The sequence below is a fragment of the Tachysurus fulvidraco genome, chromosome 10, assembly GCF_022655615.1.
Source record: "Tachysurus fulvidraco isolate hzauxx_2018 chromosome 10, HZAU_PFXX_2.0, whole genome shotgun sequence".
Taxonomy (NCBI): domain Eukaryota; kingdom Metazoa; phylum Chordata; class Actinopteri; order Siluriformes; family Bagridae; genus Tachysurus; species Tachysurus fulvidraco.
The window spans coordinates 16861752-16933840 of record NC_062527.1 but is presented as its reverse complement, the minus strand read 5'-3'; the positions used below and the strand labels follow the sequence as shown (position 1 = coordinate 16933840).

The 72089-nt window shown below is 37.4% G+C and overlaps 1 protein-coding gene and 1 long non-coding RNA gene across 2 annotated transcripts in view; both read left to right on the top strand.

Moving 5' to 3' along the window:
• LOC113654939 overlaps positions 1–11350 on the top strand; it is a 13033-nt gene extending 1683 nt beyond the window's left edge. Inside the window, exons 2-5 of the long non-coding RNA XR_003443583.2 lie at positions 602–676; positions 3963–4034; positions 7234–7290; positions 11202–11350. This is a non-coding gene — a long non-coding RNA (uncharacterized LOC113654939). The remainder of the gene's footprint in view (positions 1–601; positions 677–3962; positions 4035–7233; positions 7291–11201) is intronic.
• A 4718-nt stretch (positions 11351–16068) lies between these two features.
• On the top strand, positions 16069–37643 carry slc34a1a (solute carrier family 34 member 1a). The gene is made up of 13 exons (XM_027165117.2): positions 16069–16194; positions 18633–18699; positions 21429–21593; positions 21671–21814; positions 23411–23554; positions 26848–26959; positions 27772–27967; positions 28108–28194; positions 30693–30792; positions 31218–31385; positions 33195–33311; positions 34640–34764; positions 36927–37643. Exons 1-13 carry the CDS (start codon positions 16084–16086, stop codon positions 37521–37523), a joined length of 2133 nt encoding a protein of 710 aa, XP_027020918.2. The 5' UTR covers positions 16069–16083; the 3' UTR covers positions 37524–37643.
• The last annotated feature ends 34446 nt before the right edge of the window (positions 37644–72089 follow it).

The window sequence follows — 72089 nt, the reverse complement described above, 5'->3', positions numbered from 1 at the left end:
TGTGAATGTGTAAGGATGTGAGGTTTCCACATAATAACTTGCCCTCTAGTGAAAACTAGGAATTGTGAATTTCTAATTACCATTTTGGTGAGTGTGTGTGTGCGTGCGTGCGTGTGTGTGTGTGTGTGTGTGTGTGTGTGTGTGTGTGTGTGTGTGTGTGTGTGTGTGTGTGTGAGACAGAGAGAGAGAGAGGGAATTTAATATTTGGAGTCACACTCTTGTGTTTCCATGGTGACCTGGTCTCTCTTAATACCATTTGTCCCCTTTGGCTTTGGCAGATCAATGCTCCTACTCCTAATCACGTATATACACTGACACCTACTGTATGCCGCTTTCATATATACGATGTGAAGTCTTTATCTTTTACCGTTAGTGTGTTACTAAAGTAGCAGGATTTTATTCATTCTTACAGTCTGTACATATATTCTATGTTAATCTACATCCATCCTACGTTAGTTTAGCATCTAACCGCGAGGATAAGAACGAGTCACGAGCAGGTGACCACTAGTGGTGATGGATGGCATGTCCTTAAATGTGACATTGGTGTATTATTATTGCATTACATGCTTGTTAAAGCGCTGCTGTTTTCTCATACTGACAGGCCCTGAGCGAGTAATCAAGATAAACAGCGTCTCTCTTGTCTCTCCTGCTGCACTTATCCAACATGGACCAGAAGGTAAGCAAAGAGATTTGGATTAAAACATTGGATTTATATGAATATTAAAACAACAACAACAAAAAAAACAACAACAGCAAAACAGCTGATGTTTTGAAAAATAAATAAATAAATAAACTCAGTGAGCCAATAGTATTAAAGCTGCATCAGTTTTTTATTCACCATACTAATGACTTTGTTACTTTGAATACCACAGACTGGGTTTTAATTTTACATTCATTAATCAGAAACATGGACAAAGACAATTGTTGCTTTACAATCTTTTATTACATATAAATTATCTCTAATGTGCAAGACAGAGGTGACTGTGGGAAGGAAAAACATGATGAGACGATATGAGAAGAAACCTTGAGAGGAAACATACTCAAAATTTAACCCATTCTCACCTGGAGACACCAGAGAGAAGGATTTTAAATCATTTCTGAGTTTCTGAGTTTCTGAGTGGTGCCGTGTGTGTGTGTGTGTGTGTGTGTGTGTGTGTGTGTGTGTGTGTGTGTGTGTGTGTGTGTGTGTGAATATATATCATGTACAAATAGTGGAGTAAATTATGGCAAAAGTTACACAACAAGAAATTAAATAGCATGAATCCAATTTTCCCCCCTTTTGCACATTTGGGTGGTGTGAGATGTGAATTATAGTAAATTATATAATAATAATATAATAAAAAATCAAATAATAATAAATAAAACAAGAAAAAAACACCAACAGCTAACCAATAGGCTAAGCTGTGTTTTGCATTAATTAAACCATGGTTCTAAATATTAACCTAATATTATCCAAGTTAGTCATGAATCTAATGATATTTGTATAATGCGGGTCCTGTTGGGAAATTTATGTGAATAATTTATGTGAAAGAATGTGACAGAATAATTTTCTGTTTCTGTTCTAGTCTAGTTTATTCAGATCTGAGCTCATCAGCGTGTCTGTACTGTACATGTTGAACCCTGGGGCTGAAACTATTACTCAAGGCTTCTTTCTGAAAATTGTGAAAAATACCTTTAATATTTTGTCGCAGGACTATGGAGCATTGATGAATGTTTTATTCTCAACAATAAAACTGTCCCCACTCTGTGTGTTCATCATTACCACGGTATGACACTGATGTGGTTAGAAACGACCTGCTGTAAAACTGTCACTGTAGCTCAAGTTTGGGACTTTGTCATCGTTTTAAAAGGCCAAGGCTACAGATGCGTGTTTTCTCTGATCCGATAGCTATCTGATTTGTAAAAACTGTTCCATTTACATTAGGTCACATAAATGCGTCTTGGCGAATCTGCATTTTCGCTGGCAACAGCAGTGCATTTTAAGTCCCAATGAGACACCTGGGTGAAAGATCGGAGCCAGCGTTGGTGGGAAAACATGTTTGTTTCTGACGCGATGCACGACTCGCGAGTCACCTGCGAATGACGTACTTCCTTTTGGGAGGAGTATAGTGCTGACGTATGTGGCTTGAACAACCACATTCATTTACACCTGTCCAGTTTAATCTGAAATGCGTCCCAGACCACCTGCTGAAGTGGCTTGAGAGATCGGATTTATATCCGTCTCGAAAACGTTTCGGAGGGCATTTAGACCTGGTCTGTTTACCATCGGATAGCTATCTGATCACAGAAAACGCATGAAGTGACCATGTTTTAAAAGCCCCTAAAAGAAGCGTTTGAATGGTTTGACCCACGGTTCACACTGAGAAATACAAACAAATGCACTACAATAAATACATAAACCCTAGGAGTTGGAATATATTAAATCTGCAATGAAACATGGAGACTTTTTATCATTTAACATGACCCGTTGTGACCCACGGAGCAAAACAAAGCACAGTTAAGTTTGTAGCAGAAAACAGACAAAGGCAGTATGACTAGTAATAAGGTCAGAAGAGAGCTCCTGCTTCTCACTGAGATTCATCCTGGGTTACAGTCGTTCTAAACACGGTGTGTGACCGCAGGTAAAGGAACGTTTTACACTTTATACAAAAGCAGGGGTTATGGAACTTTGCTCTGAAGCAGAAATAGCATGGCATTTTGCGGTGTTAACTTTGCATTGTGGTGACACGTGTACAGTGCGTAACAACGAGAGGTTAGAATGTTACGGCTCTGTGCTTTTTTGTTAAAGTTTTGTCAATGTCATGAACGCTGGATAAAAGGGACCCAAACACAGGATGGCAAAAATAACAGGGTTTAATAACGGAAAACATAAAGCATAACACAGACTAGACCGGACAAAGACAACAGTTGATTTCGCGCTGCACAAGGCAACGCGGCACAGTTAAATACAAAAGACAATGAGACACGATTAGGAACAGGTGTGGAGACAGGGAAGGTCAGACGAAGGCGGGGCAGACACGTGACAAGGAATGTAAACAAAGGCACATGGCCAAAAGTCCGAGCTGAGTCCTGACAGTCAAAGCTAGATAAAAAAAAAAGTTTAGTTTTTGTTTTCTTTTTTCCCTTCTTTTTTAATTTTAATTTTATAAAATGACATTCAAATGATCGATATTCGTCACATGCATGGACGACATGCAATTTAATTAAAACAAATGGTATATGAAAGTAAAATGAAATAAAAAAACGAAATGGTCAGCTGAACAAGAAAAATAGACAAAATATAGAAGACGATATAGTGACTTCATGTTATTCATGTATTCATATCATCATATTCATATTTTTATCATCAAAGTTTTCCTGCCTTTGTGAAGCTCAGGAGGTTTAAAACAGCCAGAGGATTTAAACACCAACATTTTTTTTCATTGATGCAAAAGAAATAAGAATAAATCAGGGTCGAGGAAATGTACAGTGTGAAACATCAGATGATGAAGAGCCAGGATAAGTTATCAACCCCTTATGACCTTCTTTCTTTCTTTCTTTCTTTCTTTCTTTCTTTCTTTCTTTCTTTCTTTTCTTTTCTTTTCTTTTTCCTTCCCTTCCCATCCCTTCCTGTCCCGTCCCGTCCCATGCTTAGTAAGGCAAGATGTAAATTAGACTCACATTATGGCCAGCAGGGGGCACTAATAAGACCTGCTTCCTTCTGAACCTTGGTCTGAACACAGGCTTCTCTTCTCTTCTCTTCTCTTCTCTTCTCTTCTCTTCTCTTCTCTTCTCTTCTCTTCTCTTCTCTTCTCTTCTCTTCTCTTCTCCACATATTTGTACATATTAGGTCATAGTCTAGAATACAATAAAGATGAGGTTGTTTCCAAGAAAACTCACAGCAGAAACAACCTGTTTGATGACTGAAATTAGAAAAAAAAAACACCACCACTTTTTATTAAACACTTGTTCCATTTTCTCAGACCACATCACCACAGAGGCATATGGTGAAGAGCAGGTCCAAGTCTACTGAAGAAATCCAGCAAGCCAAGAAGGTGAGGGATTGTTACAGCCTCAGCCTGCTTTTTGCTGTTCTTTTTTTGGTTGTTGTTAGCAGAAGCACAACTAATTTAATTTACCACACACTGCTGACTGAAATGTACAAGCAGTTAACATTCATTTAAAGATAGATTGATGGATAATCTAATTGGTCATGAAAAAAAAAACAGGTTTGTGTATGCCGCCGTTCTTGTCACTCTGCTTGACATGCCATTTTATCCCACAGCCAGATCTGTAACTTTATTTGGTTTATGTATTCATACCATGTGCAAGTTCAGCCAAATGTGTGAAGAGAAAAAAATTAACACGCTTTGTTAGTGACATTTGAGAGTTTGGCCAAGACTGTCAGTGTTGTGAAAGCATGAAGGTAAAAAACACAAAAAAAATCAGAAGTGCATATTAATGTACTTATACTATGTGGTATGGTTTCTATGGTAACCGATAAGGCGATGATGGCCATTTTACATTTATGGAAGGAGCTTTTGGGAGATACGGTGCCTTAGTGCTTAGCATGTTTGCCTCAAACCTCCGTGGTTGGGGGTTTTATTTCCACCTCTGTCCTGTCTTCATGGAGTTTAGATATTCTCCCAGTGCATCAGGGGTTTCCACTGGATACTCCAGTTTCCTCCCCCAGACCAAAGACATGTGTTTCAGGTTTATTTGGCATCTCGTAACTGTCTGTAGTGTGTGAGTGTGTGCGATTGTGCCCTGAAACTTACAGGGTGTCCTCCACCTTGTGCTTCACGTCCTTTTGGATAAGCTCCAGTTTCCACACAATCATGTGTAGGATAAACAGGACAGAAAATGGATAAAGGTAAAGGAGTCTCCAGTGTCTTTGCTCACTAACATGACAAGCAACATTTTTTAAGGATTAAAATGAATGACTGTCTGGTGAGAGGACTGTTTATAGCTGTTATAAAACAAAGTGATAATGATAACTCATTAAAACGAAGCCTTTTATTTTAACACCAGTACGCGGTGACATTTTAACACCAGTACACTGATGTTCCAGACCGTCAATGGAATGGAAATCAACTCATGGGATATTTTCAATCAGTATAAAAAAAATGAATGATTTTCTGGCAGTGAGTCTGATCTGAAATGAGTCAGGACTCTGTTGGCTTTCAGTGTGAGACGTGTGTTTTTCTCTCTGTTGATAACCTTAAACAGAATTTTAGTGGTTGAAGATAAACACCTTCACATTTAAGAGGATTATGAACATGAAATTGAGCAGGAATTTACATTAAAGATAGAAACTTTTGTATGAAAAAAAAGACAAACTTTTTTCCCCCACATTTTTAATGACAATTTTATCATTAACATCTTTACACACATCACATTGTGAAGTTTGACATGACAAACACATTCAATACTGAACATGAGCACAGCAAACCAGATGGAAATTTCATTGATTGGCCCCTGGAAAAAATCTTTTGTGTTAGGAACTACTGGGACAATTCCTTGTCAGACCACTAGAGGTGGTTTGCTAGATTAAGGTCACAGGAATCAAGCGCGTCTCAGTTCTTCGTCGAGCCTGACACTTATCAGCCAATCAAAAAAGAGGCTACACAATAGCCAATCAGAAAATAGCACTATCTGGGGAAAGATTTAACGCAACATCCAATGAAAAAAAGCGAGGGGTTGGAGATGTCACGCTTGCCTGTCTTCAAAACTTGAGAGCCCTGGTCATGAATACGAAGGACTCAATTATATATTAAACATTTTATTTGAAAGTAAACTTCAACCCAGCGTCTTTTTTCAGGTTAGTTCAAACTGTTCAAAATATTTTTGTTTGCCTGCAGAAATAAAATTGCGTTTAATTTGTAGCAGTTAATTGATTTCATAAATGCAACACTACAGTTTTTTCTATACTTCCAATAAAGGTAAAAAAACGATATATGCAGTGTTCTCTTCATTTTAGATGTCAAAAGGGTTTTGTGGCTCCCTGTGGTATTTTTTCTGTGGGAAACGGGTCCAAATGGCTCTTTGAGTGTTTAAGGTTGCCGACCCCTGGCAAGGGTATTGATGTGCTGCATATTTTGTATTATGTTAACTGGGCTCTCAAATTTTGAACGGAGTGTGTGTGTGTTTGTGTGTGTGGTGTGTGTGTGTGTGTGTGTGTGTGTGTGTGTGTGTGTGTGTGTGAGAGAGAGAGAGAGAGAGAGAGAGAGAGAGAGAGAGAGAGAGAGAGAGAGAGAGAGAGAGACTGGTGTTGTTTATTGTAAGTGTTTGTTGACTTTTTGGACTCTTTTATCATTTGTAATTTTGATCCCATTTAAAACAGTTCGGCTCAAGCCCAGACATGTTTAGTGTCATGATTATGGACAATGTCCCATCCAGAGACAAGCTGTTTCGTGTTGAGCTTTTGTTCAAACCGACCATCGAAAATACCCTTTCTAATGATTTTTTTTTTCATTGGTTGTTGCGTTAAATCTTAATAGTGATATTTTCTGATTGGCTATTGTGTAGCCTCTTTTTTTGATTGGCTGATAAGTGTCAGGCTCGACTAAGAACTGAGACGCGCTTGATTCCTGCCCGGTTTTATAGAGACAGCGGTGCGGACTGATACATTTTGGGCGCTGCGGCTTATTAAATATATGATAAATAGTCAAAAAGTTTTTTCTGCGTGAGAAATACGATGTGTGGCGGGAGAGCGTGACAAAAGACCAAAATGCGTGACTGTCACTCTCAATGCGTGACACTTGACAGCTCTGTTTTAAAGTTATGTCATTTTAAGTGTTTATGTTACATTAAAGCGAGCAATGTTGTCCAGCATTTGTCTCTGATTGGCAGTGTTTCCATGAAAACGTAACAACGTGCCACAATAACATTAACTATAATGAATAAAAATGAATGTGTCAATGATGTGTCATTTGTTCTAGTTGTTGGTGCATAAGCTTTACTGGATAATTATCAGCGTTGGCATGGTAACAGTAACTCTGTTTCATCACACTAGCCCTCTGGATTTTTTTTTTTCTACATGCTCTTTCATGTTTTATTCATTTATTGGTATAGCATCAAGTTGAACCTGTAGACAATCATAGTTTTAGGTAGAACAAATGTTTATAGTGGGTTGAAAGCTACATTTCTCGCTGTCATTTTAAATCCAGATCATAAGCACACTTTAGTTTTCAATACAGTATGCAAATTAAAACCCAATATTTATTGATGCTATATTTCTCTGAAAAATTTCAGGCATTCCATATACCTCAGAAGTCTCTACCTGGTGGATCAGATTTGGACAAAGTGAAGGTGAGGTGAATCAGTGCAACTAAGGACACGTCAGCTCGAGTCAACACTGACGAGCACAAGCAAAAAAAAAAAACAAATCACTCTTCCGCATTTTAGTTATTATTCTTTACAGACAAGCCAATATGTCAGTCATTAATGCTTACTGCTCTACAGTGAGGTCATTGTCTATTAATAAAAGTTAACGATGGTGTTTGAAGTCGAGAGAAAAAGTTGAACTTAGACTGTGAAGGAAAAAAAAATATGCAGAAAGCCTTTTTAGATACTATGTCTTTTTTTTTTGCATTATATTTTTATTAAAGTTTCTCTAAAGCAAGTTTAGTCAGCTTGTTGTACCAGTGAGAAGCAAGAGCTGTGATATAAATCAAAAACTCCAGACAGCAGATTTGTCAGCAGTTTCATGTGAATGTAGAGCAAAATATATAAAAAAACAAGGTACCTGAAAGAGAACAGCATCATGATCAATAACGCTGTAAGAAACTTCTGCGGTCCAAAGAAAAACAAAAGAAAACTACACCACCTCCCTTTCTCTCTACCTGAATAAACTATTAGAACTAAAATATGCTCCAGAAAGTAAACACAAGTTGATCTAAAGTTTACATTTACAGTATTTACAGAGTGCAAAGGTGTAGTAAAAGTTGTCTTATAGATCATCTAGAGTAAAAAGACTAATACTAGTAGAATCTTAAATTAACAATGTAATAAATGTAATGTAAATGTAAACATCTGAGTTTGAGATGTTATCTCTAATATGATTGGTCACGTCAATAATCCCTACACAATCTAATATGTATCATCTTATTAACTCACTGTCATTATTAAATATTGTGTACAATACATTTCTTCTCCTTCGTCACCTTTTGAAAATTTTCTCCTCTGATAAAGAAGCTCTTAAACCTTTTATTATAAAAAGCTCTTATTATTTTTGTTATAAGTTTGTCTTCTTTTGTGCTTTAATGAAGGTGTGAACTTGAGCTGCATGAACTCATGTTTGTGCAAAATCTTATGATCCATTTTAGATCAAATCCATCAGATTAGACGTGAGGGAAATCTGGCACGTGTTAATGAAAATTCTTAGAAATTTGTGAGTTTCCCGTTAAAATAAAAGAGAAGATCCTAGTAAAGATACAAGTTATTCATAAAGCATCAGCTCAAAAGTGTTAGAAGAAGTGAGGAGGATTTTTAAAAGGTTTAAGAGCTTCTTTATCAGAGGAGAAAATGTTCAAAAGGTGTCGAAGGAGAAGAAATGTATTGTATACAATATTTAATAATGACAGTGAGTTAATAAGATGATACATATTAGATTGTGTAGGGATTATTGATCTGACCAATCATATTAGAGATAACATCTGAAACTCCAACCAACCAATCACAGTCTTCCAAAGAATGTGTTACCTAGTAGCAGGTTAAGCCCCGCCTTCTCTACAAGATAAAAGTGTTTGTATTTACTCAGCGATCGGTCCTTAATCACTCCGAAGATAAGATTCATAGTTAGACAATTTTAAGCTAAATTAGGAGCTCTCTGAGATCATTCTTATAATCTTTATGAATATAGGCCCTGGTCTTTTATATAACACTTTATAACACTTTATACACTTTATACACAAAATACTGCACATGGACTCTTTAAGGACAATAATTAAAAACTAAGCATTTCTGTATATTTATGTATATGTATATACATTATTTTTCACATATATTTACATTTTTTCATGTTTGTATAGTTTCTTTTTATATAGTTTAAACTTTTTTATTTATCTACCTCCTTTTGGTTATTTTTTTTTATCCCAAATTGCATTCCTTATGTTTGAATACCGGACAGATGCAAAAAGCATTTCACTGCATGTCGTACTCTGTATGTATGTGTATGTGACAAATAAAATTTTATTTGTTCTGATTTTGATTTGATTTGATAAAGTAGTTCGAAAGGTCGAAATCACACATTTGCTTACATTTAAATAGGTACCTGGAAAGCTTGACTATTAAATATCCATCATATTAAGGATTTGCTTGTTTTAAATACAAACAAATTGTAAACAGTAATAGTACTGTACATATTACTGGTTATTACCTGTTTGAAAGCATTCCAGATTTTCAGTGTAGTGTATCAGACCTTTGGACCCAACTGTAACTAAAGTGTTTGTGAGAAGTAACTTATTAAACAGAGAATAACCCTATAGTGTAAATAAACATTTTAAATAAAGTAAATTAAAATGTACAAAAGCTAGCATAATGCTGTATTGGGCAAGTGGTAGCTCGGTGACATCAGACTGCTGATCAGGGGGTTGTTTGTTTAAATCCCAGATCTGCCAAGCTGCCAGTTCAGGGCCCCCAAGCAAGGCCCTTAACCCTTAAACTGCTCAGTTGTATAAATTAGATAAATGTTAGTTCATAAGGTTGTTTTCTATTGAAGAGTGAAGAATTCAATTCTCGTCGTCTTTATTTGTCGCTTATACATTACAGCACGGTGAAAATCTTTTTTTGACCCACCCCGTGTTTGGAGTCGGAGCGTAGTGTCAGCCATGATCAGCATCTGGAGCACAGAAGGTTAAGGGCCTTGCTCAAGGGCCACACAGTGGCTATGAAGCAGGGCTGGAGCAGTGGTGACTCAAAAGATTAAGTCTCTGGGTTATTGATTGGAGGATCAGGGTTCAAGCCCCAGCACATCCAAGCTGGCACTGTTAGGCCCCTGAGCAAGGCCCTTAACCGTCACTGCTCCAGGGGTGCAACATCATGGCTGAACCTGTGCTCTGACCCTAACCTTCAAAGTTGGGATATGCAAAGAAAAGTATTCCACTGTGCTGTAATGTATATGTGGTGATAATAAAAAGCTTCTATACCCCAATTTTGTTCATTTCGTTTCAACCCCAAGCTGATTAGTAATCCAGAGCTTTAACCACTGAGCTTTCACTGTCACATATTAGAGGCCTAATTACTGTAACGACTGTACTTTAGGTTGGCAGGATACTTACTGGGATGTTTAAGAACATTAACGCTAATGTCTACAGTATACTGGTGTGGTTATTCTATCTCCCCAAAGGCATTTCAGAGAAAAAAGGAGAACTGGAGTGAATAAGATACTGTGAAATATTCAACTCAATTCAATTCATATTTATAGCACTTTTAATTACCGACATTGTCTCAAAGCAGCTTTACAGAAGCATAGAAACAGAATAAAAGTATAAAATGTTCTTATTTATCCCTAACATCTATATCGATAGGGGGGCACGGTGGCTTAGTGGTTAGCACGTTCGCCTCACACCTCCAGGGTTGGGGGTTCGATTCCCGCCTCCGCCTTGTGTGTGTGGAGTTTGCATGTTCTCCCCGTGCCTCGGGGGTTTCCTCCGGGTACTCCGGTTTCCTCCCCCGGTCCAAAGACATGCATGGTAGGTTGATTGGCATCTCTGGAAAATTGTCTGTAGTGTGTGGGTATGTGAGTGAATGAGAGTGTGTGTGTGCCCTGCGATGGGTTGGCACTCCATTCAGGGTGTATCCTGCCTTGATGCCAGATGAAGCCTGAGATAGGCACAGGCTCCCCGTGACCCGAGAAGTTTGGATAAGTGGTAGAAAATGAATGAATGAATGAATGAATGAATGAATGAATGAATCTATATCTATGATCAAGCCTTAGGTGAAGATGGCAAGGAAAATATCCTGAGATGATGAAACCTTGAGAGAAACACGACTTATCCTTATTTGGGTGGAAATATTGTAGTATCATAGTATCGTGTAATATCATAGTAGTGTGATTTAGAGTTTAACGATCATCCTGTACATTTGTCATTAGAGTAGCGTAACACTAGGACACAGCAATGTACAGTAAGATGATGTGAACTTTTGTGAATCCAGTTTGGAGGACATGTGTGGATAATGTATGCTGTTGTGTATAATTGTGTGTGTTCTTGTCATTATAGGAAGGACAAGAAGAATCTGAAGCTCCAACATCAGCCTCAGAAGAGCTGAAGTAATATACAGGGTCTGGAAGAATGCAAACACACACACACACACACACACACACACACACACACACACACACACACACACACACACACACACACACACACACACATTAAATGCACACGCACACTTCTCCATTTCTGTGCTAACTGCAATCTGAGACTCCTTCACATATCTTAAACTGTCTCATTAAACTACGTGGAAGTCATTTGGTGCTCATATACAGTCAAACTCCAAAATTATTGGCACCCTTCCTGACAGTGAGTCCAGTGTCCTCGAGCATTGTTACACATCCAGCATGATTTAGAAATTTGTAACCTACTTTTTTCCCCTAATGGTGAATACATAATGGTATATTGACCGTTCATGTATTTTTATATATCTATATGTGCATTAAATATGTGATAATAAATATGTAAATACATACATTATAAATGCATGTGTGCAGCAGGAAATGGTGAGGGGCTTTTTTACTTATTTATTGTTATTTTTATTTATTTTACAGTTTTATTTATTTTGTTAAAGACCACTTTTCAAATTTAATTGTTATTCTTTCTTTCTTTCTTTCTTTCTTTCTTTCTTTCTTTCTTTCTTTCTTTCTTTCTTTCTTTCTTTCTTTCTTTCTTTCTTTCAAATGCTTTCAAGCCAATCTGTATAGATGGAAATTTATTATCAATGTGTTATTTAATTGGTTGCAGATATTATTATTATTATTATTATTATTATTATTATTATATTGTATATATATATATATATATATATATATATATATATATATATATATATATATATATATATATATATATATATATATATAATGTATAATATATACAATAATAATATAATATAATTATTATTATAAGTAAATGAATGAATATTTTTTTCTCATTTGAATAAATAATGCCAATAATTTTGGAGTTGACTGATATGAAATGCTTTGCCATTTAACCCATCTGTACTGTAGGCATGGTCACTGTCGAAGGTGAAGTGTTGAGACGTTGAGACCTTAAGTGTATTGTATTAATCGGTGTGAGGCCAGTGTTCAAAATAAATCTGTTAAACACAGAGTTTTCATTGTATTTAAAGCATTCAGTACATATCTATAAAGCTGAACGCTGCTAAAGGTTTGGATGCTGAACTTCCTTCATTCATACTGCAATATAACAAAACGCATTTCAAATGGTTGACACCTGACCTTCGTCTGCTTTAGACACTCTCACTCGAATGTGAAGCGATGATTCCTGAACAAAGCATCCAGAATATTTCACCACACACAGAATGAAAGGAGAACAAGGGTGAATTTTGTTAAAATTTCATGTTTTCATGTTATTGAAGTCCGAGATGCTCTTAAAGCATTATTTATAAGCAGCGTCGCCTTTTTCGCATTTCTGTTAATGGACTTTACATAACTAAGGTTAATAGAAAGCTTCTCAAAGCTCTCCTGAAACACAGTGAATAAAATAGGCTATGATGAATAGATCTTTTAAGAAGCTAAGGCCCAGTTTCATACCATAAAAGCTTCAGAGCACTCTTGGTTCACGCAATGCTTCAGCTCCTGCATAGCTTTCTCAAAAGTCTGAAAAACTACCTTCAAAACCTTTATATATGATCAGTAAACAGTAAATGTCCAATTTTTTGTTTTTTTCCCACTATGCATCATCTATACACTGTTACTGACTGCCAGTTTGTTTGCAATGCTTCAGTGATTAACAAGTCTCATTGTTCGAAAGAAACAAGGAATTCAAGGAATTTACATTAATTTCCTTCCACTACACTTTATGTTCAATTGGATGGTTGATACGTTCCTGAATGCCGAGCTCTGAGATCGACTGCTCAGATTGTGATCGTCTGGCTGCATCTGTCTCCATAGCAAAGGAATGAACATCGTGCTATGGGACAAAGTGTCTCTCTTTCAGCAAAGATCTAAAGACTTTCCTCTTCATTTGGGTTTCTCAGATTCAAGCATTCAGTCAGGATTATTTTTACAACCTCAATAGTCTCAGCTTCACATGCCCATGCCATGTCTTACTGATCTTTTGTACACTTTTCTGACTACGAACATCAGCATCATATTTGAAGCATTTTGAATAGTCGTCTAAAATTCTCAAGCTAAATCAACAAGCTTTTATTGTCATTTTAATCATGTATAGCTGGTGCAGAACACGGTACAATGAAACAACGGTCCTCCAATATCACGGTGCTACATAAAACAAGAACTACAAGAAATGTACAAGAAAAAGTGATAAACAGATAGAAGCTTTTATTTTATCACATGTATATTACAGCACAGTGAAATACTTTCATCGCATATCCCAACTTTAAAGGTTGTGGTCCGAACACAGGGTCAGCCATGATACAGCACCACTGGAGCTCTTAGGGGTTAAGGGCATTGCTCAAGGGCCCAACAGTGGAAGCTTGGCAGTGCTTGGGCTTGAACCCTGATCAACAACCCAGAGACATATCTGAGTGAGTCAGCAGAGCCATGTGTGCACGTGTGTATACAGTGTAATAATACACATGGGAAGGTTCAGTGCTGTATAGTACACAGTTCTGTAATGAATAAAGAACACAGGGTTAATTCATTATAGCAAAATGCTGGAGATGTAAACACAATACACAGTAAGTAGCAAAAATGATGTACAGTTTTGTGTGTGTGTGTGTGTGTGTGTGTGTGTGTGTGTGTGTGTGTGTGTGTGTGTGTGTGAGAGAGAGAGAGAGAGAGAGAGAGAGAGAGAGAGAGAGAGAGAGAGAGAGAGAGAGACCATGATGTCTCAGATGGCTTGATGGAAGACTTCATACACAGTCTGGCACAGACGTGATTAAAGATGTTATATATTAACATCAATACAATATTAACGCTTAATATTAAGCGTATCAAGCTGCCACCGTTGGGCCCCTGAGCAAAAGCTCTTAACTGCTCAGTTGAATAAATTTGATCAAATTAATATCTTGATAAAATCTGCCAAATACCATATATGTAAATATTGTGTATATTATAATATACCCTTCTAAACAGAGGACTTTTGAAAAAGCTTTCCAGAGTAAGACATAGTCTTTAAACTTTATTGAAGTGTTTTGTTCAAAGCACTTGTCAGTAAGCAAATGAAATAAGTTTACAAATCTACTGACAGGGTACATGATAAAGTGTCAGGTGCTAGTCAATTTACCACTTTCAGAGAATTTAAGTTGTTGAATTTAGGTTGTTTAGGTTTCTAATCAATTTTCTCCCTAAAATATTAACATCATTAGTATATAGCAAGCGTTTGATTTATCCCCATATAAAAAATGGTAAATAAAATGACAGCACTCTGAAAACTTTTTTTTTTTTTTTACATCTGAACTGCAAAGATTTCTGGTCCTTCATCTTGTTTTTTTTTATTTTTTTTATTTTAGCTTCTCAAAATACTTTGCATTGTTGCACCTTCAGCTGTTTGCCCTTTTCATGAGTCACTTTGGAATCGCCAAATAATTAAACATAAATGAAAGCTGTTAAAATGTGTTTTTTAGTTAAAACACACTTTCGTAAATGATTTCTTTAGGCTCCACAACATATACGACGCTACTAATACTGCATCTGGACTTGTTCCAATACAGGGCTACAGTATGAAGTGACTATGTTTAACAATGTTACTACAGTATAATGATAATGTTAATAGAATAGAACATTGGGGAAAAACAGAACTATTTTTTTTTTTGTGTGTTAAATATGAATTTGAAATTTTAAGTGTTAAAATCTGTGTGTCCGGATCCACAAATATTTTAATACCAGCTGATGTGAGATTTCACATCATATTCATTCATCAATCCGGTTCGATTAATACTTATTTTAAATCTTCAAACTTTCTCCTGCATGCTTTTCTGCTTGAGTTATAGTTCATGCCAGGTTAACAGGTCCATCATGGTGTGTTTTGATGCTGACTCCAAAGGTCCATCAGCAGTCATTAACTGACTCCTGACTCCACTGAATCCTCTGAGTGTGTAGATCGTCTTATACTGTATACAGAGCTGGATCCAGGCCAGCTGTCCATCATTCTCCAATAACTTTAACCAGGCCATAATGATCTTTTTTTTTTTGAGAACAAAATGTACTTTCATGAAGACTTGAAAAAGTGCCCAGTTTTGATATTTTGATCCTTGGATCTGAAATAAAGAGCGATAAAGAGCAAGCCGAGCTAAATGAGTGTGCTTTAGCAGGGAGTTATTTTAGGCTCTCTTTTTTATTTTGAAGAAATCCACGCATAAGCGAACGCTCTGGGTCAGGGAATACGAGTATATTTATTCCTGATGAATTTTCCCATCTAGCATATTTGAGGAAAATCCCTGGTTCTGTTTGAATGGTATGCGGACTCGGAGAAACCGAAGACCTTTGGGATCAGTCGGTTTGGAGGTCAAGTGTATCCGAAAGTATGAGAAGGTGCTGAAAAGCAAAGCAATGAAGCATAGATGACCTTCAAGGAGTCAGGATGCTCAGTCTACATTTTTCTGTAAAATTTACAGGTCTGATCTGTTACTTTTGAACCTGTTGAATAGATAAATCATCATCAACAACAACAAGAAGCTGTCTGAAAACCAGGCCATGCTTCACAAACTGATTTTGGCACCATTTTGCCACAAGATGTCAGGTTTTTACAAGACGCCACACGGTTGAGTAGACTTTCAATCTGGTTAAATATTATTATCCTCCAGTTATTTCAAAGTTTGTCATTAGTCAAAGTAACTTCAAGCTTTCATTTTCAGGCCATGATACACATGTGGGCAGGTGATTATTTAGTTGCTGAGTGTGCAGTGAGAGCACATTTGGGTTAATGAGTGAGAGAATGAAATTATACCCCAGTGCACATGGTTGGAGCTTCTTTTATAAGCCTGGAAACCCCTTTACATCAAGGGTCTTCAGCCGTAAAGACTTCTCACCTGCTGAGGAGAGAATTAAATCTCTGTGCTTTTAATAAGGTAAGATGCCATTAAATTAATGTCAGTTTATTTCTCTCTCTCTCTCTCTCTCTCTCTCTCTCTCTCTCTCTCTCTCTCTCTCTCTCTCTCTCTCTCTTAATTATTTGGCCATTTTAATCCAACATACAAAATGCTCAGAATATTAAGTTGGAGAAATGACTATACACAGGTTTTACTGTAAAAAAAAAAAAAAAGCCACATAGAAATAATTCCGAGATGTTATTCCATGTTATTATTAGCTTGTTATTTCACAGTCATGTAAGTAATTAAGTAAGCCAGATGAGTCTTTAATAGAATTCATTTAACACGTACAGTATATCTACACAGGCCATTACATTTAAAAATGATGTTCAAACTCAGTATGGAGGAGATAAATGTCATAATATATTAATTTCTTCAATGTCATGACAAATAACCGATGTTAAGGTTAATAATACGACTGTGAGTGGAAATGTCAGTATCTCATTTTTCAAGTGACCGACTCTGATCCCTGTAATAGAAAAAAAGAATTCTATTCAATTTCATGTGCTGAAATTCTTTGATACATGTAATTGTTTGTGTTTGCGATGAATGTACTGGGACCGGGGTTGCCAGATTTGAAAACAAAGATGAAAACATCCCAATAGATAAACACACAAAAAAGACAGAATGTTTATGTGGAGGTTATTTTGTATGATATGGTAATGGGAGTTTTTTTTCCTGCTCCTTCTAAATTCTGTCACATGGCAAGAAATCTGAGGCATTCTGAAGCAAACTCATACGTGAGACTACATGCTGCTCATTTTACTCTCTTGTGCTTGAATCACCCTTTTAGTGTGACACAGCTTCATCTGGATGTCTATGAACAGAGCCTCACTTAGAGTTATCTTGTTTGATGTGCTCAAAATGCAGATGAATTATGAGGCTTCTACGGCAGTTTTATATGTAATAAAGATAGCTTGCTCAAGCATTATTGCACAATAAAGGAAGAGCAACCAGTTCGGAACATCTGGACTTTCTGTATGCACTTAAAGCATTTATATTCATTCAGCTTTATTCAGTAAGAGCTTTATCATGCTCAGAGTCATGATGGATCTGGAGTCAATCCCAGGTAGTGTGTGTGGAATGCATTACAAGAGAGCTTGCGGGTACACACACACGCACGCACGCACGCACACACACACACACACACACACACACACACACACACACACACACACACACACACACATACACACATTTTCATGTACTACACCAATTTCAAGTAGCCAATCCACCTACATTTAAGGTTTTTAGGACATTGAAATAAATTCACAGATCATTTAATTGTAAAACACACACACACACTCACACACACTCACACACACATTTTCACAATTTCGATTAGTCAGTCCACCTACACAGGGTTTTTAGGATACAGAAGGAAACCCACAGATGATGTCATTACAGTACATCTATAAACTTGTACAGATTTTCAGAAGGAAAGTCATTTCCATTCCTTTCTGCTTTCCAGTGAATTGACTAGAGTAAATCTACACTAGTGTAATAAGGCTGTTAAGTATTAAGATATAAATTTAGATACAGCTGTGTGAGCTGAAGTTAGACCTGGCTTCGGTACATAAGTAAATCAAGCATAACTAACATATTGGAAAGGTCTTTCATTTGCCACATTTGCCTTAAATACCTCAGATACTTAACAATTTGTTTAACATAAATTTCAGGCCCCCAACAGACAATTATAAGCTGTAACAAGGGTGTATGTACAGTAGTATGGCATAACGATACTCTACTGACTGATTCCTATTACAGAAAGAAAAAAAAAACAACAATAATAAAAAGCCTATCTACTTATTAAGGTGGTTAATGAAGCTCTGTGTCTCTAAAAAAACAGTGTATCCTGGATTTGTATTAGACAACTACAAATCTATGTCTCCGTATTCAGGCCACCAAAGTGCTGCTTTCGAGATTGTAATGCCCCATGAGCTGCAAATGAATGCAAGTCTGTCACTGTAATTTGAATGGCATTCAGAGCCTGCTGCTTTTAAAAATGCATTAGCAAAGCCTCATACGAGACTGAAATTCCCACAACCTTGACATGAAAAATGCATTTATTCTTAAATACGCTGTTCCTAAATAGAAGGTAATGACAGCGGAAGGCAGTTGAAGCAATTAGCCGAAAGTGTGCGTCTTTCAGCTGACCGTCTGAGATCGCAAGTGGCGTCTTTGTTATTTACAGCATCTTACATGAGCTTGTCTTTCATAAAAGGTCAGAGACGAAAGACTTATTAACTGTCGGATAATTAATCTCTTGTGAATAAAAGCAGGCACATGTGTTTCAAGAAACACTTCAAAGTTTCTCTGTATCAGTGATGAAGAGATTTTGCTGTCCTAATAACTTATAAATCCACATGGCTGTTAAATTTTAATACCCACCATTCCCTTCTGATGTTGTTTTTCAGGAAGCCATGTCCAGCCGGCCAATCGCGATCATATCGAGTAAGACAGGACAAGGTAGAAACAACCATGGTAAGCAAATGAAAGGAAATTCAGAACATCGTTCTTAATGTTTTATTGATATCTTTCACAATTTTTGACATTGAAATGCAGTCTTAGGAAGTAATGAATAAAACCACTGAGGGAATGTTGTCATAGGAAAAGAATCAAGAACATTTACAGTAAATGTAAATTTAAATGTGTTTCTATTTATCCCTAATGAACAAGCCTGAGGTGACTGAGGTGAATGTGGTAAGGAAAAACTCCCTTAGATGGAAGAGGAAGAAACCTTGAGAGGAACCAGACTCAAAACCTCATCCTCATTTGGGTGACAATAGAGGGTGTGATTAAAAACTGTTATAAACACCAGAGAGTGTTATTATGAATAATGTTCATTTTATAGTCAGATGCAGTCCTAAAAAAAATTAGAACAACTGCCTTACCAGTTGCCTGTTTATTAGCTGTTACTATAAGAATGTTAACATATTACAATTAATATAACAAATTTTTCAATGATGATTAGCACTACTGTCGGAGAGGCACACTTTTCGACCAATCAGAATCTAGAATTCATCGGAGGTTGATAGTCAGCCACTTTTTACACCTACGATGAGCAGAAAAGCATCTCAGCCTCTCATCCTGAGGTTACAGTAGGAACACCAAAATGGAAAAAAATTGGAAAAAATTTCAACTAACATTAAAAAAAAAAAAAAAAAGATTGTTGACAATATATCACAACACAAAATTAAAATATTTGTCAGCAAAAGAGAAATATTCTATTGTAAAATGCAACTTCTTTGTAATGTCTAGACAATTATTTCATGCTGAAATATTGAAAATTAACTGAGACATTTCAACAACAGTAACAACTACTCAGGATAATTCTGATGATGATTAGATCAAACCCGGTCGATATGTCCCGACTTTATAAGGCTAACGTCTCCAACACTTAATAACTGGACATGTGCTATAGATTTTGTTAAAGTCTTAATGAAGTGATCAGTTCCTTTACTGCTGAAGCATTGCTATTGTTTTCTTCTGTTCACAAACGAAAACCTGGGAATATAAATACCAGAAATTCAAAAATTACTTATTAATAATAAAAAAAAAACATAGAAAAGTAAATAAGCTAGCATTCTCATCAGAAATTACTAGCGTCTAGGCAGACAAATTTGTTTAGAATACACTGGAAATGTAAAAAAACGTATAACAGGCCAGGCCCGGCCTGGCCCACCCAATCAGAGGCTTGGCCCACACCACATAACAGCCAATTACAAAATTGGCGCGATATTCAATTCAGCTCGAGATACGTTATTTTCTCATTTCTGCCCAACCCCCTTTTTCCCTGTCTAGACAGACAGACAGACTTAGCTCATTCATTCACATTCACGCAACCTTTGAGGTAAACGGACGTGCTTATAAAGTAATAAACAACAGTCACAGTAACTTTATTAGAACTGTTAGTGAACATGATAAACACAATATATATTGCGTAATGAAATACAACATGTACAGATTTCTTGTTCCGAAAGGCCAAAAGAAAACCACTTTAACTCTCCAGGACACAGCTACCACCTCCTCATTCATTTGCAGCAATGAGGTCGGAGAAATGGATGAGTCGAGTTCATCTGCAGCTTCCGATGGTGTCAAAAGCACAAATACACCCACTGAAAGATGCAGCAATTCTGTCCCAAATAATTTAAACAGGGCGAATCCTTACCAGCCGGTTCTGAAATCATACCCCCGAACTCTTTTTGGAGGTAGAGAGAGATGTTTTTTGGCCGCTTGGTATAACGGCCGTGGCTTGAATATTCTGTAGATCGCGATGCATGCTTTTGTTTTCCATGTCGAGTGTTTGGTGTTGCTTTCTCTGAAAATTACACGTTTATTTCGACAGGTTTTCGAACTGGAAAGCAGCATTAGAACGTTTAAAAGAACTGCCCCTTTTTACCAAAACCCAATTCTTACAGTTCATGCTTCACTCAAGGAACAGGTTTGTTCTAGTTAATGTAAATAGTTATTTTAAAAGAGCTGTCCCTTTTTAACAAAACATTACAAGAATAAACCCAATTCTTACAGTTCATGCTTCACTCAAGTAACAAGTTTATTTTAGTTGATGTAAATAGTTATTTTAAAAGATTTGCCATTATTTATCAAATCTAAAGTTACTTAATTGATAAAAGATCTGTTAAGGGGTCAAAAAATATTATAAATGCAAAAAGAGAGAATGTAAAAATAAACATGTTAACCCCTTTTATATATAAAGTTACTAAATAGTTCCAAAATACAAAAAATATTAAAAATGAAGAAAACACAAACACAACAATAACAAACAACCCTAACAATTGTCTTAAATATATGGTATTAAAACTATACACATGAGAGATTAAAGCATTAAAGAACCCCTCACCCACCCCAATCCAACCGGACCACCTGGAATATCACTTGGCCCACCTTTCATCTCATATCTGGAGCCGGGCCTGACGTATAACGATTTTCTTACGGAAGTGTAACAGACTTCATGTAGGACACTGTTAGTCTCCTTTAGTTAAAATTCAGCGCACATACTTTCTAACATCTAAAATTTTCACAGATAAGTGCTGTGATTTGGGGGAAAAAAACAAATTGTGTGTTATATCTGACTCTGTAGCTGACTCTGGATAATGGATGTGAAAGTGGTGTTTTTTTTTTTTTTTTAGTTTTTATTTTCACAGCCCTATTTCTTGCTTGACTCTTGTTTTTTTGTTTGTTTTGTTTTTCAGGGATGAACCCCCACAGCCACAGAGCGTGTGAGTGCACAGAGTTGGACTCAGCTCTGTGTGGGGAGACTGGCCTCGGCTCCACCGTGGATCTAATCAGCAGCTGTTCTCACACACGTTGCAGAAACCACTGTCCTGCCTACAAACCCTGGCTCCCAAAAGTCCAAGGTGTGGTTGTGTGTATTGTCCCTTAGATGTACAAATTCTTTGAAAATTTTTTCAAATTCTGCTTTCTAATTGCGCAGAGCCGACCAACGATCTCAGAGACAGGAGAAAGAAGATTAACACGGTGTTTATTGGTGTGCTGAAGATCCCGCTTCTCTTCTTCCTTCTCTACTGCTTTGTTTGTTCTTTGGACACCTTGAGCTCTGCTTTTCAGCTGGCCGGGGGTAAGTACTTCACTGTAAGTCTGATCTGTTCGATTGAACCGTGTGATTCAATGACACTGAACACTGAAAACTGAGTCAGCCTGAAAAATAAACAAAGATCAACACAAACGTGTAGCCAATGAGCAGAAAGGGGCGGGTCTAGTCAATATTTGCGGAGAGAGTGTTCAGTGCGCATGTGTGACATTAGCAGAAAGCGGTTTTAGCATTGACATGGAGGATAAAAACAAAGAAAGAAAGCAAAGAAAGGCAAGAAGTAGGACGTGTTAATATAGGATCAGCTTTCCAGTGCTGGAGAGAACTGAAGGAGTGGGAAGTTGGCCACATATTCACAGATTGGAGTTTCCCGAGTCAATAACTCCTGAGCTAAACGCTGTTACTACACAAATAACACCTCTTTTCTATCGTAGTAATGTAGAGAGGCAGCTACAACCGTGCTTTGTGTAGTAACAGCGTTTATCTCAGGAGTTATTGACTCAGGGAAACTGAGGCGCTGTTTTTTTCTCGATAGGTGAGTAACGTTGGTTTTGCTTTGTTACACAGAACTAAAATTCTTCTATTGTTCTTCCCTTCAGCTATGACACATTTCTTCCCATTAGTTGCCTGGGTTATGTATGTATGTGTGGGCGGAGCTATCGATATAGGGGTGGGACCCATTTGGTTTAGGGGCGTGTTTGTTTTGGTGATCTTATATGCCAACATTGGCTTTCAAACATCGGTGACCCTGCCTTTAACAGCAGCAGCATGTATAGTTAAAGTAGATCATTAAATTCCACCACAGTTGTGCAGTTTTTTCTTTTCTTCTTCTTTTCTCTTTACTGTATAGTTCTGACATTTGAAATGTTAGATACAATTACAATATATAAGTTATCTCTGTTGTCTTACTCATCACGGATAATTGTTACCATGTTGAACCTTTACATTTACACTTTATCCTCATTTTTACTTGTTTACTGATCCAATTAACCCCCTTTTTTAAAACACAAACTGTTCACCTGTTTTGGGACAGTGAAAGACTCAGGGCTAAAATGTTGCATTTTTTTTTTACAATTATTTTTACTTTTACATTTATTCTCTGGGTTTAAATATTATCAATTTAGTGTGGCATTTATATAGTGGTTTATTTTCAAAAATGCTTTTGTTTGGCTGTCAGTTTTATATTTGTGTCGTTATTGTGGAGAGATGTGACCTGTTTGGCAAGCAGGTGGAGCACATAGCCCTCCCCTTTCCCAGCATCCTGCTCACCCGCAGCTACACACAGAGCTGTGATACTCCAGACACAGAATCACAACAGGGTCCTGTCTAATCTTATAACAGCAAATAAAATAACTCATTTCTTTATGCTGACTGGGGTTAACAGGTTTTGTGTTCTTTTCTAAAATCATGTCAGCTATCTTTTCAGCTGATGATCAGATATACACAACAAATATCAACTGTAGGTAGAGATATGACTAAAGAACATAGCAATACTTTTAATTTTAAGATACCTCTACAATAAGTGCTTTAAGCACTGGAATAACCCTAATGTCTATATAGTGTGAGTTTAAATCTTTAACTTAGTCTGAACCTGCAACTAAACCTTCTGTTTAATGTGTGCAGGTAAGGTGGCTGGAAATATCTTCCAGGACAATGTGATCCTGTCGAACCCGGTGGCTGGCTTGGTGGTTGGCATTCTGGTCACAGTACTGGTGCAGAGCTCGAGCACCTCCACTTCCATCATAGTCAGCCTCGTCTCATCTGGCTGTGAGTATTACAGACGAATTTCTGAAGCCCTTGTGCAAATAACATCCATGCTACTCTCTGAAAGATAAGAGCTCTTCATTCCTGTCTAGATTTCTGACGCAAAAATTGAGAACACTTTGGCCAGAATCAATAAATTCTTAATCTAACCTTTATTCATTGATTCTGGCCACTGTGTTCTCTTGAAAGCGTCCGAAGCGAGTTCTTCCCTTTCGAAACAAAACAAGGATGCTATTGACTTCACACAGCATCGAATTATTCAGTAAATTGAAGTGTTTTTGGAGAAGTTTGCCTCCTGCACTTTAGGGCTCCAGGAGCCAATATTTTGGCATCACGACCTCATGCTCTATTAATGCACAAATATTGCTAGCAAACAAAACAATCATGTAAAAACCTATTTTTTATAAACCTATACTCAGGAAGGAAATAGTATAAAGAATATTACACAGGAACAAACCACTATTTAAATTGTTAATAGGATAAACAGCCAACAACAACCTAACTCCATCCATGAGTGTAAAAATGTCTGCACTGACCAAGGCAGTTATAATCTAATGCTCGAATTAACAATTTAACCCTTGCAGCATCTTTTTGTATGTGAAAACTCACAAACCACAAATCATCTGAGTAAACCCATTGATTGTTCATATCCATTAAACTTGATTTTTTTTTTTTTTTTTATATCTTTGTCATATCTTGGAGTTTCCCAAGACAGATATCTTTACTTCTTTTTGGTCTCTTTTACTCTATTTCTACCTGACATGGTCTTGAGTAATTCATAATAATATGATCCATCATTGCATCTATCAATTCCAGAGGTTTAATTTATATTTTGTGGTTATCATGTATCATATTTCATCAACTTCACATAAGGATTATATTTAGATTTTATTTTCAGAGGTCTGAACTGTTTGTCCAGCAGAGGGCCAACACCTCTGTACTTTACTCTATACTCTACACACAGAAACCCAACAGTGGGACTATTAAACCCTAAGCAAACCCTGACCTTAATCTTATAATGTGTGGCTGTAAAATAATTAATCTGTTTATAGTGTTTAGAAATAATTAACGTTGAACCCAATCTGATTTACTGAACCCATGAGGCATTTTCTATTCTGCCAATGGAATCCCAGTTTATCAGATAAAAGGGCTTATGAAGGGTTTATAAATGTTTGGTAAAGATTTTTTGGACATTTTTTGTCGTGCAAAATACACATACAGTACAGAGGCAAGAAGATGCAGTTAGATTCTGATCATAAGTGAAAATAGTGATAATATAAATATGAGAAGAAAAGTTAAATAAGTGCAGCATTATGGACAACAGCTACTGTAACTGTAAATTATAACAGATAAGTTGTATATTGGCATTATAATAATGGGCATTATTAGTGTAGAGGAGGTGTGAGTGGAATGTCATGGGATGATTAGCGCATTAGCTCAGAGTTCAGAAAGCTGACAGCTGAGGGAAGGAAGCTATTGTTTAGTCGGCCGGTGTGACAATACAGTCTTCTGTAGCGCTTCCCTGAAAAGAGTAGTGAAGACAGTCCATGATTTAACAAAGTCATTTTTACTTGCGTTTTAACGTTTTAACAAATATCGAAAAATCGAAAATTTAAATGTATTAAAAAAATATTATTAGGAATATTGGGGGAACAGTGGTGAGACCGGCCATGCTGTATGGGTTAGAGACAGTGTCACTGAAGAAGAGACAGGAGTCAGAGCTAGAGGTAGCCGAACTGAAGATGTTGAGGTTCTCTTTGGGAGTGACAAGGTTGGACAGGATTAGGAACAAGTACATCAGATGGACAGCTCATTTTGGACGTTTGGGAGACAAAGTTAGGGAGGCCAGATTAAGATGGTTTGGACATGTTCAGATGAGGGAGAGTGAGTATATTGGTAGGGTAATGTTGGATATGGAGCTGCCAGGCAGGAGGCAAAGAGGAAGGCCAAAGAGGAGGTATATGGATGTAATTAATGAGGATATGAAACTAGTGGGTGCAAGTGTTGAGGGTGCTGAAGATAGGGATAGGTGGAGAGAGATGATAAGAAGGGAAGAGCCGAAAGAAGTAGAAGAATATTGGGGGATAAAAACATTAATAAAGCTGCAGCATTATATGGATATAAAGGAATTTACATTTACATTTACAGCATTTGGCAGACGCCCTTATCCAGAGCGACGTACATAAGTGCTTAAATCTCTAACATTGAATCATTGATTAAATTCTTATTAAATTCAAATTAAATTCTTGTTTTAATACTAAAACCCAAGATTGCTGTGAAAATGTAATTCTTATTAATTAAAAAAAAACATTTTCTCTTCTTTCAAGAAGTCTTGCTATCTCCAGATTTTGCTTTCAATTAACTGCCTTAAGAAATAAATATAACATAAGTACGACTCTCTGATAAACACAAAGCAGATGGTGTTCAGGGATGAAAACACACAAAGCAGTCGGACAGGGGATAGAACAGGGAATAGAAGTTCAATACAAATAGTTTGTTCCCTTTTTCTTTCAAATTAAATCCCTGCTCATCAAGCTTGACAGAAAGCTCCATCTTAATGCGCTGCTTGTCACAAACATTTGAGCATTAAGAGCTGTCAAAATCAAAAGCCACGATAATCATTTCAGATTGTAGTGGAACTGGCATGGGATTTCGTCCACAGAGTGCCTTCGATGAAAAAGTCCTCAATGAGAAATTCAAAGTAGAGAAATTCAGAAGAGCTTAACACGATGGAATGATTTTGCACATGTTATCTGGGGTTTGTTCTTTTCCAGGGCTGTGAACTGTAGCAAATTGGTGGTGTGATTGAGCCTTAGCCTTTTCACTCTGTGCTGGGTTAAAATGCTGATGCTGCCCTGAGTGAATAGCAGAAAGAAAGTGTAATTACAGGCAATTACTGATGCAGAAGCTGCCGTTGGCGAGTTCAGGGGCAGATACAGTCTGGGTGGTGTTAAAACACCGGGGCAGCAGTGCAAACAGTTCGTATAGCTTCTGATTCTATTTAATTGTCATTTAAGCAGAAAGAGTTAGAACGAGATTTGTGCATGAAACACTAAAGAATTGCTTATTTTTTATTCTGTCCTCATGCTCTCTTTTCAGAGGCTATAATCACCACGTTTATCATGCACCATTCAATTATGTTCATTTTTCAATCGAGTAAATGCACTCAGCTCTTGAACAGACTTATTTCTCTCTCCCTCCCTCTCTCTCTCTCTCTCTCTCTCTCTCTCTCTCTCTCTCTCTCTCTCTCTCTCTCTCTCTCTCTCTCTCTCAATCTGTGTCTGTGTATGTTGTAGTGTTGCAAGTGAAGTCTGCTGTCCCTATAATAATGGGCTCCAACATCGGCACATCCGTCACCAACACCATTGTTGCTCTGATGCAGGCTGGAGAGAGAAACGATTTTAAACGGTACGGACGTGAAGCAAACATCTCCATCTTAATATCACACCATGATTCACTGGCCTTTATCTTCATTATCCTCGCCACGATCATGATCAGAACCGCCGTCATCACCGGCTACATCACCGTGTTTGCGCCGGAGGAGGATGAAGTAGCTTTAATTACAATCGCACAGTTCTGAACATGACTCATCCATGATTTCTTCCTGACTTCATCAGCAAACAGGAACCGATACATTTTGGTCTTAAGAGCACACCACAAATAAACTGGAGATTAGAGACTGTGTCAGTGATTAGATTTTCTAGTTTAAGACAATTACCCTGCTAAAAGGACTGCACAATAACTCACTGGAGGTTCTTGAACTTCTGGGATAATATATGTTAATATTTGGTTTTCAGTATTTTCAGCTATGAAACTTTATGAAGGTTCTAAAATTCTTACCGGTAATTATCCTAGCTGATAAATTTAGAATGATCAGGGGTTAAGAGCTTAAAGTTGCAATATGTAAGTTTTAGAAATATCATGTGCTCTAGTGTTAGCATTCAATTCTCAGATTTAAAACTATACTAGGGTAATAAAATTTTTAGCTGCAGTTATCCTAACTGATCATTTTAGAATTATCAACTGTGGAGCAACAAAAGGGTTTTAGAACTTAAAGCTGCAATATGTAAGTTCTAGAAATGACATCTCTTTACTGAATTTCAAAACCAAGAGAATCAGCTAACAAAATCGCATACAATGCTACCTGCTATACCTAGAACTTTCTCTCTGTTCATGTGTTCATGTGGTCTTTTTCACTCCTGCTTCTTATGTGTGTACAGAGCGTTTGCAGGCGCTACGATCCATGACTGCTTTAACTGGCTGTCAGTGCTGCTGTTGCTGCCCCTGGAGGTAGCTACAGGTTTGCTCAGCTATTTGGCCAAAGCCACTGTATCCAAATTCCATTTACAGAGTGGAGAGGAAGCACCAGAGCTACTGAAGGTCATCACTGATCCCGTCACTAAGCTCATCATACAGGTAGGTGGTAAGAGACTGTGAGCAGGTAATCATGGTTGTGTTGATATTCAGTAAAGCAGCTCAAAATTAAACCCACATCCTTGGGTTTTTGCAATAGTCACATTTTAAACATACCTCTTGTTGATGTGTGTTTCATCTAGCTGGATAAATCTGTCATAACTGCCTTAGCGTTGGGAGATGAAAGCATGAGGAACCGTAGTCTGGTCAAAGTGTGGTGTGGCGTTACGGTAAAACTCACAGATTTTTACTTAGGACCTTCTTGCTACGTCAAAACGAGTTATTTACTCCATCCACTCCTCATTTTCCTTTACTCAATCCTTTTCTCATCCATTCTATATTTACATATTTATTTTGTTTGTCCTATTTCCCCTGAATGTATTCCTCATTCACTCTGTTTTTCCCCCACAATATATTCCTTCTTTTCTTCAAACACTTCTTATCTACTCCATCTCAGACTCATTACTCAATATCCACCAAACTCCTCATGTACTCCTAACCCTCATTTGCTTTAGCCCAATATTTGATTTACTCATTTACTCATAAATATATTTATGGAATTCTGGAATTTGCTTTCTATGATTTGTTTTCTCATTTGAATGCTCCTTACCCCAGGGGTAGTTCACTTATTCTTGGTGGCTTGGTTTCTATAGTAACCAATAAGACAGGTTCTAAATAATGTTGCCTAAACAACATTTGGCTATCGCGTTTGACATTGTGTCCTATGATGAACTGGCACCGTATCCAGGCTGTGGCCGGCTTGAGCCCCGAGTCCCCAGGGATAAGCTCCAGGCTCCCTGAGACTCTGTGGAGGAAAGACGTACAAAAAAATTGACTGATGGATGGAAAGATGAATAAATGAATGGATGATCAATATCCATTTACTCCATGTACAGTATATCGTATTTTCTTTCTCAGTCTGTCATTAATTTGTTTACTTCTCCTATTCATATTCAGTCGATCTTAGTAGTCCTGCTATAACATGTATGAAAAATTTCTCTATAAGGTTATAAAAAAAAGCTGAAGTTTTCTCACCCGTTCTTTGTTCTTTATATATGCTGGTCTTGTTGTCATGACCATTGTCAGACATTATATTTATATATGTTGACATTGTCAGCGTAACGTTGTGTGGGAGCTGAAAGTTATCCTCGATCCCTGCCACTGGTGGCGCCCATCCTCTTGTACGCTACAGGAGTCAAGCACAGTTTAGTGATCACACCTGACTAAACACTTCAGCACTAACCAGGTTTATTAGGAGTTTTAGAGCAGGAAATTCACCCAAACGATGCTGTGCCGAGTCAAAACCACCGTCTGTCTCCTGTCAATTTAACTACCGAATGGATGTATTCCCATAAACCTCTCTAATATTTAAATCTTTTTTCGAATAACCAAGGAAACCCCACTATGTGTGCCTTTTTGCTAGCGTGTTGTCTCAGCAGTTATTTTCAACCCGTAGTTCAGACAGAAGAGCAAAACGAGAGCTCTTTCTGAAGGTAAAGCTCAGTCAATCACGAGTGCTGTTGCTCATTTTGTAAAAACCATGGAATGGGTTATTTAATTTTCTACTTATTTCCTTTTCATGACTCACTCTGTACTGAATCTAAACTCTGTATGCTGCATTCATCTCTATCTGTCTGTCTTTCATCACAGTTCAATGCACCACATTAGTACAATACATTAAGCATAATTGGATTATTTCTTTATCGTAAAAAAACTCAAACATCTCAACTTGCTAAAGCACTGTTTCTAAACACACTCTAAATGTGACTGCCTGTGTCATCGCTGTGTGTGTGTGTGTGTGTGTGTGTGTGTGTGTGTGTGTGTGTGTGTGTGTGTGTGTGTGTGTGTGTGTGTGTGTGCGTGCGTGCGTGCGTGCGTGCGTGCGTGCATGTTAAACAGTGCTACATAATGTATAATATGATGCCCTTTGATATAACAATACTAACACAAACATTAGACAATTTTACAGTACAGAACTTGGACTTGAACTTATACTTAAGCCCATTTTTCTCGTGTGATATCAGCATGAACGAGGAACAGCAGAAAGTCCATTGCTAGTCTCTGACAGTTTGAGTTATCCACAGTATGTCATGCTGAGATTTATATGTTGGACTGAAAAACACACACACACACACACACACACACACACACACACACACACACACACACACACACACACACACACACACACACACACACACACACACACACACACACACACACACTTTGGAATGCCACTCGAGGGCCCATGTTAAATACATAAATATGCCATTATTATTTAGTAGCCATCCTAGACGTTTCTATTTAAGAAAAATTTAGCTACTTCTAAGTTGTAAACTACATGCGGATGATTTTTTATCACTTGAACAGAAAGTTCAGAAAACGAACTTCAGAGAGTTAATTTGCTGAATCTGAATAGAAGTAAAGAGTCAATATAATGAGAACTTTAGAACTTAGCATCTCTGAATTGATATTTACTTTAATTAAATGTATGTCTGTTTAAATAGTCACATTTTAAACAGTACAGAAATCTAAAATCTGTTTTATATCCTGTTTTATATTTGTACTTGATGTTCTGGATGTTCTAATCTGCTGCCTGATCTTCTCACACACATTCTTATCCTATACATAAAAATGAGTCTTAATGATCTTATATAGCAAAATATTATGCAGTGAATCTAAATGACACAGGTAATGCTTTAGAATTCATTCCGTCTCTTTTTTCTAGCCAACGGTGAACGTGACAGGGAATGGTTTTCAGAATTGTTCCTCAGTGTTGCATTCTGGGAAGGCTGGTGATCTCATCATGCAGGATAATACAAAGAGATGTACGTATAACCTCTGTGAGTTGAATGCAAATAAAACATGGAAATCCATTCTTTTTATAAATTCAGTCAATACCCCATAATTGCTTGCTTCTTCTTTTTCATTTATTGCATTATTTTAAATTTTTTATGTCGTGAATTTCTGAGTAGGCTATCACCTGATAGATACAGTAGACCATGATTAAAGTTTTATGCTGTAAGGCCGATCTGAGAGAAACCTTTGCCATTAACTGCACTCCTTGTCCTGTTATGACGTTGGTACTTTTCCAATTCATCCTTCCAAACACATTTATCATGACCGATTTAAGCCTCATTCTCGATCAAATCAATCACAGATTTTGCTCTGGCTTTAATGAATTTACTGTGTTTCCAGCAGCTTTTTTTTTTTTTAACATTTTCTCTTCTCTCCTGTGTGTTTTTGGCCACAGGTTTGCATATGTTTGCCAACACTGATCTGTCTGATCTGTCTGTGGGTCTGATTCTGCTGGCTGGATCTCTTGTGGTGCTTTGTTCCTGCCTTATCTTCATCGTCAAAGTCCTTAACTCAGTACTAAAGGGTCAAGTGGCACGAGTCATTCAAATGGTCATTAACACAGGTCCGTTTTTCTTTTTTTTATTTGGAGAAATTTTGGTGAGAAGGCAAAGTCCTGATACTATGATTAAAGCATTTGCTCCCTTTTTGCTCCACTCCTAGTTTGTGTTACAAGCCAAATCGCAGGTTTTCATTAATGATCTTGTTTTTATATGAACAGTTATAAAATATAACTATTTTAAAGTATATAATGAGTTGAGCATCTTTTTCATTGCAAGCATCAGAGGTAAAGCGGTACGTTTTCTACCAAGTCTTCACGATTGACGATTGACCATGTCCCTAATTTTTGCAGTTTCTTGCTATCTAGCTGCAATTTTTTTTAATGAAATCTTATTTGCTTAAAAAGAAATATGTAACTATAACTTGCTCAAATGTATACTGTTGTTACTTAATAAATAAAACTTTGAATTATTGCCAGATTGCTGTGGCTTAGGAGGAATAATACACTGAGACATGCTGATGTGGGAAAATTACTTTGGTTAAAAAAAATTTTGCTTTGCCTTGGGCCACATCACAACACCCAAGTGTGGATTCATTTAACAGCATTTTATTGCTTTCTTTAAGAGTGGAAACTGAGGTGTAGAGCTTCCAGAACTTTACAGATCCAAAGCTACTATTATACTGTAATTTCTTACCAACGGTTACAAGTGATTTGCATGCGGATTGGTTACCTAAATAAATGGTTATTGAACAAATGTCCACGGTGGTTTAGTGGTTAGCACGTTCGCCTCACACCTCCAGGGTTGGGGGTTCGATTCCCGCCTCCGCCTTGTGTGTGTGGAGTTTGCATGTTCTCCCCGTTCCTCGGGGGTTTCCTCCAGGTACTCTGGTTTCCTCCCTCGGGCCAAAGACAAGCATGGTAGGTTGATTGGCATCTCTGGAAAATTGTCCGTAGTGTGTGAGTGAATGAGAGTGTGTGTGCCCTGTGATGGATTGGCACTCCGTCCAGGTTGTATCCTGCCTGGATGCCAGATGACACCTGAGATAGGCACAGGCTCCCCGTGACCTGAGGTAGTTCAGATAAGCGGTAGAAAATGAATGAATGAATGAACAAATGTCAAAATATATTAAAATATGTGTACAGCTGACCATCATAACTTTGTGTGCTTGTTTAACACCCAATTCTGCCCTTATAATAAGCTCCACTCTTTACACTAGATGTTGGAGCATGGCAGTGGGGATTTGTGTTCATTTACGGTACAAGAGCATTAGTGAGACTAGACACTGATGTTGAGTTTATCCCAACGGTGTTCAGTAGGGTTGTGTCAGGGCTCAGTTCTTCCAGTCCAACCATATAAAACAATGTCTTCATGGAGCTCGCTGTGTGTACAGGGGCATTGGCATGCTGGAATAGGTTTGAGTCTCTTAGTTCCAATGAAGTGAAATTGTAATTCTACATTATACAACAAAATAGTATACAATTGTGTTTGTCCAACATTGGCTCATATTATGGGTGTGATGATCAGGTGTCTATATACTATACAGTATAATCAAGATAAATTAAGGTTTAACTCTGATGTAATATACGGTGATCTGGTAAATTTTTATTTTATTACTCAGTAACTATCAGAAATGATTCAGTAACTACAGAAAGCCTATTAAGAATAAAAGGTACTCAACAGTTATTCCTAGTTTTTTTTTTCTTTCTGACAATGTGGATAAATAATACAAAAGTTTTTAAAGATTTTAGAATGGCAAAAATTTCATGAATCATGAAATTTGAGGGTCAATAACAGTCAGTTGATTGTCTTTTTATTTCCCTATTGAATTAATTGTAAAACAAATGTATTCTGTTTGTGTTATTAATCTGCAGATTTCCCAGCCCCCTTCGGCTGGCTGGCAGGATACGTGGCCATGATTGTCGGCGCGGGAATGACTTTCCTGGTGCAAAGCAGTTCAGTCTTCACCTCTGCCATGACTCCGCTCATTGGTAAGCGTTCCACCAAATAAACCTTTCTCAGTATTCAATTTATTATGGATGGTTCTGTTCAAAATATATCGGACTAGGTCATCAGTACAGGATCCTATACTTCTCAACCTGCAACCTAAATAAGTAAAATGACTAGATTTTAGGCCTAATCTAATGTCTACCTTAATCTAACATCAAGCTATCAATTAAAATAAACTGAAATGGTGTAAGGGGCACGGTGGCTTAGTGGTTAGCACGTTTGCCTCACACCTCTAGGTTTGGGGGTTTGATTCCCGCTTCCGCCTTGTGTGTGTGGAGTTTGCATGTTCTCCCCGTGCCTCGAGGGTTTTCTACGGGTACTCCGGTTTCCTCCCTCAGTCCAAAGACATGCATGGTAGGTTGATTGGCATCTCTGGAAAATTGTCCGTAGTGTGTGAGCGTGTGAGTGAATGAGAGTGTGTGTGTGTGCCCTGTGATGGGTTGGCACTACGTCCAGGGTGTATCCTGCCTTGATGCCCGATGATGCCTGAGATAGGCACAGGCTCCCCATGACCCGAGAAGTTCGGATAAGGGGTAGAAAATGATTGAATGAATGAATGAATGAATGAATGAATGAATGAAATGGTGTATAAAACAGTGCTAAATATATCTCCCTTTTTAGTTGTCCTTATCATAAAGGTGATTTAAACAAAGTTTAAATTTTACCAGATGAAAGGATAATAATCTTGTAAGGATCATTGGTTAGAATAGAATTCTTATGAAGGAAAGCTTCAGAGCCTTTTGCGAGTCCAAAGATCAGAACATTACCCACATACCTGACTGAAACTGTGAGCAGAGAGTGAATATTTAATATTAAAAGTGATGAAAAAGCACAAATTAATGAACAGGTCCATCAACAACCCTTGGTTACACTTTAATTTACATCTAGGCTTTGGTGTTTTCCAAGCAAAGCACACAAAGTCTAATTGTTAACGAGAGGTTTCTGCTGTGCCAAATAAGTCGACCTCATCGACCTCGCATTTCACAGCTTCATAAGAACAGGATCATTAAGTAGAACCGCATGACTAGTGCTGTACCAGGCTCAACCACAATTATCATGAAAACAAATCTGTTGTTTTTGTCTTTAATGAAGCTGGAAATTAGATGAAGGGTAGCAAAGAAAAAGATGTAAGGACAAGTAGTGTGCTTCTTATGAGTGTTTGGGATAATAAGGGCTTTCCATCAAGAGCAACAGACCAATTAAGATAAGTCTTTAGCCTTGTGTTCTGTTAGTCAGCCAGTTAAGGAGCTTTTATACACCAGTCGCTGTGCTCATTTTCCATTTTACCTGTGACCTGTGAATGATCAAGGGCTTGGAGTGATCAGTCTGGAGAGGGCATATCCTTTGACTCTGGGCTCCAACATTGGCACGACTACTACCGCTATTCTTGCTGCACTGGCTAGTCCCGGGGACAAGCTGTCTGCTGCCTGCCAGGTATGACTTTGTAGGTGCTGAAAGGCTTAGGTCTTTCAGCTCAGGCTAGTTAATGTGAAGACCAAAAGCACAAAAGACTCTTTAATGTCACCAGGTCTAACTTAAAAGTGCATACTGATTTGCGCTCTTCTATTAAAAAAAGGAAACGAAGAGAAAATTTTATATGCTGTACCTCACTGGTCACAGCTTTTACCAGCTTTGTGTTCTTGCTTATAGTATGATAGTATTGTAGTATATTTTTTTTTTACTTAAAGGCAACTTAAAGATGAAATTGTAGGTTTTCTTAATTTCATTTTAAAGGGATACAAATTCCCAGGTGCAAATACAAGTATTTTATTTAAATAAAAGGCAAATAAATTCAAATCAAGAATAATACATAGAGCAAAACATGAACTACTGTAGCAAACCCTGACGTTGCCAACAGGAAACAATAGTAGATTGAAACAAAAACATAGCAGCTAAGCGCAAGAAACTAAGGTCAGAGCGATCAAGAGGGCATTTGACAAGGTCATGTGATTTGCAGTAGACTATGAGGGCTGATGGGCTATAAAAGGAACATCACATGGCATGGGAATAACATTATCTCAAACCTGCCAAAGAGTGGAATATATTATGCAGCAAGTGAATAGTAAGAACTTCAACTTGATGTTTTGGCGATTTGGTGAAAACTGGGGGATCAACTGGGGGTGTATCTGGTTTGTTGGCACAGAGGAGCAAAATGTTTAAAAAATGAGTGCTGGCTATGATAAACAGGTGGCAGAAAACACAGTGCAAAAGTGCAAAGCTTGCTGTATATCATAGCTGTAGACCATTCAGAGTGCCATGGTGACCCTTGTCCACCACCAACACCGCCTATGTTAGGCACAAGAACTTCAAAATTAGGCAATAGAGAAATGGAAGAAGTTGGTTTTGTCTGATGAATCAAGTTTTCCATTACATCATGTGGGCAACCAGGTGTGTATGGAAAAGAGATGGCAAGAAAATGCACTATGGGAAGAAGAAAAGTTGGCAGATGCAGTGCTCCCAACACATCAACTTCTATCCAGAACTGCTTGCTGAAACACTTGCTGTCTAATATATCCTACTCCTTGTATTATGTTATTCACTATTCACTACTCAATATTATTATGTGGTTAGCTTGTCCGCAAAGAAGTGTTGGATCTATCGATGGTTATGTCAGACATAGCATGTAATATACGTGGCCCGTTGTTTCTTTCTTTGGAATCGAGGTTAAAAAAAAAAACATGTCAAGATGCCTCAAGAACTTGCAAGGTCATATGTAGGTCACTTGAACTGATGCCAGATTGTTACATTATATAGTTTATAGCTACATACAGTATACAGCTAATAACCAAATTGGAAGAAAGGAAGAAAAAAGTCTGCAGTTATGAAACACAAGACTGTGATAAAAGAAACCTGACCTCTGCACAGCTCTTTATCACAATGAAACAGCAGAATAAAGGATAATGTATGAACTTATTACCTCTGAAGCACGCTTACTTGCGGCTGAGATCGAGAAAGGATGAGTCATCAACGTTTTGTTCTTTTGTACGTTTTGTAGAAATTGTAGTTTTGTATCCTAAGACCGAAAATTACTACAGCAAAGCAAAATGCCATTATCTTGAGTCTCCCAGTTTTTAGTAGCAGACACAAATAAAAAAAAAGCAAGCACTCGCTAGACATCATTGAGATGTGGCATGTTCCTTAAACAATGTTGTGTCATACTTCAAAATATGTTATCAAGTGTTTACAGGATTATTTTGTATTTGTATTGGTAATATGTTAATGTTAGGGTTAGGGCAGAGTGCTTGGACCCATATTGAACAAAATACAATAAACTAAGAACTTACTGTATATAGGGACAAAAATCAGGAAAACTCAGAACGGGAAAGTGAGCAAGAGAGCATGTCCTTACAGTAGCATCTGTCAAGTTGTGGGAAATATTGTGCAGCAGGTGGCAAGTCAGTTCTTGAAGTTGGATGTGTTGGAAGCTGGAATACTGGGGTAGGGACTTTGACAAGTTGTGATGGCTTGACAACTCGGTCAGAATATATCTAAAACAACAGGTCTTGTGGGGTGAGTCCAAAATGCAGTGGGTAGTATCTAAACAAAATCAAATCCATTTATATGTTCTGTTTTCTATGCTTTCTCTTTCCCCTCAGATTGCTCTGTGCCATTTCTTCTTCAATGTGTTTGGAATCCTACTGTGGTACCCGCTGCCCATCAGCCGCTTACCAATCCGCATGGCGAGAGCATTGGGTGAGCGCACAGCTAAGTACCGCTGGTTCGCTGTGCTCTATCTCCTGCTCTGCTTCTTGCTACTCCCTGCACTGGTCTTCGGTCTCTCTCTGACCGGCTGGCATGCCATGCTTGGTGTGGGAGCACCATTCACCGGAGTCGCCATATTCATAATTCTGGTAAACCTACTGCAGTCACATAGCCCCACACACCTGCCCCGATGTCTCCGGAACTGGGACTTCCTGCCTCTGTGGATGCACTCACTCAAACCTCTGGACAAACTCATTACGAAAGCCACAGTTCTTTGCTGCAAGTCCGACAAGTCCAACTCTGCCAATCTGGACCCTGAAACTGCAACCATTCCCGATACAGCTAACATAAAAGTAGAATCTGTGGAATCTCAGAGAAAGGCTCAATTATCTTACGAAAACCCTGCACTTTCACTTCAGGACGAGTCACCTCCCCAGCAACGAGTGTTTAAGCTAAAGGGGCTTGAACGTTGCAACAGCACACCACTTTAGAACCAATGTTACCAAATAAAACCCTACAGCTAGTGTGTGTTTGTTTTTCAAGACCAAATGACAGTTTTCAAGCATTCAAAACCAAGTGGTGTGATTGGTATAATAAAGCCGCTCATATTACACAGTTTTCAAAATTTCTTCATTCAGTTCATTCAGGTTAGCAACAGATAATAATTGTGCTGTATGTGTGATCTGTGATTACAGCTTTGGGACACTTAAGGTCTTGAGTTTTAACCATAATCACTGCCCAGCTGCTGTTTGGATAAAAGTACAGTACAGTAATCCCTCACCACTTTGTGGTTCAAGTTTTGCGGCCTCAGTGCATCGCTGATTTTTCAAAATAATTAATCGAAAAATAAAAATAAAAACAGTTTCCCAGGATGCCAGAGGCTTTGTACATACCCATGGGCACTCAGACAAGGCACATGATTGGTTCCCAGCACGAGATCTGAGCTGATTGGCTGCCCATCATCGCATCCTCTCCCAGCTTCTTCCCTTGTTGTATCTCTCCACTCTCGTTCACGCTGTCAACTGTGTCTCGCGTGTTGTGTTCGAAATTAACTTTTCGTTAAGCCCTTACAATGCCTCCTAAGCGCCGTGCCTCTGCGAAAGATTCCTCTAGTGAGCCCAAGAGGAAGAGGAAGTTGATGACCACCAGTGAAAAGGTCAAACTTAGAGCCAATCCTACTTCACGGATTTTCACCTATCGCGAGGGTTTCCTGTCCCCATTAACCACGATAAACGAGGGATCACTGTATTATCCAAATGAGCAAATACAAATGTAAGTAACCATGTAGTGCTAAAGTGACTTTATGGAATCTCAATCAGCCAACGGCTTTATGCCTTAAAGCAGAGATATGGATGTCTACTTGTTCAGTAATCACATCTTCAGACTAAGAAGGCAGGTCTTTTTTAAAGCACATATATTATACATTGAGAGTTTGCTGCTCTATGTGCTCTCATATGAGTTGGTTAGTTTATAGGTAATGGCAGGGTGAATGTAATTGTTCATCAATAAAATGGACCTTTGCTGTTCACAGAAGCACAGTCTGGGGCAATACGTGCCTGGTGTTTAAAACACACATGATTGAAAGCCCTAGATAATAGTCTCACACAACAGCCAATTTTGGGTTCCTACAACAGGAGAAGCTATAAAACAGCGACAATTACGCTACAACACACCTGGTGCTGAATGATAACCATGAACCTTTTTAGTTGTTCTAAAGTTTTAAAAAGTCCAATTATTATTATTATTATTATTATTATTATTATTATTATTATTATTATTATTATTATTATTATTATTATTATTTATGTTTTATTATTTTTTTTTTCAAATATACTAAAGAGACCATGCACTGGGTTTCATCTATGAGCATCCTATTGAACGTTAAATCGTTTTGTATGACATTTGTATGGCATTTGTAATACAGAGCATTTGACAATAACTCGAAAAATGCTAAATGTTATCAGCACTACTTTATAAAGGGCACCTTTTGTAAATATGTTTGCTTCCTTTTATTATTTTTCACACCATCTCTTTCTGACAAGATGCACGATTGATTTCATGCTTTCCATCATGAATACACCTTTCTGGATTGACTTTTTATCGATCCCTCTGTTCTGTACCAGCAACTACTGCCAATACTGAACACACTTAAGTAAAGAATTATTTGACAGAAAGGTAAAAGACTAATATTACATTGTATATCATTTCAAATGGTAAATGGTTCTTTCTGTTTTCTTCTTTTATGTGTTGTAATAATCACTTAATGCGACGTGTTTTTAAAAAAATAGAGAAATAGGATCATTTGTTTGCATTTTTGTTCTGCTTTTGTATTCACAATGAAATGAGTAGATAATCGTTTATGCCCGATGTTAGATACAGTATATATGTAAAGATATAGTACATACAAATGTCTGTTGCTGAAAACACTAAAATATTGAAAGTTTTTTGTGAGAATAATGCACATCCTAAAGATATGTTGGTTCTGATGCTATAATAATAATAATAATAATAATAATAATAATAATAATAATAATAATAATAATAATAATAATAATATAATAAGGGGCACGGTGGCTTAGTGATTAGCATGTTCGCCTCACACCTCCAGGGTTGGGGGTTCAATTCCCGCCTCCTCCTTGTGTGTGTGGAGTTTGCATGTTCTCCCAGTGCCTCGGGGGTTTCCTCCGGGAACTCCGGTTTCCTCCCCCGGTCCAAAGACATGCATGGTAGGTTGATTGTCATCTCTGGAAAATTGTCTGTAGTGTGTGAGTGAATGAGAGTGTGTGTCCCCCCTGTGATGGGTTGGCACTCCGTCCAGGGTGTATCCTGCCTTGATGCCTGATGACCCGAGAAGTTCGGATAAGCGGTAGAAAATTATTATTAATAATAATAATAATAATAATAATAATAATAATAATAATAATAATAATAATAATAATAATAATAATAATAATATGCACCACTGCTGGTATGGTTGTGTAATTGGTTTCCATTAACAAGATTTCCATCTTTATATTTCAAAAACATCAGCCATGTTTGATGTATATGAACATAAATCTCGCTCTAAAATCATTCATATTTATATCAGTTACAATATGTGATAAACATGTTGCTGCTCCCTGTTTGGGGTCATCACAGCTTTTCATCCAATCTGTATAATTGATAATTGGCACAGGTTTTACACAGGATACCTTTCTTGTTCAGCAGTCTTGTGTTATCCAAGCTTGGGACCAGTGCTGAGAGTTAATCCCTCAGTGGTTGGGTCGGTTCCCTGCCTAGGAATCGAACCCAGGCTACAGTGGTGAGAGCGCAGGATCCTATAACATGATTAATAGTAAAATATTGAAAACATTGAAAAGAAAATATCTTTTCTAGAAATTTATATTTTATCTAAAAGTATTTTCCTGTTTTAGTAACAAAAAATAAACCTCAATAAAAATAAAAGTAGAGAAATGAAAGAAAAGTTTAGTGTGTTTGTCCAAACCAGGAATAAAAAAGTCATATTACCTTTGCTGATTATTAAATAGTTTAGACCTACAACAATTTCTTGCTTTACGGTGGTGAAAGTGCAGGATCTTGCCTCTGGACCACAATAGGTTGTGAATGTAAAAGTAAAAAAAAACAAAAACAAATACTGATTCTGTCATCAAGCACCAAGGTTTTTTAAAAGGAGGCCTGACTCGCTGGTTACATAGATTTGTCAGGACCACAGGAAACACGATCACCGGATCAGGTAGGTAATGATGATTGAGGTCATCACAGCACATGGACAGAGACCACCATGTCTTACCGACAATGCCAGGAAGTGTTGTAGATCTTTCTAAATGATCGAAAAACGTCAGATTTACTAGAAGCAAGATGATTGAAGAATTAGGAGTCTAAGAACTAGGATATAATCAAAAGCTAGTTTATTACACACAGCCTGGACATCCATAGCCTAAAGAAGTGGCAACTGATAAACAGTTGACTTTTACACTGTTCAGGTGTACTTGCAAAGGACGGGTTTGGTTAAAAAATAATAATAAATAAATAAATAAATAAATAAAATGAGCAAACAAAATACAGACACACATATATCATGAGTAAGAGAAAATCATTAACTTGACCTAAAATGAATCTTTTATCACATAATCGTGGAAAAGAGAAAACAGAAAGAAAGGAAAAAATTCCACTCTTGCTTTTGTTTTTCAGCACCATTACTTCATAATGAGGTAAATTATTAATCTTGGCTGCTAGACTGAGTTGATTCTGGCAGAGAGAGAAAAAATTCTGTGGTTTATTTTGCACGAAAAAGAAAAAGATATCATGTTTGGTTCAGTTATTGTTTGAATGTTATTGTCAGTGAGGCATTAATGCATTGAGGTCATTTCAGTTTCATGTAACCAACCACTTTAGCTAAGGCTATGAATTAAAAGGATGACAAATAATAATAATAATAATAATAATAATAATAATAATAATAATAATAATAATAATAATAATAATAATAATAATATTTACTTTGGTATCATTCATTCTTATCCATTTGTATTAGAGTTGACAAGATACAAACAAAATATTGTATAATTCAAAAAGAGATGAGAAATATCAATTCATTTAATCTGATAAATTACAACTTATGTATAACATGTGGCTGCAAAATCTGAAATAATGTAAGAATGAATTATGTATACATGATAAATATACGCTCAGTGATTATGTGTTCAGTAAGACAGTACATCTCAGCAGGGGGTCGTGAAAATGTGCCTGTGTCTATTTGAGGATAAGATGCAAAGCACTAAGACATAAATTCACCCATGAAATAAATAGCAATTGCTAAGCATAATGTAAACTTTCTTTTTAATGCTATTATAAACTACACTCAGTTTTCTTTTAAGACATCAATCAATCAATCAATCAATCAATCAATCAATCAGTTAGACAATCTGTAAATCAATCAACCAATCAACCAATCAATCAAACACATACTTAATCAACCAATCAATCAATCGGTCAGTTAATCAACCTATATATATCTATAAATCAGTCAGTCAGTCAGTCAGTCAGTCCTTCCTTTCCTGCTGCAAGACTGATTTACATGCTTTCTCTAATACATTGTTTCTACAGTAATTTACACATGGAATGGAAACTCAGGAACCTGGAGGAAACTCACAGACATGAGGAGAATCTGCACATAAATATTTACCTAAACTCAGGATCCATACAGGAATTTTTAAGCGTATGTTCGCACATACTGTAATTTTATTCAGTCGCCAGTCGGCATTCCTATGAGCATAGTAATAACCTTCGTCAGTGTGGAACGACTAGCATTGTACTTGACAAAATGTGAGTTTTCTTGCAGCCAAAATGAAACAGTGTGGAGGGAGATTTGTTGTTTGTATAAATATTTTAACATTGAAGATATGAGATACGAGATAAAGCAGAAACAGTGTGTGCTTTTTGGTACGGGTCACATGCGCACTGCTATCTTCACTCCAACTGGTAATTGCTGCATTTTTGCATAAAGTTCTCAAGCTTTTCTCAACTGTGATGCGTCACTGGACACGCCTGTATCATTGTGCTACTGGTTCACCATCTTCTTCATGCTTCTGGAGATCTGTCTAAATTCATCATTTTTACATCCTTGACATGCTTACTAATTACTTTTTCTGGTAACGAAACTCTTCACTCTCTCCACATCCAGCTGACACACGTTGGCTCCTGACAGCTGAGATCCATAGAGGTTCCAGCAGGAGCTCATTAATAGAGCTTTGAAGTTAATGAAAGAGTGCAAGCCTTCAGAGAGCATCATCACTGCTGACAGCAACCTGCTGCTGACTACAACATTATCAGCCTCAATCAACCTGCAGGTCCACCTGTTTAACACAGATGATGCTTTAAACCACAAAAATAAAATCGAACTAAAAAAATAAAATAAAAATAAAATGTATTAATGTTTACTTGAAATTACTGTCAGTCCTTATGGAGAACAGGTTTAAACCCAGACAGCTTGAAGTAATAAAGAGAAAAATCAGTGAAGTTTAATGGCTTCAGTCCACTGCTGATAGTACTATTAAGATACTTTTCCACTTTTTGACAAAGACATTAAAATGATCGGAAAATGAATTCGGAAAAAATGAAGAAAATCTATAAGAAGAATCTAAAATTGGACAAAAAAAATTTCCCTGGCAAGTGACGTCCATATAATTAGGCATAATTATGGCTCAAGAATGACTCTAAAGCTTTTGCTAGGCACAAATGAGTAAGGTAATTATTCATGTTGATGTCTTTCATAAGTTCTTATAACTTATTAGATGTCAGACGGTTCTTGATGATTCTACAGATCCATGTCAAAGTCACAGGCTTCATAGGACAGTTACACTGGATATACATACTGTAGGATATATACATAGATGTTGGCTCCAAATACTGTCTGTGGTCAACAGAAACCCCTGTGCATTGTTAAGAAAGGTATATTTAATAGATAGTTTGCTTCCTAAAGAGCTTCTTCAGGGAATTCAATAGAATCTTGGGAACGTTGAAAATGAAGTACATTACATTGAAGTACAGTACATAGACTTTTATTTGTTCATTATCATTGGTGGAAAGTATACAGAACACACTGACCCAAGTAAAAGTGCTGCAACTTTAGTAATAAGACATTTATTTTTAATAAAAAATATTCAATATGTATATTTGAACAATTGTAGTAAATTATTAATCTAAAAAGTCTGGGGTTTATTTTGCATGAAAAAGAAAAAGATATATTTAAAAGTTATTGTCAGTTTAGTGAGGCATTAAATAATTGCTGTAATTCAAGTCAAGTCAAGTCAAGAAGCTTTTATTGTCATTTCAAGAATATAAACCTGACGCAGTACATAGTGAAATGAAATAATGATTCTCCAGGACCATAAAACGACATAAAAACAATACAGAGCTAATGACTAAAGTAAGTTATCCTAGCCACAGAATGTGTATCGTGTGCATCCTAGTTTCATTAAATCAAATCTACCTAAGCCAGTAAATTACAAAATTACAAAGATGACAAGAATGAATATATATATATATGCTTCCCGGGAGCCACACCATAAATGGCTGCCCACTGCCCCGGGTGTGTGTTCACGGTGGGTGCCACTCGTCACTTCACTTTCACTTTATACTGGCTTATATGGACCATGTCTCTGTGTTCAGACTTCCCCTTTCATGTATTTCTTAGACAGCGAATGTTCCCTCTTTACATACTTCCCATGATAATTAAAGTTGTTCTGTTTCTGATTGTAGATTCATCTACTTTGACCTGTAGCAAGAGCTTGCTGTAGGTCCTGTGATGATATTTCAGGGTTTTTGGAGACTTCTTTAAGCATTTTGTGGTCTGTTCTCAGGGTGAATTCATTTTGATGTCCTGACCTGCCCATATTGGCAGTTGTTTTTAAATGTTCTCCACTTGTACATGATTTTGGGACATTGGTATGGCTGATTACAAATTCTTTTGAGATCTTTTTATATACATTACCAGATGCATGAGCATCAACAATCTTCTTTCTGAAGGTCTCAGGGAGCTCTTTGGATCTCAACATGGTGATACCTCTCACTTCAGCAATTAAGAGCAAACCAAACAGAATAGGTTTAAATAAGGCAAGTCATCTTCAAAATGCTCTGTAATGATGTTCTAATAATTTGCACCTGATGTGATACACCGGTAGGTAATTTTATCCATTTTAAGTACAAATAAAATTGGGGATGTCCTTACTAATTTCCTGACAAGAAATTGGATTTTTTTTTAATGACATTTTACAGATCATTTAAAAAAGACCTTTCTTTGGTTTTATTTGTTTAGTTATATTAAATAAATCTTCCAATATTGTTAAAATAAAGATCAAATGCCCATATGTTCAATTAGGTTAAAAAAAACTAGGCAATCATGGGGTGTCATAATTTTTTCACACAATTGTAAATATATTTATATTAGTGCTGGGCAACGATTAAATATTTTAATCGCGATTATTCTCATGACTTTTCTGCAATTAATCGCGATTAATCGCAGCACGCACAAAATTCAATAATGAAATCAAAAGTAGTGTATTGCGTAATTTTATTCTTTCAAAGTACTGCTGTATGAACAAAAGAGCAATAACATTTGGTTTGTCAAAACTTTAAACAAATAAAGTGCTTTTTTACAGCAGTTAAAAGTTAATAGCAGTTAACACTTCTTGTAAATCTTAACTTAAACATTAATGTAATCAAATAAAATATAACATTAACGTATAAATAAAACATTAAAACATTGATGTTTTATTAAATAAAACATTAACGTTTTGTTTAGTTTGTTAAAAATAAAAAAATAAAAAAAAAAATAAAAAAATATATGTCCAGAACCTCGATCATAAGATTATAACTGGCCCCTTCCGAACAATTTAAGTGATACTTCAGACTCGAAGTACTCAGATGATACGACAGTTCAGCTTTGCAGTGGTTACAAATAGCTTTAGTTCGATCAACTCCACCGTGTGGAAGAGGTTTAAAATAAATATGTCTATTTAAGATTTCGGTACCTTTTTCCATTTTTCTGTCCGCACCAGATATTTTCTGTTTCGCGCTGTAGCTCTCTTAGGCACACAACAAATGCTTTCATTGGTTGAGACGCGTGATGACTCTCATCCCAAGCAGCCAGTAGCCTACTGATAAACATCCCACCCCTCCTGTGACCCATGGTTTGTGTTGTATTCGGTTGTACTGTATTATTACAGTCTATCTATGTATATTCAAACTCAGTGAGCAACGGACTTTCAAAATAAAAACTATGTTAACGCGCGATAAACTAATTGTCCGCATTATTAGGGATCTCGCCCCCTATTGCAGGTTTTTTGCCTACATGACCTACCCAACAAAAAGTGGTACAGCTCCCACACACTTTGACACACGGGAGTGAGCCTGATCTCATTGGAAAGAAGAGATTCTCTAGTTTCAGATACAAGGCCTTACTGGCACAAAGTTACAGAGGCTAGAATGGAAGGTTTTGATTTCCGCCTGAGTTGTTTACCTGATAAACTGATTAATCTTATTTCTCTGGAACATGTTAGGGACCAAATAACAACTGAGGGTCATAGCCACATGTCTTGGCTTTCACCAAAACAAATTTCAAGTCAAAAGACCCAAAAATGGCTTCAATAAAAATATTTTTCTATGGACATGTCCATCCGGTCATGTGTTTTTGTGTACTTGTTTACTGTATAACTTTGAATTAAAAGACTGCATGCTCAGTTTAAAAGGCCTAAAACACACAGAGCCTCTCTGTCTACAAGTCTGCTGTGAAAAAAAGGCCTGTAACCTGACACCCTGAGCTGTGTGAGTGTGAAAAAGTCGAGGATTGCGCAATAAATCCTTTGCGCACCTTTTTCGCGCAGCATAAGGCTTCGGAGACGTGGCATGTTGCATACCGTTGGAATCGTCTCCTTATTGGCTAAAGAGCTGTACAGGTCCCGGACCATTTCATTGCTATTGGAAGGAGTAATTGTCAGTCAAAGGCGGGTTCCCAAAAATGATGTCATGACATCATTGGCTTCTCAGCCGTCTATCTCTGCAATACAAGCACCGATTGGCTCAAGTGAGGGCTTGTTTGATTCGTTAGGCCCTGGGCTATAAATATGACGCATCAGTGTAATTTTTGAAACCCCCAATGAGAAGTTAGAGCCGAAAAACAAGATGGTGGCGCACTACTGTTTCCAGATTTCGGAACACAATCGGAATATTTGCGAGGCGACCAAAGCGTTTTGGATTAAAAGGCTTACGGATTCCAGTTCCTTGGACCTTTGGGGATTTTTGTGGAATATTTGTTTTGGAAAATATTACCCCAGTAAAGAAAGGGAAGCGTCTAAAGGTAAGGGAAAAACTGGTCTAGCGCCACCTAGGTCAGTTTACTCCAAAATTTTTTTCAAATAGTATCACGGCTATGAATCATATTATGCTTTGTGTGTGGGCTTAAAAAAATCTTGAGAGTATAAACTTTACAAGGAAAATAGGTTTTTTAGTGTTTTTAGAGGATTTAATGCTTTAAAGCTGCAATGAAGCTTGTTTCTGGGTCATCCCCTAGTGGTCATTTTGTCTTCCGTGCCGTGGACGGCGCGGCGATCCGTAAGAGGTATAACTAGTTTAGAGTCTGACTCAACTACATTTATGTATATCTTACCTTACCTTATCTTTTTCCCCATCAGCCCCAGCATGTCACATGTGTTATTCACTTACACCAGTTTCATGTTACAACCCATTAACATCCCTATATAAATTACTAGGTTTCTCTGTTAAGTTTTCATTGCTGTGTCATTGCCCATCTGCACAAACTCGTGTTTTCTGGAGGCCTTGTTTAAGGTTCTTGTTTTAAATTAACTGCGTGTTTGCCAACATGGCTTCCAATATTGTACCATATAGAGCAGAGGTATTCAATTAAAATTCAAAGAGGTCCAGTTACTAAAATTTCCTCCCAGCAAAGGTCCGAATCTTATATTGTCACTTAAAATAGTGTACCCTCATGTTAATAAAATCAATAACGCACATATATTACCCCATAATTTATTGCTAAATTTCAAGTGTTTTCAAAGTCTGAACTTGTACAGTATGGCACTTGAATGGAAAACAATCCTGTAGTTGTCTTTACTACATGTCAAGTAACAGACAACAGACACTGAATTTCTTCTGAATAAAATAAATAAAAAGTGCAAACACAGCTTTGTGCAGCCTGAACTTAGGGCCTATATTTCAAGTAATGTAAAACATTCAGAATTTTCTGAATAAAGTAAAAGTGCTTTTAAAATTAAACGAAAGACTTTTGAGCTTCCCCTTTTATTAAACTTTAACTACATTAATAACACATGAACCTTAGGCAAAAGAACATTTCAGATAAAACGAACAGGGCAGAATTTACTGTCTAAAAGAAAAGTGCAGAGCTTTGAGCAGCTCTCTTTTTCCTCTCTCCTTTCCATCTCTCCTTACTCCTTTTCCATCTTCTGTTCCTACTGAGAGAAATGGACATGTAACTGTCCTCCCAGCAGTTTGAATCTTAATTGTCCTGCCAGCGTAATTAGGTGCATTACTGCCACCTTCTGCTCTGGAGTATGGAAACCATCTGTTTTTGGCTTGGCTTTTGATGACGCTCCTGTTGTAATAACTAGATTAACTGCATATGAACGAAAGATTTATCTTTTTATTAATATCAAAGAGCTTATATAATCTTATATTAGATTATAATAAGGTGATGCTTAATATGATTTAGAATTTTAAATGGCTCCGGGCAGACCCGTCACTCGGTCCGGATCCGGACCGCGGTCCGCCATTTGGTGATGCCCGATATAGAGCAACATCATCCTCTCGCAACAATCTGATTATCTTCCTGCTCTGAATGCCAAATATATGGAAATTATGTTAGAACTGAAATAAAAAATACTTCCATAGTAACAACAAACCTTGGAATAAAACCGTTCATTATAAAAACTATTCATAAGCTTTTGGTGCTATAAAACTGTTTATTCCAAATGAGTTCTTTTTAACATATCACACAGTATATGTCATAAACTAAGGGAGCTTTCACACCGAGTTTGCGGTTGAGTCTGAAACAGTTTAGTTTCCATGAAAAATTGGTAAAGTTAAAGCTGTCATGTGGACTGGAAATCAGACCATGGTACTAAACCCCAGACTACCTGTAATACCCCTTTTCCACCAAAAAGAACCGAGAGCTGGTTCAAAGTTGGTTCCACTGGCGATCCTTCTAAGAACCGTTTTGCCTTTCCACCGGCTAGAGAGCCATCACACAGAGCCAAACACATCAACAATGGCGGAGTTTGCTTTACTGTTAATACTCATGGCTTTGTGAACCTAAATTAGCATCCAAACGTGGCGAATCCAACGTGTACGTGCAGCTCCATGTTATTTGTATAAACAGAGGTTATAATCGAGAAAGTACATAACGTTATTTTATCATTAACACAGAAAAAATTTTGCCTTAGCATGTAGCTACCTACTATCATGTGTGCTGATAATTGATCATATTGCGCTAAAGTAAAAATGTATTAAACTTTAGTATACTTAATAAGGTACATTAACAAGTGAGCCCCACAGCTCACAGCCCCTAACGCAAGCGGTTCTTAAGTCTAGACCAGCAATGTTTGGTGCTACTTAAGAACCACTTTTCCTGGTTCAGAGCTGATGCTTTGGCTGTCGAAAAAGAAAGAACTGGTTCTAAATTAGGCTCTGGCTCCGCACCAGCACTCAAACTGTCTTGGTGGAAAAGGGGCATAAGGCGTGGTGTGAGCTCGGTTGCACTGGGAATGGGCCGCGATTCCCTTGAAAGTGAAAGCAACTTGCACTTGGGTCTAGACTTATTCAGGAAGTAAATTAAGCAGTGCATGTGTTTTGGTGATGATGTCATCATTAGTTTTTGCAATGAGTGCCAGAGGAACGTTGTGGAAGCCTGAAGAGGTGAGGAGCCTTACTGCACATACTGTAACAGCAACAAATATGGTGAGTTGATATGGTTGTGAGCATTTGTGATAATGTCAGATGAACTCAAATCACCAAGGGTTCAACTGAGTCTGAAATCAGACCAATGCTGCAGGAGCTCCAAGAACATTTCATTTACATTTACAGCATTTGGCAGACACTCTTTTCCAGAGCGGCTTATTTATCTCATTTAAACAGATTTTTTGCGATTGAAATTGAGGGATAAGGGCCTGACTCCGGGGGCCCAATAGTGGCAGCTTGGTGGACCTGTGATTCAAACTCACAACCTTCCGATCAGTAGTCCAACAACTTGGCTAATAAGCCATCACATCCCCTTCAGCTTGCTCTCAATCACACTCAGATTCGAGCCCAGGAACCATAACTAGTGTGAAGAACACCTAAAAGTCAGTAAGACATCATGTGATCATTACAAAGATTGACCTCTTAAACTTTTTCACTGGGGTAATTTAATGGCCCCTGTTACAGAAAAATCTTAGAACTGCCACTGAGCAAGGGAGGGCTAAGCATTGGGAACTGTTGTAACTCGCATCTGCTACACACACACACACGCACGCACACACACACACACACACACAAGAAAAGCTAAGCTAAAGAAGCATTTAATGCAATTTAAAAAACAAAAACAAAAAAAAACAGAGTTTAAATGACTAAGAAGATGTCCTTCAATATCACAAACACTCCCACAATGCCAACACCACCTAATAATTAATAGGTATGTATACAAATCAATTAAAAAAGCGATTAACACAAAATAAACAAATGGAAAAAAAAAACATAGATGGTTCCCCAGAGTAAGCAGAGACTTAACTCTAGACGATAAACTCAATCCTGACAGGTAAGATCATTAAAAAGTCATCAATCGTGAGGTAAACCACAAGGAGAAAAACCCTGTGACAGAACCTACAAACTGTACATGAACAGCCTGGAGATACATGGGATTGCTGTAGAACTGTAGTAACACTTAAAGACCATGAAGATGGCTCTGAATTCTCCATCAGTGAACATTTGATGACTTCAAATGAAAAGACTTCATGTTAAAACTAGAATGAATACAGAAATTCTACTGATGCTCTCATTCAGAAGCTCCTGGTTACACAATTGTACGTAACTATGTAACGTACGGTTATAAGAGGGGAATGATTTATAATCACACTCTCTGGTGTCCCCCAGATGAGGATGTGTTGCCTTTTGAATCTGGTTCCTCTCAAGGTTCCTTCCTCACATCGTCTCAGGGAGTCATTAGACTCATTTAGAAATAAATTTAAATGAATACATTTTAATTGAAATCTGAAACGTTTTAATTTTATTTACAAGTTTTATATTCCTTTAAAGCTCCTTTGAGACAATAAAAGTATTTGTCACAGCTTAGTGGTAGTTTAGTGGTTAAGGTGTTGGGCTACCAATCAGGAGGTTATGAGTTCGATCCCAGGTCCACCAGGCTGCCAAAGTTGGGCCCCTGAGCAAGACCCTTAACCTTCAGTTGTATTAAAAAAAATGATATAATGTAAGTTGCTCTGGATAAGGGTGTCTACCAAATGTTGAAAATATTATTTTTATTTTAACACGATTTGGCAAATTGATAAGACATTAAATTAAAAAAAAATACAAAATTTGGGAAACACCAGATTGGATGTAGACAATAAACACCATGATGTATACAAACAAGAAACAATGCCTTAAGAAAAAGAACTTTATTTGCTATCAGCCTCCCAAAGAATAATGAGCCCTTTGGGATAAGTGCTGTTACACAAGCTTACACAGGATCCATAAATTCTTCTTTTGCATAAAAAAAAGCCTTCAGTTCCAACCGGTGTGTTCATCCATCCATCCACAGTGGTGATTATCTGCGAGTGTGTGTAGTGAACAAGAAACAATATGTGCTCTTAGTAGCATCTCATCTCAAAACACATTTCACAAGATTCTACCTCCCAAATGTCCACCTAAATCATCAACAGCTGAAAGCTGTCACCAGTCCAGGCCTGTCAAACCCACCTACTACTGATTCAAAACAGACTTCTAGAAGAAAAAGACTCCCCACAATGTGACACCCCACAATTATCTACCACTCACAATCCTCTGTCTCCTGCTGATGTCAGAGTCTGCTGCAACAACGATAAGCCGAGTAAGATTCTTCAAACCGTGTCTGATGTGTTACAAGTAGTTAAGGGGCCACATGTTACATTCAGGGGCCAAGTACAGGGTACATTTAAGCACACAAAATAATTTATTCAGTACGGGGCAAATACATTTTGGCAGTCATTCCTTTTTCAAACGCTCGAGTGCCGACAATTGTTTGGGGGATGGAATTGCATCTGTGATCGTTGTGAAAAATTCTCGGTTGCACTTCTCGTCAACAATTGATGGAACGGGGGCCAATCAGGGGCCAATCAGATTTCAGCAGGGGCCAGGGCCCCTGTGCCCCTGCTTCTAGAACCACCTCTGCCCTTGCAACGTTTCTTCTTTACAGTCTGAGACTCAACTTATAAACCTTTAATAAACTTATATTTTTCTGTCTGATGGAGGTTTTAGTAGCTGTAATCAGTTTATGATAAAACTCAACCTATGTTAAAATGTACTGAACCTCTTCCCTTGGTACAAGACTTGTTTCCTAATGGGATTATTCTGTGCTAAACTGACAATTCTATCATACACAACAAGTTCACTTGGGTTCTTTTCAAAATATTAATTGTGTAAGACTTCTCGATCAGGGCTTTCTGAGCCACACTAGCATGTATTCAGTGTAATAGAGGTCAGTTACAGTAGAACAGCCCTGTGATTTTGCATAAGCAGCAGGTGCAGTGGCGGAGCTGAACATGTCTCAGAAGATGCACATGTTGGCCTTCATCCTCCCTACTTGTTATGCAATGAGTGTGTAGCTTGTTGTCAAAGACAACTTGGGGAATAAATTTAGGTAAATATATTAAATAAAATAAATAAATAAATACATTTGGTGAGAGAGACAGGGATTTTTCTGCTCTGTGGACCGGCCTGCATTGCTGCCTCATATAGGGTTCGGAGTTCAGTACTGATTTTTGGTTTCTGTCTGTGTTTGTGACGTTTCACTGGCTTCCTCTTATTGTCAAAAAACATGCAGAAGTATACAGTACATGAGTGTGTGTGGAAGGTATGTCCTTTTGATGGAATAGTGTACTAACTGGCATGAATCGTCACACCGAGTGTTCCTGAGGCTCAGTACTCAGACTGAAATAAATGGTTAAATAAATTAAATAAAATGGATACGTGAATGAATCAGAAGAATCATACAAGGAAAAACAGTATTTACATTATAGGCAGCATCTTATTTTTGGATGAAATATTTCTTTACAGTTTTGTTTGCAAAATTTCTACAAGTAGAAACAGTACTCTATTTTGTAATAACTCAGGTCAAGAAATGTTGACTTCATGTTTTGCTTTTCCTGTGCTAAGACTCTAAGACACACAAATGTATAGAATATAAATTATGCTAATAAAATGTTTGTTAAATAGGTTAATGAACTGTATCTATTTTCATTAATCAGATTTTTTAGAAAAGGCAATAGAGTGACATATACATGCACGCGCGCACACACACACACACACACACACACACACACACACACACACACACACACACACACTTCAGACATAACTGCAGAAAACACTAAAGCGATAAAGTCGTCAAAAATCTTTTTCCAGTTTCAGCAGTTTCAGAGGAGTCCTTAAGGGGGCATCATTTACAGCTCGTTTTGTTGACCTGGTTATTCATCTTGTTAATTACACAACCCCACAGCCCCAATGATGATCTCATTTAAATAAACATGTTGTGGGAAAGAGCATCACTTTTGCAATACTACATTTCTCAACATTATCCACACGCATATTAATTTTACCTTTTAAAATGAAACACTGGCTTCAAGACCATTAAGGAACATTTACATCAATACTGTGTGTGTGTGTGTGTGTGTGTGTGTGTGTGTGTGTGTGTAACAGAGAGAGAGAGAGAGAGCGCGTGTATACAGTACAAACACTTGGGTTTGTGGTTTTACAGTAAGCACCAGCTAAGTAGTTTTTGACAAAACCAAATGCTTTTATTCCTTTTATATTCACAGCAATTTCCCAATCTGGACAGTTTATTTTTAAATGCTGTCTCTGTCTAAGAATTTTAAGAAAATGTTTAGAAATGTGTGAATTTCTCCTTAAAATGAAAGAGAAGATCCTAGTAAACGTAAAAGTTATACACAAAGCATCTTAACCCTTTAATGAGCTCATAAGGTCAGAAAGTGTAGGAGTAGTGAGGAGGACTTTTAAGAGTATTAAGAGTTTCTTTATCAGAGGAGAAAATAGCTGAAAGCTGAACAGGTAGAAACATTAAATAAAAGGATACAGATTAGTGTAGGGAGTTTTTGTGACCAATCATATTAGAGATCTTGTTGACATTTTCAACACAGTGCAGGAATGACTATATATAGTGCATATATTCTGCTGTTATGTTGTTTAGAGATACACTAACATCTCCGAAACACCCGAAACGACATAGTGGCAGAAGTGATATAATTTGACTCCATGACATTACATCTATTACATTTGTAACATACAGATGTTAGAGCATCTCTAATATGATCAGTCACGAACATAATCCCTACACAATACAGACTCAAATATCTTAGAGACATAGAGACAAAGAAACGGCTTATAATAGGCCAGATTTTAAAAGCACTTCTATTTTTTTTATAATAGACAACCAATCACATGTTAAGCCCCGCCTCCTCTTTATGATAAAAGTTGTATTTTCCTTGCACAGAGTTGCTTTTTATTCTAAATTAGGAGCTTTTTGCAATCATTTTTACAATCTACAGTATATGAATACGGGCCCTGGTTTTTACGGTCATTTTTGTCTCTGTATATTTCCACCTCCTGTCTATAATTATAATGTCTATAAATTAGAGTTTTGCTCCACCGACTTTGGTGAAAGTGACCCGATTCTCAGTCAGTGAAAAACATGTGACAGTGTAAGAAATGAGTGAAGATGTATTTAACTAGCTGTCTGAATCTCCCAGAGGCTGTCCAGAGGTTTGGCCTTGAAACCTGCTCTAAGCACAACCATGCTAAATATAACCTAGAAGCAATAAAACCTGGATTGTGCAAGATATTTAATTCATGAACTATTCATGAGAAAACACTGCTTACGTACTGTCTCTTGATGAGGAGGTGTTGCTGTACAATTCATCAGAAGAACAGGTTTTCTCTGTGCTTAACACATGATCAATAGATTCTCAGCAACAATAACTTCATTCTTTTACCAGAGACCAAATTTGGAATTCGTGCCTGTTCATAAGCAACTTAAATGTGAAGATGTTTATCTACAACCACTAAAATCCAGTGTAAGGTTATCAACAGAGGGGAAAAACACGGCTCACACCGATAACTGACTCATTTTAGATCAGTCTCACTGCCAGAAAATCATTCATTTATTTTACACTGATTTAAAATGTACCATAAGTCGATCTCCATTCCACTGGCTGAATGGAACACCAAATCAGATGGAATCTGTAAAATCAGATTTTTTTAGGTTTATGTTTGGATATTTTAATGAAAGAAATGCCAAGTAGATGAGCAATATGCTGAATATGATTTGATGCAATAATGCACAGAAATAATTTAAAAACATTAAGCAAAAAAAAAAAAAAAGAGAGAGCCGGTTTGCAACATTAGGAACAACCTGTACACCTGCACATTTATGCAGTTATCCAATCATCTAATTTTGTAGCAGCAGCACAATATGATGTATAATAAGTCGCAAGCTTCAGTTAATGTTCGCATCAAACATCAGAACCAAGAAAGCGTCTGATCTGTGTGATGTGTGATTTAGACATGGATGTTGAATCCAGATGGGCTGGCCCGAGTATGTTGTAAACAGTTGATCATGTATGATTTTCACACACAACACTTTTTAAAGTTTATAGTATAGCCGCTACCCAACCTAGGCTTAAGTCATATACCCAAATACCTCCATACAATAAATAATACTATTAATTATTTGGTATAATACTTTGGTATAAATAGGACAAACAGTCAAACAGCTTCAACTCATAAACCCCAGCAGAATAACGCATATACTATACGAGAATGCAATTTAATTCATACGGGGTAAAGGTATATTAACAAATGCACCAATAAACATATACTTGGAACATATGATTAAACACTCTTCCCGGAAGCAATACATGAACAAATGTCATTGAAATTCCGGTGTTTAACCCAACTTTGGAAATTACAAATTTATTGGAAATAGCACAGCCTTAGCTGAATGACAGAAATGAAGTAAATGTGAAGATGATAGCAGAGGATGTCAGTTTTGTGCCAAATCCAGATCATTAGCAAAGAAAACAGTCCAGAACAAAACAAAAATTTGTATAATCTCTGAGACAATCCTGAATCGCTCGTGCTGGGAGACTGTGTAATGAGCGCTTGCTAACCACACCACACACCCAAACACTCTGTGTGCCACATTATCTACTGAAACTCATTTAATGTAGAAACCAGGAGACTATTGATGGACACAGAAGTCCTTATGCAATCCTCAGATCATCGGCGTCCCTCCTCCACAAGATTCCATTAACCTCCTTACCTGAAATAAATACCTGTCTAATCATAGTTTAGTGTATATCCTGGCTAAAAGACTCATAATACCTAAATGTAACAGCAGTCTTGACTTGACTTGAATTGATTCCTTTACAACAGAATGGCGTGAACAACAAAATACATTGAGAATACATTGAGATTGTTATGATGTGGTCTCAGGTAAGATGTGAACATTAAACATTAACTGAAGCTCTTGACCTGTATCTGCATAGGTGTTCTTAATAAACTGGCTTTATTTAAACTGAGTGTGTGTATATTACATGAATGAGATGTTCCGGCCTACATGCATGAAATGCTTTATGGTTTTAGCTTACATGCCTTGTGGTTTAGTCTAATAATACTGGGTATTTGTCTCACACTTTGCGAGGAATGTTATCATCTTCACATGGAAAGTAATCTCAGTGGGTACTTTGACTTGTCATGGAAACTAAAGAAAACAGGGTCAAGTTGTGGTTTCATTTGTTCTTTGGCACAACATTTCCTGTCCTGCTACAAAACCACCACACATGTGGTCTCCAGGCAAAGAGATCTCTTGATTCCAGATGTTGTCACACTAACCCACATGAGCCAACACTCATTCGGAAACAACATCAAAAAGTATGTTGAAAACATGGTTCAAAAAGATTTCCAAAGTAAAATAAACTCTAGCTTAGGTTCAGTTATCATAGACTTAAACAAACCACCAATTATGCTACAATCACACTAAGTATATACTGAATCTACTTGAAGTTACCATCAGTATAGAAATAAACATAATCTATAAATGATTTAGAATTAACTACAGTACACCTAAAAAATATTAACCTACAGTACATGTATGTATAAACTGTTATTAAGGTGTAATTCCAGATGAAAACACTTTATTACGTTTCTTTCTCTCATTCATTGAAATTCAAAATTCTAATTTTATTTATCACATACAAAATCTTACCTGGGAGGGCATGCAGTGAAATACTTTCTTCAACGGTCTGTGTTTTAAAAATAAAGTCAGTAATGAACCGTAAAATAAAATAAAGTAGAATATATAAGGAAATATAGTGAAGTTTGTAATAAAGCTGGATTTACATACAATAATTGAAATTAGCTTTACAGTGGAAAAAACTCGAATAGACAGAAATATAGTAAAATTTAATATTTTTAAAGTGGAACTTGAGATTTATTTAAACAGATTATCAATACACAAATGCAGATGCAGGGTCAATAAACAGTCCAAAAACCAGGTAAGAAAATCAGTGGTGCAATTTAATCAAAAACACAATCTGATGAGCAAAACACGTGAAACAAAAACAAGGTCATACACAAAGACTCAACCAATAAAGAAACCAGTAAATGCCAATACTTTGGGTCGTGATATGAGCACGCCACTTAAATGTCCAAAAACCAGACATAAACGTTTAAAACAGGAAGTATTCAATATTCTGGTGAGGTTTCCCTCTGGTGGCCAGGAGGGGTGGTTGCAGGTGGCGGTGTAACATATATGCAGGTTGAAATAATTTGAACATAGTATTGTTATAAAGTGAAAAATGTGAATTTTTTTTAGCCATTTATCTTCTTTATAAGTGATTTATTGTGGTTATCCAATTACACCAAAGCTATCCAATTAATTCCATCTCTTGGATCCCAACTCAATGCTCAAGTCCATCTCACAAAACCTCCTTCATCTCTTCTAATTTTTTTTTTTATCAATTTTTACCCCACGGCATCTGGTCATGTACAGACTAAAGCATGTTCAAAGGCAGCTAGAGTTATTCCAATCTTGAAGAAAACCACTCAGACACCAGCTACAACTACTGAATTTATTAGTAGTCAGCCACTGCACAAATACATGGTGTAAAAGAAAACTCTCATATACCCTGTAGATGTTTTCAGTGATGGACAGGGTACAGCATGGGCACGATGATTAGCTGGCAGTTACAAAGATGTGATTAACTCTGTTATATAGATGTGTAAAATCTTTCTATCATAGCCAGCAACAATTCTTCAGCAATTTGTTCAACAGTAGTTCTTACAGTAGGTATGATCAGATGAGGTGAGTAAGCCTTTGCTCACCACATTACGTAAGCTCAGGGGCCCAGTATTTTCAGCTTGGTGGACTTGGGAGTTGAACTCGCATCTTTCTGCCCTGTAGTCCAACACCTTAACCACTACACTACCTTCTCATGCATCAATGAGCCTTGAGAGCTCATGGCCCTGGCAGTTCCCTAATTGTTCTTCCTTGGACCACTTTTGGTAGGTATGAGCCACTGTATACCACGAACACCTCACAAGACCTGTTTTGTAGATGCTCTGATCCAGCTGTCTAGCCATCACAATCCAGCCTTTATCAAAGTCTCTCAGATCTTTACACTTGCCTATTTTTCTTGCTGTTTGTCTGTTCACATTATAGAAATGAGACGTGCAAATGATGTCATTCTTCTTCAGCAACCCCCCCCCCCAAAAAAACAAAAAAAAAAAAACAAACTCAGATCGCTCATAATCCCAATTAACTGAAAAGAATTCTTCTGGTGAATAATTAGTTCATTAAACTGTAAGCTCGAGGAATGCTAGATTTGCCCATTGCTCTGTTCCAGTTGAACGAATGTAGCATTTATGTTGTTGTGTAAGATTATTTCTGCAGCTTTTCACCTGAATTCAGGATGATTACAGCCTCAAGTCACATTCAGACAGACAGATCCACAGAGTTTTGGCTGAGTGCTGAGCTGTGTAAGCTGGCAGGTAGCAGAAGAGGGGTGCAGCTTATGTAACAGTTTGGTAGAGAGAGAGAGAGAGAGAGAGAGAGAGAGAGAGAGAGACACTAATTGACACAGCACTTTCTCAGTCCTGCTGGAGGCACACACTGGCCAATAACATACACACGCACACTGCAACTTTAAACATGCAGCCCTTGTGCACTTTCATCTGCAATTAGCTTCTCACTGAAAAGGCATAAACATTGAATGTTAATTAAGCAGCTAATGGCCCAGTCAGGATGTGTATTTGCATGTGTGTGTATTTGCACGTGTGTGTGAATGTGTGTGTGTGTTTGTCTCTATCTTTAGCTCCAGCCACAATTTAGATTATGCTCATTATTTCTGCTGTTCACCTGCAACAATGGCTATGTTTTCAGGCATTTTTGTCAATCCAAACAAATTCTTTCTGAGTGCAAATTCTGAATAAACTAACTATTAAATATCTGTTGACTTACCCAGAAAAAAAAACATATTTTATACCCCTTACCAGGGGTATAAACAGCAGAGGTGGGAGCAAGTCACACATCTGCAAGTCACAAGTAAGTCTCAAGTCATGAATGTCAAGTCAAAGTCAAGTCGAGTCTTTTTTCTTTAATATTTGTCAAGCAAGTCTCAAATTTGCGACTTAAGTCTGACTCGAGTCAAGTCATATGACTCGAGTCCCCCATCTCTGATAAACAGTTCAGGGTTAAGTATATCTTACTCTGTGTTCTACAAATACAATCGACATTCAGTCACATCGTTTGAATAGAGATTTTGTCAGTTCTATGCAAATAATAAGTGAGAAAACGAACATCTGGAACAATTGTTTGGAGCATTCCTACGACACGGGTGGTCCGATGTTTCTTCACTTCCCCAATTGCAGCTTTATTTTCTTCGTGGAATTAGTTTCCATGCACATTGATGGATTAAAAAAAATTAAAAAGCAGAAAAAACCCATACTATTTTATATCTTTGTTTCTTTTTATCGAGTACAATAAGAAGAGAATAGTCTCCTGTCAGAGTGTTAGCTAATATTAGCATTGAGTAATCTTTTATAGTCTTGAGGCATTTTGTCTGTTTGTCTGCATGAGCCTGGAACAGAGTGCCATTGTTTGCTGAACATAAATGCGCAATTAAGTCCTCCTGGGAAAATGTAAAAGGAGTTGGGAAGTCGGAATTACAACGTCAGTGCGTTCAAGTCATTTGGTCAGAGCAAGATGGAGGTGCAGCTTATCTTATTCAGAAATAAAATACAGCGATGTGATGGGTTGGCACGCCGTCCAGGGTGTATCCTGCCTTGATGCCCGATGACGCCTGAGATAGGCGCAGGCTCCCCGTGACCCAAGAAGTTCGGATAAGCGGGAGAAAATGAATGAATGAATGAATGAATGAATAATCAGAATGACAGAAATCAGCTTAAGAGATGGGGAAAACATTCTATTTCAACATATTTACCGTCAAATACGGGTTGATTCCACTGAGTTTTCTGACTGACAGCCCCTAATTTAGAAACTCTGAGCTCAAATAAAATGCAGTTTTTGAATTGAAGTTAACTTCCTTCAGTTGGTTCTATTATTATTTATGTAGAGATTTCTTTCTTTTGAATCATATACTGTAGAAGAACATTCACAAGTTCTAATTGTAAATCTTGTACATCTCAGCTGCTTTAATGTTAATAATACTGCAGCTTTGAGTTTATAGACAAAGTTAACATGAGCAGAAGACAAAAAGTCAACGCTATCAGACACTTTAAAGCCGGATCAGATGAAACCGCAGTTCATTTGGAGGTTCAGCTGGTGTTCGTGACGGCGGGTCATCATCGATCCGATCTAAACACTCCTCATTTCCGTTCTCCTAAATGTGCGACGGCTTCGGCTCTTCTGCTGCAAATGATCCGGCCCTTGGCAAAGCAGTCCTCGGCACGCTCTCTGTTTGCTTTTGCTTTGGAAAGCTGAAATAGAAATAAGTGGCTGACTTTTCACTGTCCACCTGTGTACTGGCTTTATCAGATGAAGATAAAGTGCAGAACTGAAGTAATCGTTTCCATTCCTCAGCTTTCTCAGGTCTAAAGAGTGTCAAAGATACAAGCTATTTAGTTGACGCTTATAGAAACTGACATGGTGTTAAAGGATGGTATTTCAGCTTGTAAAGCCGACCTTAGACCAGACCGTCTGGCTTAGTTTCATACCAGTCAGTTAGATTTAAGCCTGAGGCCAAAAAAAAAATCCTTAAATCTCAAAACCATAAAGTCACATAACTGCAAAACATCTTAAAATATCTTAAATCTAGTCAAAATGATCAATTAATTTATATTAAAAGATGACAAAAAAGACAAATCTAAGACGGTTAGTAGACCTGTTTAACGATCATTATTCTTTTAATCAGATTATTTTGCTATTTTTAAACTCTAATTTCTAGAAAAAAAAAACAAATAGAATAAGAAAGTTTAAGTTTAAGCAAGTATGCGGATGAATAAGTTTAATAATCTTATATTTGGTTTATTGTATCTTATAATAAGAAACTAACTAATGAATTTGACTAAATACAAAGATGCAAAGATTTTTGCCCATTTTTGATAATTAGATTGACCTGTTAATAAAATATGCCAGATATTAAAGGTCAAACGGTCTCGTTGTATGAAAGTTATATGTGATGGGGGTGAGGTTTCTTATTGGTTAAGGTGCTGGACTACTGATTATAAGTTTTAATCCCAGGTCCACCAAGGGCCCTTAAACCTCAATTGCTCAGTTGTATAAATTGAAATAAATTGTAAGTCACTCTGGATAAGGGTGTCTACTAAATGGCAGAAAAAGAAAAGAAAAAAAAAAAAAAAATATATATATATATATATATATATATATATATATATATATATATATATATATATATATATATATTCGTATGCTGAAGATTAGGAACCCCTGACAATTTCCATGATTTTCATTTATAAATATTTGGGTGTTTGAATCAGCAATTTAACTTTGATCTAGCAAATAACTGAATGACACAATAATATTTCAGTAGTGAAATGAGGTTTATTGGATTAACAAAAAATGTGCAAAATGCATCAAAACGAAATTAGACAGTTGAATAAATTTGTTCACCCTTGCCATTTTGTTGATTTGAATACCTGTAACTACTTAGCACGGATTAATTGGAACACACAATCGCTTTGGTGGCTCATTAAGCCTTGTACTTCATAGGCAGGTGCATCCAATCATGACAAAGGGTATTTAAGGTGGCCAATTGCAAGTTCTCTTTGTCTCTCCTCTGAAGAGGGGTAACATGGAGGCACCAAAACAGCTCACAAATGACCTGAAAACAAAGACTGTTCAACATTATGGTTTAGGGGAAGGCTACAAGAAGTTATTGCAGAGATATAAGCTGTTAGTGTCCACTGTGAGGAACATGGTGAGGAAATGGAAGACCACAGGCACAGTTCTTGTTAAAGCCAGAAGTGGCAGGCCACGTAAAAAAAATATTGGAGAGGCAAAGGATGAAGGATGTGAAGGATGGTGAGAGTGGTTAAAAACAGCCCACAAACCACCTGTAAAGATCTACAACACAACTTGCTGCAGATGGTGTCACTGTGCATCGTTCAACAATTCAGCGCACTTTACACAAGGAGAAGCTGTACGGGAGAGTGATGTGAAAGAAGCCTTTTCTGCACACACACCACAAACTGAGTCGCTTGAGGTATGCAAACACACATTTGGACAAGCCAGCTTCATTTTGGAATAAGGTGCTGTGGAGTGATGAAACAAAAATTGAGTTATTTGGTCATAAGATGGGGCGTTATGCATGGTGGCAAAACAACACAGCATTCCAAGAAAAACACTTGCTGCCCACAGTAAAATTTGGTGGAGGTTCCATCATGCTGTGGGGCCGTGTGGCCAGTCAATGTCATTCCACTCAATGTCAGCAGATTCTTGAGAATAATGTTGAGGAATCAGTCACAAAGTTGAAGTTATGCCGGGGCTGCATATTTCAACAAGACAACGACCCAATGCACACTACAGAAGTTCCACTTCTCAGGGACATTTCAGTCTTTAGGCACAAAGACTCAGATAGAAGACTTTGTAGATAGTCGTCGATAGTCAGGTAACGAGGTTAACATCCTCTCTCTGTGCTGAATGATACAGCAGTATGACTGCTAGCTAGAACTCCGGTCTAATTTGGGAAGACTCGTTCTTTGTCTTCCTTGCGTTTCTCTTTTTATAAGATGTCAAAACCTGAAGAAAAGTTCAGCAGAACTTGTTTTTTTTTTTGTCCCTGACTCTGCAAGAAGAAGGTCTCTGGGAATTTTGGCATGATCATTATTCCTTACAGACTCACTGGCTGCCTGCATGTGCTTCCCTTGTTTGGAGAATCTCATTACTAATATAAAGCCACATGCACAGTGACAGCAGGCCAAGACTTAATTTTAATGCTCCCTGCTGGATTCTGGGTCCTGATTTATGGGGGTTCGTAGTTCATGTTATTGGTTTCAAAATGTATATCAAAGCCTCATTTAGCACTGATGAGACATACTGTATTAGTTACTAGCGATTTGTGTGTGTGTGCATGTGTGTTTTCTTTGTCACCACTCAGAAGTAAATATACACACTTCTCCATTTCAACCTGCCTACACTGCCATCCACATTAATGCTTACTTTCTTGAGTTTTTTTTTTGTTTTCATGGCGATCTAAGACTATATTTGACTCGTAGTTTTCCACAAAAGATTCCACCAAGTGTCTAGTGCAAGACAAACTAGTGCAAGATTGGGAAAGAAAGAAAGAAAGAAAGAAAGAAAAGTCATAGCTGAGCATGAGCATGGGTTTAGAGTCAGCTAGTACCGAGTGCTATAAACATTAGTCACAAGTATAAATGATGCAATTCCCTGGCAAAAAAGGTGCATTAGTTAGTATGACTGACAACAGAGTTTAAATTATAATAATGTGAAATAATATTCAAATGCAGTTGAATAAGATAAAAATTGTGGAAATTAACTTGACTGAGCAATGTCAGTACACTTCGTGTCACATACGGTGAACCCGAAAAGATGGGAATTGCATCACTTTGAGCAAAGAATACCATAATAATAAAAATACAGCAATTTTATTGTAAATGGTTCACATTTTATGTGCTAACTAAAGTAAGTCAGATAGACAGATAGACACTGAATAAACAGGTCCAAAAAAAAAAAAAAACATTTGAAATTGGAAGGAAGAAAACAGTCTTGTCAATATTTAATATGAAAAATTCTTTTTTAGGTTCATATTTAAATGTCAGCAATTGGCTGATATTGACCATGTTAACCACTTTGTACAAAATGCTTTCAAATATTTTCCTCATATTTATTGAATCACATAATTAGACTACCCTCTAATGGATTTGATCTAAAGCGGGTCGTAAGGTTTTGCACAAACTTGTGGAGTCCGTGTCAGCTCGAGTCCCCACTGTCATTATAACCGAAAGTAAACGGGTTTAAAGTCCCTGCAGAAGATCCCAGCACTGACAGCTTGACTTTCATGATGTTTCCATGATGTTTCCATAGATGGTTACAAACCCATTTATACAGTCTACAGTCCTTCACTTATCAACCCATAAGCTCATCTAACCTAAATATTTAAGAAATGTTTAGACATGGACATTAATTTTACACGTTAAACATTAATTCTGTGTTGTATTTTCTCTCATTCTATAAAAATTCAAGTCATGCAAAATCCGTTTCCTCCGACAATCCATATTGTCACATTAATAAACGAAGAAAGAAAGATCTGTGGTTTAGTCTGTCCTTGATTGATTCCCATCGGTGTTTGCCTCAGAATTTAGAATAAATAAATATTAAAATAAACATTTAACATCTCTTACAAATGCACATCAGTTCTGCCGGAGAAGCGACTGAGCCACATCACACTAGAAACACTACAATCTCTTTTCTCCTCTCACTACCATTCAATTGTACTCCTTTCACCTGCTTCCTCTTTTCCCCTATTTTCTTATTCTCTTTGACTCTCAGTCTTTTTCTCAGATTTCAGCTCTCTCTCTACCTCCTACTCATTTCTCATGCTTCTGTGGATGTGACTTGTCTGAATGTTGGAGACTGTGGGGAGTGGGTTTGCGTCTTATAGCCTCCATGAAGCTAGAATAATAATAGTGCTTTCCCACTAGATATTCCATATATATCTATATAGAGATATAACACTCTACGGCAACAAAAATCTGCGGCTTCACGTTCTGTTCTTATTTAAATTGCCGTTTTACTTTATTTACTTGTATTATAACTAAGTCACATTGTTACTTGTTCACAGGACCTAACCTTAGGGTCAGACCAGCAAGTAATAAGCTTTCTGTGGTGTTTGTAGTTCATTTGTTTCTTCCAGTGAGAAGCAGTAATAGCTACGTTTTGCATTAGCGTCTAAAGCTAATTACACAAAGCAGTAATAAGTGTGATTTTTTTTTTTTTTTTTTTAATCCTTTTTTGAATTTTTTTTTTTTACTACTAGATAGGATTGGAATTAGCTTTACTGAAAAATGATCAAGGCACTGAAACTAAAGGGCTTTTCACACGTAAAATAGCTCCCTGGGTGACTGTTAACTCTCTATATATACAATATTTACAAGACACTCTTATCAAGTGGGACTTACATTTTTATTTCAATTTATACAACTGAGCTTAAGGGTCTTGCTCAGGGGCCCAGCAGTGGCAGCCTGGTGGACCTGGGGTTTGAACCCATGACCATCCGATCAGTAGTCCAACACCGTAAGCACTGAGCTACCACATCCCATTATGTTATGCTATCTGACATTAACAATAAATCTTATTGAGGAAAAAAAGCACAGATCTGCCATTCCACAAGCATTGTGCTGCTACTGTATGTCCTGGTTTTCACATGATATTTCTGGCAAATTTCTCATTTGGGTTACTGTTGCCAAGCGTCTAGCTGTAATCTTAGTTTCATACCCTACATATTTGGTACTGCAATATAGAAATAACACTGCAAAAGCGATGCTAATCCTGCTTCAGAACAGAGTTTCATAACCCTGGGTTAAAAGCAGTAGATTTCAAGTGTGAAATATTCCTTTTAATCTACAGGCATTATAGATCAATGTTAACTGGGGTTAAGTGCAATGTAAAAGGTCTTAATTATACTTACTACATACATTTACAAATGATATCTGCTACAATACGTCCTCTCGAGCTTTATATCTCTAGGTGTAATGAAACCACAGTATTCATGTAATGAAACTGATTTCATCTGTCATCTTATCTCAAGGTTCTTCCTCATATCATCTCAGGGAGTTTTTCCTTGCCAGCTTTGCCAGCTTGCTCATTAGGAATAGGGATAAATGTTAGAGATATATAATAACTTAATTTTAAACTTTAAACTTCTGTTTCTATACTTCTATTCTGTAAAGCTGCTTTGAGACAATGTTAATTGTTAAAAGTGCTATACATTCATTCATTCATTTTCTACCGCTTTATCCGAACTTCTCGGGTCACGTGGAGCCTGTGCCTATCTCAGGTGTCATCGGGCATCGAAGCAGGATACACCCTGGACGGAGTGCCAACCCATCACAGGGCACACACACACACACACTTTCATTCACTCACACACTACGGACAATTTTCCAGAGATGCCAATCAACCTACCATGCATGTCTTTGGACCGGGGGAGGAAACCGGAGTACCCGGAGGAAACCCCCAAGTCACGGGGAGAACATGCAAACTCCACACACACAAGGCGGATGCGGGAATCGAACCCCCAACCCTGGAGGTGTGAGGCGAACGTGCTAACCACTAAGCCACCGTGCCTCCCTAAGTGCTATACAAATAAATTAAATTTAATTGAATTGAGGTTGGTGGGATTCAAACCCCCAACCCTGGAGATGCAACACCAGTGAGCCACCCTGCCCATGTCAAAGAATACATTTCCTCTAACTAAGAGATATTAACATTTAAATTCTTCAGGATTCGATATTAGTAGTCATACTATGATGCACAGTACTGTGCAAAGAAAAAAATCTATACCACACTAGCGCTCGTCACACACCTGGGTCAGAGGGCAGGCCTGGTTAATGTTGTGTGATCCCTGCTTTCCTTTGATAATACCACTACAGCTTATTTAAGACATAAACATAACATGGGTTATATTTACCTCAGGGTTCACCTTATTCCTGTAGAAAGTAGATACAAAATCAGATTCATCTATTGTCTAAAATAAAAAAACCTGTTATCCCTAATCGTTGTTTAGTGAAACATCAATACTTATTAACATGAAGTTCACTTGAATGAAATAAACTCTCTTTATTCTCAAGAGGGTAGTTTAGTGTCAGTTATACCGACTATCGTTATCAAGTAAAAAGTCGTACACAGAAAATTAGCATCGGATCAATGCATAACAATGTTATAAATAGCAGTGAAGAATAAGGATTTATAATATAAGCAAAAAGCTGCAACAAAATACAACAATGTGTCCGGACTTTAAGTAGTTTTTCTCTTAAATTGATCCATAATCATATCAAATCAAACTGCAATCTCATGCAACATCTCAGGGCAGCTGAACACACTTGGAGGAGAACACTAATAACTCTAATTACTCTAATTACTTCCTCTCATCGATGTTCATGATTGTTTATTGTCACTCTAATCCATTTCCAAAATAAACATGCGCTCCCAGTTCCACAATTCTTTGGCTTGTCTTGTAAGGAGCATCTGAATAAACTGGAAGTGTCTTAGCTGATGGAAAATATTCTGCTGTTAATTTGGGTTTTGAAAAATACATGTGCCTATGTTTGAATAGACTCCATGACACCGCAAATTAAACAAATGCTTAAATGTTAAGTGGTTTGAATTATTCTCCTAGGAATTTTGTTGGTTTTATTTAAAGATCGTCTTAATTCCTTTTGTAAATATTAGATGAAGAAAATATTCAGCAGTCTGTTGACTTCATAATATCTTCGTAAAATTCCTTCGCTTGTACAGCTGTCATCAGATTAATCAGCATTAAGGTTGGGATTTCAGAATATATCAAGGGTGCAGTTCCTTGTATAAGTAAGGTCTACTGAGCATTTCTGTAATTTGGGCATAATCTTCCCCAAATAGTCCAGAAGATTGTAGAGGAAGGGGATCATAAAATATGACTGCGTAAATATTCACCCCCTGTTCCTGTTGATACACCTATGTTAGTGAGGTAAGGTGTCTCATGTCCTCAATATATATCAAAAACAAACATCATGAAGAACAAGGTGATGTCAGTAATAACTCTGGAAAAGTATCCATCATGGTTTGGTTATGAATAATAAAGATGTTTGAACATCTTTTAGCGCACTATTCAATCCCTTTTTTTTTAATAATGTCACAACAGGGGGGCACGGTGGCTTAGTGGTTAGCATGTTTGCCTCACACCTCCAGGGTTGGGGTTCCGTTCTCGCCTCCGCCTTGTGTGTGTGTGTGTGGAGTTTGCATGTTCTCCCCGTGCCTCGGGGGTTTCCTCCGGGTACTCCGGTTTTCTCCCCAGGTCCAAAGACATGCATGGTAGGTTGATTGGCATCTCTGGAAAATTGTCCGTAGTGTGTGAGTGAATGAGTGTGTGTGTGTGCCCTGTGATGAGTTGGCACTCTGTCAAATGTTTCTGCAGATTGTCTTCAGTTTGAAGAGTCTTATTTTAGGCTGCATCAGGCTCCATCTCTTGACAAGGATAAGACAGAGATGGAAGAAATACGATTTTTGTTATTCTTTTTTTTTTCTTCTTCAAGAAATAGTGAAGGTTCCTGTGAATATTTTGGGCTTGAAATAAGGAGAGAGCTGATACAACTATGACAGTATTGGAGTTAAGGCAGTCAAAAGTTATTTAAATGATAATAATACAGGCTTTGTGTAATAATAAGTGCCACGCTGCCTATACCGATAGCAATTACTGTCCTGGACATTTGGACATTTGGCAGTTAATATCATTTAAACACTCATAAATTTACTCGGACATCCAGAATGAAATCATTGATTGGCATCTCTGGAAAATTGTCCATAGTGTGTGAGTGAATGAGAGTGTGTGTGCCCTGTGATGGGTTGGCACTCCGTCCAGGGTGTATCCTGCCTTGATGCCCGATGACGCCTGAGAGGCACAGGCTCCCCGTGACCTGAGATGTTCGGATAAGCGGTAGAAAATGAATGAATGAATGTAACTGTGATAAAGCTGATAAATGACCGTAGTCATGTTTTTTGCCGATGTAAAAAGATAACATGGTTTTCAAACATTGGGCTTCAATTATAAGCCTTTTTGTGATGTTGTGTTTCAATTTAACAGTTTGTGTAGGTTTAGGGTTAGAAATGCACATTTTTGTTATTGTTGCATTTGTGTAGTCTGTATGATGAATGATAATCACCTGGATTTTACCAGGCACATGCAAAGCACAGCTGATTTGCATTTGGTGATGCCCACAAAACTCCATAAAAGGCAAAGCTAACATAGATTCAAGATTCAAGAGTTCATTGCCATGTGTACAGCCAACTGTTACACCATGCAATGAAATTCTTACTCTGTGAAAATTCTCAACAGCCTACGGCACAAATTATATGGACATGAGTAAAGAAAGAAAAAAGGAACAAGACGTAAATTACAATTTTACAAAATTGCTATTAGGGCAAATGCAGGAAACAACATAATGTGCAAGTATAAGGTGCACTGTGTGCAATGTAATGAAGCTGAAATGAAGAAAGGAAGCCAAATGGAAAGGATGTTAGGTTTTTCTCAGCAGTAGACATGAAAAGACTTGGGGCTGAATTACAGAAAGGTGTATTATATGTAAGTTGTAGTAAAAAGGAACTGGTTTTTCATAAAAAAAAAAAAAAAAAATTGAATGAATGAATGAAATGTTTCCACCAGACGAGCGACACATCCTCAGGAAGTGAATGCCCTGAAGCCTTCCAGAGAGTATACAACACATTGCAGCGACGCAGCGAAACATTACATCCCACATCGGTCACTTATCTTTCTTTGAAACATTCCAGAAGCAAGAAATCCAAGCTCAGAAAAAACCTGCACAGAAATGGCACAGGATCTGTTAGACTGCTGAATTAGTGCTGACTCTAACGTCTTGCCCATCATCGAAAGAAGATGCTGCAGCAAACATAACTAAAATACAGCATGTGCTAACTCTTTCAGTTACATCAGTTTTCACTGCCTCAGCTTTCAGCTACCATCTGCACAGAGCAGCACGTTTTTGCTTTAATAGGCCACCAATTATTCATAAATGATCGACTTAAGCTATTTGTCTATAAAATGAATTTAGTTTTTAGTAATTGTGTATATTTAATACAGTATTTCTTTAATGTCATTTTGCATGTTATTGTGATATCGTCCATATATTAAAACGCAGTAAATCCCGACTCTCTAATGATAGAATCTGAAATTCAAATTATATGCATAAGTTTTCACACCCTGAGGAGTTTTTAATTTCATGAATACTAAATGTCTTGTATAAATTCTTATGTGTTATGGTTACATAAACTACATTACCCATCAGACCCAGCCCCATGGATGTGACATGTCCATATTACATCTCTGTATTATTCCTAATAATCTCCCCGATTTAAGTTCTGGTTTTTGTGTTTGTTTTTATGTTGTGTATGTTGTGTGTGCATGGGGAGCACGGTGGCTTAGTGGTTAACATGTTCGCCTCACACCTCCAGGGTGGGGGGCTCGATTCCCGCCTCCACCTTGTGTGTGTGGAGTTTGCTTGTTCTCCCCGTGCCTCGGGGGTTTCCTCCGGGTACTCCGGTTTCCTCCACCGGTCCAAAGACATGCATGGTAGGTTGATTGGCATCTCTGGAAGATTGTCCGTAGTGTGTGAGTGAATGAGAGTGTGTGTGTGCCCTGTGATGGGTTGGCACTCCGTCCAGGGTGTATCCTGCCTTGATGCCCGATGACGCCTGAGATAGGCACAGACTCCCCGTGACCCGAGGAAGTTTGGATAAGCGGTAGAAAATGAATGAATCTATGAATGTTGTGTGTTTGTACCACAGCCTCAACAATGTTATTTGTTTGTTTTGTTTTTTCCTATTATATTCATTGTTATTTGGATTTCTTTCATAGTTTTGTATTGTCTGTTTATGTTGTACTTTATGAGATACTAATAATATGTGAATGATTTATGAGTAAATCCATTTGTATTCTACTTTATTCAGAGAACTGGTGGCTCAAGCGGTCAAAGCTCTGGGTTGTTGATTGGAGAATTGGTGTAAAAAGCTCCATCACTGCCAATCTGCCACTGTTGGGCCCTTGAGCAAGGCCCTTAACCCTTTCTGCTCCGGGGTGCTGTATCATGGATGACCATGTGCTCTAACCCAAACATTAGGGTATGCAAAGAAAGAATATCACAGTGATGTAAAGGTAACAAAAATAGTTTTTTTGGTTTTATTATAATTTACCCAGAATTCTATGATTCTGTATGAATTGAAATTTTTCTTTCTGAGCACAGAAATGAGTGGGGGTGTCTTTTCTTCCTAACAGTCTAAAAACACTGCTGGTCACACCTACCCTTACCTCTTACCTCACAAACTTACCAACAGAATTAGAGGTTATATAAAAATAAGTGCTTAAGCTATATTACCCATCATCCCCTGTAGGTCACATGTCTTGCTGAGCTCTAATACCTGTTCTGCATTTCCTCTAATCAGCACTCCTATTCCATTCACTATTGTCCACAAGTGTACATTATTGTCATGATACTCGTGATGTGTGTTTGTTGCTTTGCCTTCCATAGCCGTATAGTCTGGATGTTCTGCTGTTTAGCTTGGGTTTTATACTCTCCACTTTTTTTCTGTTGTGCCTTATAACATATTGGCTTTGTATCGCCATCTCTACAAATCTACACTCTCTGCCACAGTGTAAAGATTAGAGATAAAAAATAATATTTTTTTTGTTATGTTGTTTCTCTGACACAAATGAGTTTCTGACAAATACATTAAGGAAGAATTGACATGAATTTTTTAACAGCTACAAAATCTCATGCACTGTTTCAATTGTGTTACTGTATGTTACAAGTGATTGCTCTCTCTCTATATATGACTGAATATGAAAGATTTTCTTTGAGCGTGAGCGTCAACAGCTATGGGATTGCTCATTATGATCCACTTGAGATAATGTATCTGTTATTTTGCATATTCCTCCCAATGCTATTCTCTGCCTTCCTCCTCCTCTTATTCCTGTGCTTTCTACTCATCTCTTCTCCACCCCGTCTCCTAGCAGATG

Coding starts and splice junctions, on each gene's coding strand:
- slc34a1a (XM_027165117.2), top strand. CDS start 16,084: ATGGTTGGAGCTTCTTTTATAAGCCTGGAAACCCCTTTACATCAAGGG. Junction 18,700..21,428: donor ACAAGGTAGAAACAACCATG/GTAAGCAAATGA, acceptor TTTGTTTTTCAG/GGATGAACCCCCACAGCCAC. Junction 26,960..27,771: donor GAGAGAAACGATTTTAAACG/GTACGGACGTGA, acceptor ATGTGTGTACAG/AGCGTTTGCAGGCGCTACGA.